This window comes from Triticum aestivum, chromosome 3A (assembly GCF_018294505.1).
Source record: "Triticum aestivum cultivar Chinese Spring chromosome 3A, IWGSC CS RefSeq v2.1, whole genome shotgun sequence".
NCBI lineage: Eukaryota > Viridiplantae > Streptophyta > Magnoliopsida > Poales > Poaceae > Triticum > Triticum aestivum.
Window position 1 is genome coordinate 239,980,556 of NC_057800.1, and position 72,089 is coordinate 240,052,644.

The window sequence follows — 72,089 nt, forward strand, 5'->3', positions numbered from 1 at the left end:
TTAATGGTTAACTTAAGGTGGCTACTTTAATATACATCTGGGTGGATTGGTTGGGGCACCCTGGAGCACCCAGTGTTTTGCCGGGCACCTGGAGAACCCAATGTTTGCCCAAGGGGATCCCGAAGTACCCGTGTGATCACCCTATGGAATGCCACCCAGGCTCAAAGGGATCATAAGATTATTTCATGCTAGAAACTTCCGTGTGCAGCCACGAGCTATTATGGGCTCTAGCATAGTTGAGTAAGTTGTGTGAAGCTCTTGAAGAGATAGAGTAGTAGGTAGTGGGTTGTAGGTGGTATAGTCTATCCGGATTAGAGAGTTAATGCTTCTGAAAGACTGTGTCTCGGTCATCCGTTTCTCAAACACCCGGTAGTGCGAGAAATCCAACGGAGGAGATCGGGTCTTGTGGGGTAAAGTGTGCAAACCTCTGCAGAGTGTACAAACTAATCATGGTTAGCCGTGTCCCTGGTTATGGACATCTTGAGTATCTGGTTCTTGAATTATCAGGTTGAGCTCAACACTTTATTTAATTAATTTGATGGGGGTTAATGATTATTATTTTGGGATTGAGTTGGAGGAACCTTCTGAATATTCTTTTAACGAACTTTGTAGTTAAATAAAATATATTCCTTTGCAGTAGGGAAAAAGTGGCTTTTTGCAAAAACATTATAACCAAATATGCATGTAGTGATAGCCTTTGTTCATCATTATCCTATGGTGTGAATTTGCCAGTACATTCAATGTACTGACCCTTTGTGGCTGCAACGTCTCATGTTGCAGGAATCTTACGACGAGTAAGTGATACATTAGGGTTACGATTTCTACACTCAACTTTGCCGTTGGTGTTGATGGGAATCCACAACCTTGTTGTTACTTCCGCTATTTGGATTGAGGTAATAGTATTTACGTTATTTTATACATGTGATTTACCTCTGTTATAAATCCTCGAGTATTATGTGTGTCAGTATACCGATCCAGGGATGACACTTAAGCATAGAGACTTGATCCATTCAGGTCGGGTCGCTACAAATTCATTATATAATCTCCTGAAGGTTTTGACCACCGTATCACGCAAATATCTTCTGTCTTTGTTTCGAGCTGTTTTTCTGACAGATCTAGATCGCCATGGCATCTTCAAGTGCCCCCAAGGACAAGTTCTTCGAGAAGGTCATCAACCCCTACCTCGTGGAGGTGCTGCAACACCCTCAAACCATTGAGATGCGTGAGGAGTTGCTACACATCCATGATGTTGAGGGACCAAGGAGGACCGGAAGCATGGAGACAAGGCTCGAGGCAATGGAGCAACAAGTTTTCAAGTGCCAGGAGATGGTGGAAGGTGGACTCGAATCCAATCATATAATGATCATGGAGTTCATGAACAACCACAAGCTGGATGACAAGGACATTGGGGAGGCCATCTTCAAGCTTCACGAGAAAATCGAGCGCCTCCAAGCCGAGATCTATGACCTGCAAAACCAAAACTGTGAGTATGAATATAGATTCAAGAGGATGAGTTTGGTTGCAGATTTGAGGATCCCGGAGACTCGATCATCCTTCTATGATGGTGAGCCTATGCCTTGGAAGATGGACGACAAGCCTACATCACCAACAACTCCATCATCACCACCTCCAAGGAAGGAAACATAAACACATGGGTATGGGCACTCCCCTTGGCAACTGCCAAGCTTGGGGGAGTGCCCCGGTATTGTATCACCATCACTTTTATCTTTACCATTTTTCTTAGTTTGATCCTTTTGGTAATATCTTGATCTAGTAGAATAAAGTTTCAGTATGATCTAGTTTTGAGTTTTGCTTTATGATCCTTCTATGTAATCGAGTCCGTGAGCTATATATAATAAAGATTAGTGTTGAGTCGAGGGCTTGATTATTTTGCTATGACCTTGAGGGAATAGAATAAAATAAAAAGAAATAAAGATATCATATGGATCTTATGGAGAGTAATGACTTCACATAGAAAGAGTATGATGAATAAAAGTTGTTGAGAGTTAACAAACATAGTTTTGGTCATCGTTGCAATTAATAGGAAGTAACATATAAAGAGAGGTTTTCACATATAAATATACTATCTTGGACATCTTTTATGATTGTGAGCACTCATTAAAGTATGATATGCTAAAGAGTTGACGTTAGACAAGGAAGACAACGTAATGTGTTATGTTTTCTTACATCTAAGATAAATTATATTGTTATGGATCATCCAACATGTTGAGCTTGCCTTCCCGTCTCATGCTAGCCAAATTCTTTGCACCAAGTAGAGATACTACTTGTGCTTCCAAATATCCCTAAACCTAGTGTTGCCATGAGAGTCCACCATATCTACCTATGGATTGAGTAAGATCCTTCAAGTAAGTTATCATCGTTGCAAGCAATAAAAATTACTCTCTAAATATGTATGATTTATTAGTGTGGAGAAAATAAGCTTTATACGATCTTTTGATGTGGAAGAAATAAAAGCGACGAACTGCATAATAAAGGTCCATATCACAAGTGGCAATATAAAGTGACATTCTTTTGCATTAAGATTTCGTGCATCCAACCATAAAAGCACATGACCGCCTCTGCTTCCCTCTGCAAAGGGCCTATCTTTTATTTTTGTCTTTTACTTCATGTAAGAGTCACGGTGATCTTCACCTTTCCTTTTTACATTTTATCCTTTGGCAAGCACAATGTATTGGAAAGATCCTGATATATATGGCTAATTGGATGTGGGTTTTCATGAACTATTATTGTTGACATTACCCTTGAGGTAAAAAGTTGGGAGGCAAAACTACAAGCCCCTATCTTTCTGTGTCCGATTAAAACTTCATAACCATAAATATCTCGCGAGTGTTAGAAATTGTGAAAGACGAAATGATGGTTGAGTATGTGGACTTACTGAGAAGCTCTTATATTGACTCTTTCCTATGTTATGATAAATTGCAATTGCTTCAATGACTGATATTATAGTTTGTTGGATTTCAATGAAGTTTCTGATTCATACCTGAGTATGTGAATGAATTGTTACTTTAGCATAGGAGATCATATGCCAATATATATATATATATATATGTTGCTGTTCTAAGAATGATCATGATGCCCTCATGTCCGTATTTTATTTTTATCAACACCTCTATCTCTAAACATGTGGACATATTTTTCGATTTCGTCTTTCGCTTGAGGATAAGCGAGGTCTAAGCTTGGGGGAGTTAATACGTCCATTTTGCATCATGCTTTTATATCGATATTTATTGCATTATGGGCTGTTATTACACATTATGTCACAATACTTATGCCTATTCTCTCTTATTTTACAAGGTTTACATGAAGAGGGGGAATGCCGGCAGCTAGAATTCTGGGCTGGAAAAGGAGCAAATATTAGAGACCTATTCTGCACATCTCCAAAAGTCCTGAAACTCCACGGGAATTATTTTCAGAATATATAAAAAATATTGGGCGAAAGAAGTACCAGAGGGGGGCCACCCACCGTCCACGAGGGTGGGGCGCGCCCCCCTATCTTGTGGGCCCCCTGGTGGCCCTCTGATGCCCATCTTTGGCTATATGGAGTCTTTCGTCCAGAAAAACAATCAGAAGCAAGCTCACGGGACGGAACTCCGCCGCCACGAGGCGGAACCTTGGCGGAACCAATCTAGGGCTCCGGCTGAGCTGTTCTGCCAGGGAAACTTCCCTCCGGGAGGTGAAAATCATCACCATCGTCATCACCAACGATCCTCTCATCGGGAGGGGGTCAATCTCCATCAACATCTTCATCAGCACCATCTCATCTCAAATCCTAGTTCATCTCCTGTATCCAATCTTTGTATCCAAACCTCAGATTGGTACCTGTGGGTTGCTAGTAGTGTTGATTACTCCTTGTAGTTGATGCTAGTTGGTTTACTTGGTGGAAGATCATATATTCAGATCCATTATGCAAATTAATACCCCTCTGATTATGAACATGAATATGCTTTGTGAGTAGTTACGTTTGTTCCTGAGGACATGGGAGAAGTCTTGCTATAAGTAGTCATGTGAATTTGGTATTCGCTCGATATTTTGATGAGATGTATGTTGTCATCCCTCTAGTGGTGTCATGTGAACATCGACTACATGACACTTCACCATTGTTTGGGCCTAGAGGGAGGCATTGGGAAGTAATAAGAAGATGATGGGTTGCTAGAGTGACAGAAGCTTAAACCCTAGTTTATGCGTTGCTTCGTAAGGGGCTGATTTGGATCCATATGTTTCATGCTATGGTTAGGTTTACCTTAATACTTCTGTTGTAGTTGCGGATGCTTGCCCAAGTAAGGGCAGTACCCAAGCACCGGTCCACCCACATATCAAATTATCAAAGTACCGAACGCGAATCATATGAACGTGATGAAAACTCGCTTGACGATAATTCCCATGTGTCCTCGGGAGCGCTTTGCTTTATATAAGAGTTTGTCCAGGATTGTCCTTTGCTACAAAAAGTATTGGGCCATCTTGCTGCACCTTATTTACTTTTACTATTTGTTACCCGTTACCAATTACCTTATCACAAAACAATCAGTTATCGATAATTTTAGTGCTTGCAGAAAATACCTTGCTGAAAACCGCTTATCATTTCCTTTTGCTCCTCGTTGGGTTCGACACTCTTACTTATCGAAAAGGCTATGATAGATCCCCGACACTTGTGGTTCATGAAGAGATCAAGGCGGGGGCCACCTCGTGAGGTCCCTGTGATGCAAGCCATGACGACTAAGGCCAGGCGGATACCAAGCGGGCGCCAGCGTGCATAGTGTCCTCGTTTCCTCTTTGGTGCTAAAGGGACAGGCGCAGGCGAGGAGTCCCGAGGCAGCAGGCAAAGGTTTCCATATCAGTGCAACAAGACCAAGACGAGCAGGACGGTAGGACGGAGGTCACCATGGAGCTGAGGACGGCGTCACCACCAGAGCCTTTGGCAGGCGAAGACCACTTTTTGTTAGGAAAACTAGTACTAGTTGTCTCCCTTCGAATTTGGCCGGTGTTGGATCCCTTCCCGCCTACATTTGGGAAGAGGACAAGGGCCTCTATAAATAGGGCTAGCCACCACCGTAGCGAAGAGGGACATTGTCAGGACCCCGACTCAATGCCACATCGATCTAGCATGTAACACCTCATATCACTTTGCGGCCTGACGCACGGTATTCCCACGGGTGTCGCCTTACCTTTGCCCGGGACCGTTTGTGCCTTTTGGCACACGTATATGACAGTGTCGCTAGCATCCATATGATAAGGAGCCCGGGCTGACATGGCTAGTCGTAAACCCAAAGTGGCACAAACTTACAGGGACAGGCATCCATGACCCAGCATCGAACATGTCGGTCATCAGCGAGTGAACCCAGGCTGTAGCACTGGGCTAAAAGGACTCCGGTGAACCGGGCTGTAGCGGGCTAACAGGACTCCGGTATTCATCGCGTGACATTTCCCCGAAGGGATAGAGACAGGAACGAAGAAGGACACATGCCGGCCAGCCTAAGTGTTCTGGAGCAGTAGCAAGCTACCATGGCTCAGTGGAAACACTAGGAGACATTTCCCGGTAAGAGAGGCTACTAAAGATAAACAACTAGATGGTCAGATCCCACACATACCAAGCATTTCAATAACATACACACAATATGCTCGATATGTGCAAATACAACATGGCATCACAACATGACTCTACGACTCAAGTAATTTATTCATTAGGCTCCGAGGAGCGAGATATTACAAACATGGGTCTCATGACCCAACAATCAGAGCATACAAGTCAAAGCACAAGCGGAAGCTATCATGTCTGAGTACAGACATCTATAAATGAAAAAGGCTGAGAAGCCTGACTATCTATCAGATCCTGCCGAGGGCACAAGATCATAGCTGAGGTATCAAGCTAAACGTCGAAGTCCACGCGGAACTACTAGCGAGACCGAAGTCTCTCTGCAAAAACATAAAATAGGCAAACGTGAGTACAAATGTACCCAGCAAGACTTACATCAGAGCTAACTACATATGCATCATTATCAACAAAGGGGATGGTGGAGTTTAACTGCAGCAAGCCAGCTTTGACTCAGTGGCTAACCTAAACTATGATTGCAAGTAACTCTTCAGGTGGCGCACACGAGTCCACATATTCACCATATCAATACACCACTATGGATCCGCTCCCGTCTCCCTACGAGAACGCCGTCCATAGCACTCACGCTTATCTTGCGTATTTTAGAGTATCCACTTTCACTTGTCTATGAACTGATATAAGCAACCCAGAAGTCCTTTTCCGCGGACACGGCTATTCGAATAGATGATGTTAACCCTGCAGGGGTGTACTTCTTCACACACGCTCTCACCACTTACCGCCGTTTACACGACATGTACTCGGCAACCTTCAAGCGGAAGCCCAACGTGGGTGTCGGCCACGGCCTGCCTAAACACTCAAGTCTCTAGTCCAGGTTTATCGCCTATTCGGGTTCCATCCATGAGGAGATCCGGCCGGAGTTTCGCTCACAGCCCCAAACGATGTGAACAGGGTTCCCGAGACACCAAACGGGCGCCCGGTACACCGTGCCACGTGCCTACCGCATCACAGCCCACCCCTACGGTCAGCGTTGTGCATGGCCTCCAGCATACTACAAACACCGGAAACTATTTGCAACTCCTGGACAGAGGACAAGGGTGATTAAGAAGCCGAGAGGGTCCATTGGTTTCGGGCCCAATGCGTGGTAGTAGCTGAATCATGGATCAAAAACACAGAACTCAGTTCCTGAGGATGGCTTCAATGAGACAACCCACCATGTACTCCTACATGGCCTCTCACCACTACCTTTACCAAATCGTATTCACACACTTAGCTCACACACAGTAGGACATGTTCACACACCTCTGATTCATCCCCGATGAATCAGACCTGACTCAACTCTAAGCAGTAGCAGGCATGACAAACAAGCATGAATGAGTAGGCACAACAGGGCTCAAACAACTCCTACTCATGCTAGTGGGTTTCATCTATTTACTGTGGCAATGACAGGTCATGCAAAGGATAAAGGGGTTCAGCTACCGCAGCAAGTAACAAATATGTCGTTGTTGTCCTAATGCAGTAAAAGAGAGCAGGAGCGAGAGAGTGGGATTTTATCGGAATGAACAAGGGGGTTTTGCTTGCCTGGCACTTCTAAAGATAACATTGAGTCTTCATCAGTGTCAACGATCACATCATCGGTATCACGTCTATCGAGAGGGGACAAATACCGGCAACACAGAAGGGAACACAATCAATGCAATGCACAATATGATGCATGATCATGACATGGCAAAATGAATGTGTTTTGGGCTAATGCATCTAGCAACAAGTTAAATGGGGTTGGTTTGAATACAAGATTCAAATTCAAACTCCATATGTGATTATTCAAATGCCATTGAATTGATTTGTGCTATACAGCAGCTATAAGTTGTTCTAACATGCATGAAAATGGTACAGATGGATTCCTTGAATTTCTCTGATAATTTTTCATATATAAATTATTTAATTTGGAGTTACGGTTGAATTTCTATGAATTTTAGAAGTTTATACAATTTTCTGGAATTTCCTGATTATTTATAAAATAAACTAAATTCTAGAAAAGGAATATTGCGTCAGCATGGCGTCATGCTGACCTCAGCAGAGTCAACAGGGCTGCCCCGGGTCAAACCTGACCAGGGGGTCCACTGGTCAGTGACACAACTAATTAACCAAGTTAATTAGCCTTAAGTTAATTCTAACTAAACTGTTTGTGGGGCCGAGGCCCACTGGTCAGCGACTAATCAGCTAACTAACCTAGGTTAATTAGTGTTAAACTAATACTAACTAAAATGTCAGGGGGTGGCCCACACGTCAGTGACACACGGGGAAGGTCAAACCTGGGTCAACTCGCCGGAGTTGACCCGTGGCTCGTCGCCGGCGGAGCCAGAGACGGCGGAGGGGTGCGGTTTCCATCCTCCGGCGACCAAATGGCCGGCGGAGGGCGTCTACGGGACGCAGGCACTCGTCCGCGTCGAGTAGTGGCAGCGGCTGGGCCTAAGATGGCCGGAGTCGTCACCGGCATCGACCGTGGCGGTCGTCGGAGCTCGGGCGAGCTCGGGGTCGACGCTACGGTGGCCGGGGAGGCTCGTGCGAGGCACCTACGTGCTCTAGGCAGCGCGGGGAGGAAGCTGAGCACGACAGCCGGGCCACTAGGTGGCCGGAGGCACGTCGGCGGCGATCACAGGCGGCGGCGGGTTTCGGTCATCAAGGGGGCGACGGCTACGACAATCAAACGAAGAGGGGAAGAGGGGGAAACGGTGGCGGAGCTCACAGCGGTGCCGTAGGGATGGTTAGCTGGCTCGGGGACGTCCTGCGTGCGGCGGATCGACGACGATGGTGGCCGGAGCCCGAGGTGGAAGACGACGGTGATGGCGACGTTGCTGGCCTCCCGGGGTCGCGTGCGTCATGTGTGTAGCTCCACGGGGTCGGGACGGAGCTCAGGGATGCGGAGAGGGAGCGAGGGGGTGGCTGTGGCCGTGGGGGAGCTCGTGGGCGGCGACGGCTGCGTTTGGGCGAGTGAGAGAGAGGAAGCAGAGGAGAGAAACGAGGGAGAGGGAGAGAGCGAGGTGGTCCAGGGGGTCGGGGCGGCGCCGAGGAGATGACGCGCGGAGTCGCGGTGGCCAGGCAACGCAAGCAGGCAGCCTGGTGGCGTGGCGAGCTCGGGCGCGTGCGCCGTGTCCTTCTGGCGAGGGAGGAAGACGACAGGGGGGGAAGCGGTGGTGGGCTGGGCCGTGCTGGGCCAGGTGGGCTGAGAGGTGAGCACCAGGTAGTTCTTCTGCTCCTCCTTTTACTTATTGTTTTCTATTTTTTTTCCTCTATTTTGATTTAGTTTAGCAACTAAATCATTTTAATAAATTCTGTAGGTTTTTATGTGGCTTGCCAAAATATATACATAGCCACTCACAAACTTCCAGAATTATTGGAGTCATATTTAATATATATTAAATATAAATCTATAGCAAATAGTTATTGGATTAATTCAAATGGCCAAAATAAATATCTCCGTGACTCCAAAAATATTAGTTTAAATTTTACCTCTTACCAATATTTCCATGGAATAACAGGAACATTTTCTTGGACTCATTTGAGAAGATTTAAATGTTGGTTATTTTTAGAGGTTTCCTGAGGCTTTTGAAAATTCCTCAATTCAAATTTCATTTGAATTTAAACATGATGCACACATGAGGGTCTAGCCTAGTGCATAACAGGACCAGGGATGTGACAACTCACCTCCTCTAAACAAAATCTCGTCCCGAGATTCAAGCGTAGGGTAAGGTGAAGGGGGGAACGCAAACTAGTATAATCTTCACGATCCAGGGTGCACTTCATCAAAGCGTTGATTCGATCACCATCTTTGTCCCGTCGTCTTGCTCTGAGAACTCCAACTAGCATGACGAGAGGAGGAAAGGAAAACTCTAGAAGAATCTATCTTCTCGAAGATCAATCAACCTAGGATCAGCTCACAAAGTGAGTCGTAGCAACATCTCTTGAGCTGAGACACGAAGCATACATCTGAGGAAATGGAGTGAGACAGATGACGAGGGTTCGCTAGGTAGACAACAATTTCACGCTTAAGAAGGTGGTAATCGATTGTCAACATAGCGAGGAGTTGAGTTGCCATGATACCACAACGAGGCACCTTAGGGATGGTGACTCGTAGATATATCCCCTTAAGTGGCAAAAAGAATTACCTTTGATTCAGAGATCATTGAAACTCTTTAAACCAGCCTAAGGCAATTCTCGAGCGATCGTTTGGAGGGGGTCGGTAGAATGGCATACTCGGACTTGGATGATGTGGATTACCTTGTTGAAGACAACGTAATGGATGAATTTGCTTACCACCGGAAATGGAAGAGACCCATGGTAGAATGGCACATTGGCAGTGCAAGCTGGGAACAAAATGCAAATGCTGGGAATGATTCTGGTAACTGAGGAGAGGCTCAACAATAGAGAGTTATTCCACTATTGGAATGGTTATAGCATTGCCGAGGAAACTGAGAGGAATCCCGGTTAGTGCCGATGATAACATGTAGCGCTTGTGCGTGCTCTCAAGAACTTGAGCATTTCCACAATCATCAAGGTTTTATCAACATCCATGTCAAGGGTGCTGACAACACAACATACTACTATGATGAATAGCGATGGACGATGCAGATGCAAAGGAGGATAACACTCTCTCTGATTTCACCTTAGCAAGGCCAAGGAACCAAAATCTGGATGATCGACCGAGAGACATTTAGCACTCCGCTTCTAATGTTCTTCTTGATGTGCTAGTGTAACCCATTCATAGATATGGTTTGATATCTAGAACATCAAGTAAAAAGGTCGGACTTCGGGAGCAATAGAATCCATAAGGAACAGTTACGGAGGTAAATCCTACGAAATCCTTATGGGGAGGTGGCCAACTTCTCCAATCAAGATACTACAATATTAGGTCTCCCGGCAGGGTGTGTTGGCCATGACATCCACTTTACCGGTTTCCGAGGGACCGATATTATAGTTCTTGGGAAATGTTCCAAACCATCATATCTGCCTGAGATTCAGATCTGGTTGGTGTCAGGATATTCCAGACTCATCGAGTCTAGGAAGAAAAACGAAAGTTTGCAACACAAATCGACGAGATGACATTGCGAGATTCTCGGGGAATGAACTACGATAGTAAGCTCCAAAACATGAGCTGGTTCTGCTACAAACATGTGAACACGTTGTCCCAGACAAGCATGGCCATGTAGTAGTCTTATAATTAAACACTACCGAGTTCAGGTGGGGAACCATCATCGGGGATATCAGAGTCCTGTGCATTGCCATGGATTAACACTTAACTCCTTTTCCAGAACAAATCAGTCAGTGGCTTGGGGTGCTACGGAACACATATAGAATGGAGGTTGCAAGTCTCCGAACCACAGAATACTTCACACGTATGCATGACTGATTGGGATGATTCCAGAGGAAGCAAAACTAACTTTCTCAAATTCACGGCGGCAACTTTCACCAAATGCACGTGTATAAGAGGAAGTCACTCCTTTCATCAAACAAGTACTTCATGAGCTAGCATGAAGAAAAAGCTTTCAAAAGTTTCCAACACTAGCTTAATGTTCAGCAAAATTATGGAGAAGACAAGGATGTTGTCGATGGGCTCAACAACAATTCATCCAGGTTTCCATATAAAAGGAATTCCATAATTAAGTGAACACAGTGATAGCATTGATCAGACCAAAAGATGTAATGGTGTATGCTCGAGGAAAATCCACGAGTAAGACAACATTACGAACATCGTTGGTTCTGACTTGATTTGAGGATAGCCCATACTCAAATCAAAGTTTTGATAAGACAATAGGTCCAGCAACTGATCACAGGGACCAATCGATGAAGATATCATCTTTCTTCAACACACACTACACAAGAATATCCCTTTGGAATGAACTAAGTCAGGCAAGCTTTTATCTTCCAACTCTCCAAGTTGTTGTCTAGCTTAACCAACTATCTCAGGGATATCTAACACCGATTCTTGGAGAGAAGGTGGTTCACAAGAAACCAACTTGATCACGAGCTCAACATAACAGTCAGGGGACAACCTGGTAATACTTCCGAGAAGATATTCGGAAAATCACGAACCACCGATATGTTAGTAAGCTCGAGAACAATCTTGCTTTTTGAGGCAAGACGATATGATCAATAGAGCGAAGATTTGAAATAATCCTAACTCATCGATCGAGGAGTGCACCGAGAACAAGGACTAGGTAGCACAATCAGTCTTAGGGTGACGATTCAATAATCAACACGCTAAGAATGAGGTTGTGGTCCATTTAACTACCAAGCAACAAAGTTGCTAGGAGTATTGATTTCACACATCACGATTCACTTGTCGACATTCCGGTTACAATAACACAGGAACCGAGGAATGAACAATGATGGCAAGAAGTATCACTGTACCAAGAGTTCATAGGATGGTGTGCAATTCCTATAACAATCCCGATATAAAAGATGGTAATACTCCAAGGTAGAACAGAGCAAAAGCTGGATTGGCATTTTGATCTACGGAGTACGACTTCTTTGACCCAATCCTGGATATGGAAGAGGTACTGGAGTTTGTTTCTCCTAGTCATTCCGCGATAGAATGGCTTGACGGACCACAAGAGTAATAGGCATCGATAACGAATGCATGCATACTCTTGACTATCAATTGATAGACGAAGGTCAGTAGACAACTAAAGAGGGACAACTCAAAGGAACATACGATTTTCTGAGTTGTGGATGCATGGATTAGCATGTCGAACGAGTTCGACATATTTCTTCCGGACAATCCACGCGGAAAGGTAGAACTGGCAGAGTCACAATATAGCATGGAGAACTCATCGAGAGCACTCTTGTTATGATCTTTTGATCCAACAAACTACTGCCATAAGTGGTTCATAGTATTTGGAAGAAGGAAATACCACGGACCTCGAGGACTAATGCAAAGGTTACTAATAACCTAAAGGAACGAGCAAACACTATCAACATGAGTAAGTAGAGTGAATCTCGGGTTCAAGAACCCAGAAATAGAATGCCTACTAACTAAATGGCATCACGGGGTGCTTTCGATAATGACGGCCAGAATCACCACACTGGAAACACAGATCATGGCTAGACTACTAGATGATCCCCTAAGACACCTAGGGTCATAATACTAGCTCCAACATATATGTCAAGGCAATAAAGTACCTCAACTCACTGATTTGTGGGGTTAATCTGGCCCAAAGGAACATCAAAACGGGAGGAAGGAATTTGCAAATGCATCAGACTGTTTAGAGACCTGGGATGACTCGGACAGCATAACGGCTGTAAATGCTCAGAAAAGATTTGAGACATTCACAAAGATGGTGGCATAACCACTCAGAAGCACAATATCAAGGTCTCGAGATCAATAATTAACATACAGAGGTAGAAACTGAACTGAGGCTTAATCCAACAATCTTATAAGTCTACGGATTAGTAACACATGATCCTGATAGAAAGAAGAGATAGCCTAGTTCTTAATCCCCGTAGAAGAGAAGATGATGACTCAGATCAGAAGGCATGAGGTATAAGGAGTAAAAGAGCCTTACGTTCCATCCCACAATCAATTCCTTTATATAACTAAAGCATTTCTAGACTCAACTTCGACCAGTTTGGCTTGGAGAACCTACAGGCAGTCCGGCTCTGATGCCAACGCTGTCAGGACCCCGACTCAATGCCACATCGATCTAGCATGTAACACCTCATATCACTTTGCGGCCTCACGCACGGTATTCCCACGGGTGTCGCCTTACCTTTGCCCGGGACCGTTTGCGCCTTTTGGCACACGTATATGACAGTGTCGCTAGCATCCATATGATAAGGAGCCCGGGCTGACATGGCTAGTCGTAAACCCAAAGTGGCACAAACTTACAGGGACAGGCATCCATGACCCAGCATCGAACATGTCGGTCATCAGCGAGTGAACCCAGGCTGTAGCACTGGGCTAGCAGGACTCCGGTGAACCGGGCTGTAGCAGGCTAACAGGACTCCGGTATTCATCGCGTGACATTTCCCCGAAGGGACAGACACAGGAACGAAGAAGGACACATGACGGCCAGCCTAAGTGTTCCGCAGCAGTAGCAAGCTACCATGGCTCAGTGGAAACACTAGGAGACATTTCCCGGTAAGAGAGGCTACTAAAGATAAACAACTAGATGGTCAGATCCCACACATACCAAGCATTTCAATAACATACACACAATATGCTCGATATGTGCAAATACAACATGGCATCACAACATGACTCTACGACTCAAGTAATTTATTCATTAGGCTCCGAGGAGCGAGATATTACAAACATGGGTCTCATGACCCAACAATCAGAGCATACAAGTCAAAGCACAAGCGGAAGCTATCATGTCTGAGTACAGACATCTATAAATGAAAAAGGCTGAGAAGCCTGACTATCTATCAGATCCTGCCGAGGGCACAAGATCGTAGCTGAGGTATCAAGCTAAACGCCGAAGTCCACGCGGAACTACTAGCGAGACCGAAGTCTCTCTGCAAAAACATAAAATAGGCAAACGTGAGTACAAATGTACCCGGCAAGACTTACATCAGAGCTAACTACATATGCATCATTATCAACAAAGGGGATGGTGGAGTTTAACTGTAGCAAGCCAGCTTTGACTCAGTGGCTAACCTAAACTATGATTGCAAGTAACTCTTCAGGTGGCGCACACGAGTCCACATATTCACCATATCAATACACCACTATGGATCCGCTCCTGTCTCCCTACGAGAACGCCGTCCATAGCACTCACGCTTATCTTGCGTATTTTAGAGTATCCACTTTCACTTGTCTATGAACTGATATAAGCAACCCAGAAGTCCTTTTCCGCGGACATGGCTATTCGAATAGATGATGTTAACCCTGCAGGGGTGTACTTCTTCACACACGCTCTCACCACTTACCGCCGTTTACACGACATGTACTCGGCAACCTTCAAGCGGAAGCCCAACGTGGGTGTCGGCCACGGCCTGCCTAAACACTCAAGTCTCTAGTCCAGGTTTATCGCCTATTCGGGTTCCATCCATGAGGAGATCCGGCCGGAGTTTCGCTCACAGCCCCAAACAATGTGAACAGGGTTCCCGAGACACCAAACGGGCGCCCGGTACACCGTGCCACGTGCCTACCGCATCACAGCCCACCCCTACGGTCAGCGCTGCGCACGGCCTCCAGCATACTACAAACACCGGAAACTATTTGCAACTCCTGGACAGAGGACAAGGGTGATTAAGAAGCCGAGAGGGTCCATTGGTTTCGGGCCCAATGCGTGGTAGTAGCTGAATCATGGATCAAAAACACAGAACTCAGTTCTTGAGGACGGCTTCAATGAGACAACCCACCATGTACTCCTACATGGCCTCTCACCACTACCTTTACCAAATCGTATTCACACACTTAGCTCACACACAGTAGGACATGTTCACACACCTCTGATTCATCCCCGATGAATCAGACCTGACTCAACTCTAAGCAGTAGCAGGCATGACAAACAAGCATGAATGAGTAGGCACAACAGGGCTCAACCAACTCCTACTCATGCTAGTGGGTTTCATCTATTTACTGTGGCAATGACAGGTCATGCAAAGGATAAAGGGGTTCAGCTACCGCAGCAAGTAACAAATATGTCGTTGTTGTCCTAATGCAGTAAAAGAGAGCAGAACCGAGAGAGTGGGATTTTATCGGAATGAACAAGGGGGTTTTGCTTGCCTGGCACTTCTGAAGATAACATTGAGTCTTCATCATCGGTATCACATCTATCGAGAGGGGACAAATACCGGCAACACAGAAGGGAACACAATCAATGCAATGCACAATATGATGCATGATCATGACATGGCAAAATGAATGTGTTTTGGGCTAATGCATCTAGCAACAAGTTAAATGGGGTTGGTTTGAATACAAGATTCAAATTCAAACTCCATATGTGATTATTCAAATGCCATTGAATTGATTTGTGCTATACAGCAGCTATAAGTTGTTCTAACATGCATGAAAATGGTACAGATGGATTCCTTGAATTTCTCTGATAATTTTTCATATATAAATTATTTAATTTGGAGTTACAGTTGAATTTCTATGAATTTTAGAAGTTTATACAATTTTCTTGAATTTCCTGATTATTTATAAAATAAACTAAATTCCAGAAAAGGAATATTGCGTCAGCATGGCGTCATGCTGACCTCAGCAGAGTCAACAGGGCTGCCCCGGGTCAAACCTGACCAGGGGGTCCACTGGTCAGTGACACAACTAATTAACCAAGTTAATTAGCCTTAAGTTAATTCTAACTAAACTGTTTGTGGGGCCGGGGCCCACTGGTCAGCGACTAATCAGCTAACTAACCTAGGTTAATTAGTGTTAAACTAATACTAACTAAAATGTCAGGGGGTGGCCCACACATCAGTGACACACGGGGAAGGTCAAACCTGGGTCAACTCGCCGGAGTTGACCCGCGGCTCGTCGCCGGCGGAGCCAGAGATGGCGGAGGGGTGCGGTTTCCCTCCTTCGGCGACCAAATGGCCGGCGGAGGGCGTCTACGTGATGCAGGCACTCGTCCGCGTCGAGTAGTGGCTGTGGCTGGGCCTAAGATGGCCGGAGTCGTCACCGGCATCGACCGTGGCGGTCGCCGGAGCTCGGGCGAGCTCGGGGTCAACGCTACGGTGGCCGGGGAGGCTCGTGCGAGGCACCTACGTGCTCTAGGCAGCGCGGGGAGGAAGCTGAGCACGACAGCCGGGCCACTAGGTGGCCGGAGGCACGTCGGCGGCGATCACAGGCGGCGGCGGGTTTCGGTCATCAAGGGGGCGACGGCTACGGCAATCAAACGAAGAGGGGAAGAGGGGGAAACGGTGGCGGAGCTCACAGCCGTGCCGTAGGGATGGTTAGCCGGCTCGGGGACGTCCTGCGTGCGGCGGATCGACGACGATGGTGGCCGGAGCCCGAGGTGGAAGACGACGGCGATGGCGACGTTGCTGGCCTCCCGGGGTCGCGTGCATCGTGTGTGTAGCTCCACGGGGTCGGGACGGAGCTCAGGGATGCGGAGAGGGAGCGAGGGGGTGGCTATGGACGTGGGGGAGCTCGTCGGTGGCGACGGCTGCGTTCGGGCGAGTGAGAGAGAGGAAGCAGAGGAGAGAAACGAGGGAGAGGGAGAGAGCGAGGTGGTCCAGGGGGTCGGGGCGGCGCCGAGGAGATGACGCGCAGCGTCGCGGTGGCCAGGCGACGCAGGCAGGCAGCCTGGTGGCGTGGCGAGCTCGGGCGCGTGCGCCGTGTCCTTCTGGCGAGGGAGGAAGACGACAGGGGGGGAAGCGGCGGTGGGCTGGGCCGTGCTGGGCCAGGTGGGCTGAGAGGTGAGCGCCAGGTAGTTCTTCTGCTCCTCCTTTTACTTATTGTTTTCTATTTTTTTTCTTCCTCTGTTTTGATTTAGTTTAGCAACTAAATCATTTTAATAAATTCTGTAGGTTTTTATGTGGCTTGCCAAAATATATACATAGCCACTCACAAACTTCCAGAATTATTGGAGTCATATTTAATATATATTAAATATAAATCTATAGCAAATAGTTATTGGATTAATTCAAATGGCCAAAATAAATATCTCTGTGACTCCAAAAATATTGGTTTAAATTTTACCTCTTACCAATATTTCCATGGAATAACAGGAACATTTTCTTGGACTCATTTGAGAAGATTTAAATGTTGGTTATTTTTATAGGTTTCCTGAGGCTTTTGAAAATTCCTCAATTCAAATTTCATTTGAATTTAAACATGATGCACACATGAGGGTCTAGCCTAGTGCATAACAGGACCAGGGATGTGACAGACATTCAGGCCATCCTAAAACACACAAGCTCGTCGAGCTCAAGAACACCTCTCCTCAGGTGGCTGTTCTTCCCTTGTACTCGTTCATCCTCAGCCCAAGAGGCAATCCACCACACTACACTGGAGTAGGGTATTACACCACAACGGTGGCCCGAACCAGTATAAACCATGTGTCCTCAGCTCTGATATCGTGGTGAGGGCATGAGCTAGGGGGAGAGATCTTCGTGCGCACCCCAGAGTCTGAACCTCAAGGGTTTTGCCGAAACATGAAATCCGACATTTGGCGCATCGGGTAGGGGTGCGCCGAAGCTCCGCCTCTCCGCTTGCTCTGTCCAGCTCCATGGCAGATGCCATCCCTCTAATTAGGCTGGCGGGCGCCTGCGGATGCGCTGCGGGCGTCTGGGCCTTTACCCACACCATGCGGCAGGTGCGGTGGCCGCGCAAGTTCAAGTCAGAGATGCCGCCTCGCTATGATGGCGCAGCAGATCCGGCGGCCTTCCTGCAGGCGTATGAGAAGGCCGTCCTCGAAGCCGGAGGCGATGACCAGGTCATGGCCAACTAGTTCCCCCTGGCCCTGGCCGGCGTGCCACGCGCCTGGCTGCTCAGCTTGCCATTATCTTCAGTGACCTCCTGGGAGGAGCTGCGCGGTCTCTTCGTCGAGCACTTCACGGCACCGGTGCCCCTCGCCATCGCGACCCTCCTCGGCGGCTCGCAAGCACCACCCTCAGACCGTCACACCAAGCCGTTCTTTCGCCAGATTGGCACCGCCTCCGCGCGGCAAGGAGCTCCCCCAGATTGGGCGGCGCCCAAGGCCATCCTCACCTTTGACTCAGGGGATCACCCCGCCACCACAGTCGGCTCGGGTATGCTCCCAATGCTATGCACACCCACCATCTACAGCGTAGCCATCACCAAGACCCTCATCGATGGTGGCGCCGGTTTCAACATGCTCTCTGTGGAGGCTTTCAGCCTTCTTTATGTACCACTCCAACGGCTCCGACCCAGAAAGCCCTTCTCCAGGGTCGGCGGCGGCTCCACCAGCCCCTTGGGGCAGATCCTCCTTCCTGGGACCTTCGGGATCCGTGATAACTACCACACTGAGATGACCGACTTCGACATTGCCCGCATCAACCTCCCATACAACGCCATCCTCGGATACCCGGCTCTGGCTCAGTTTATAGCAGCGACCCATCCGCCCTACAACCTCATGAAGATGACCGGAGCAAGGACGCCCTCACCATAGTTGGCGATACCAAGGAGGCTCTAGCGGCGCTCAAGTGTGCCCTCAAAAACCGCCGCGGTAGCGCGACTGGCCAACAAGGCCACCCCAGGGGTTAAGGAGGCCGCGCCAGCAAAGAAGAAGCAGTTGTTCACTCAAGATCGGGCCGAAACCAAGCAGGTGCGAGTCGAGGAAGATGGGTCCTCAGGATCCACCTTCACCATAGGCGCCAACCTCGACCCAAATCAAGAGGAGGCATTGGTGAGGTTCCTGCGCGCGAACAAGGATGTATTCACCTGGGAACCAAAGCAGCTAGTAGGGGTCCCAAGAGGAGTGATCGAGCATCACTTGAGGGTGTGCCCCAATGTGCGCCCTGTGAAGCAGAAGGCACGACGACAATCCACAAAGAAGCAGTCCTTCATTGTCCAGGAAACCTGCAAGCTGGAGGCAGCGGGTGTCATTCACGAGGTTCGGTACCCCGAGTGGCCGAAGAACCCTGTCGTCGTACCAAAGAAAGGAGGGAAGGAGCGCATGTGTGTTGACTTCACCAACCTTAACAAGGCCTGTCCCCAAGACCTATTTCCGCTCCCGCACATTGACCAGATCATCGACTCCACCGCCGAATGCGACCTGCTGTGCTTCCTGGATAGGTTTTTAGGCTATCACCAGATCAAGATGGCAGTGGAGGATGTGGAGAAGAGGGCCTTCCTGACCCCGTGAGGGATGTACTACTACACTTGCACGTTGTTCGAGATGCACAACGCAGGCGCGACCTTCCAACGGCTGATGCACATTGCCCTGGGCCAGCAGCTCGAGAGGAACGCAGAGGCCTATGTCGACGACATTGTGGTAAAATCTTGGGAGGAAAGGACTTTGATTCAAGACCTGGAGGAGACCTTCACAAGCCTGCGCCAGGTAGACCTGCGGCTCAACCCAGAAAAGTGGGTGTTCAGCGTCCCCTCTGGCAAGATGTTGGGCTTCCTGGTGTCCCACAGGGGGATCGAAGCTAACCCGGAGAAGGTCAAGGCGATAGAAGACATGAGCCCACCACAAACTCTCAAGGAGATGCAGAAGCTTGCAGGCTGCATGACCTCGCTAGGGCGCTTCATCTCCAAAGCTGGGAAAGCGTGCCCTGCCATTCTTCAAGCTGATGAAGAAGAAGGGCCCGTTCGAGTGGACCCCAGAAGCTGACCAAGCATTTCAAGACCTCAACAGATACCTGACCAGCCCTCCGGTGATGGTGGCGCCTGGCCCTCTCGAGCCCCTGGTGCTTTACCTTGCTGCCACTCCCTACTCCGCTAGCGCAGCTCTAGTGGCGGTTCGGGAAGAGCGCCAGGCCAAGGGGCTGCCGTGCCGTGCCACACCACCAGCCGAGGCGATACAGGACCCAGTGGGCACCACAAAGGCTGCAGCAATGCCAACAAGTGACCAGGCCCAACAAGGCAGCGTTCGCGGGCCAGTGGGGGCCCCAGCAGGTGATCAGGCTCTTCGGGTCCTATCATCTCAGGAGACGCCCTAACTGCCGACAGGCACAAGCTCCGTCGACATTCCCTCCCTCATCGAGCACCCACTGTATTTCGTCAGCACGGTACTGCGGGATGCAAGGGCACGGTACCCCATGATCCAGAAGCTCTTGCTCGCGCTTTTGGTGGCCACGCGTAAACTGTGGCACTACTTCCAAGGCCACCCAATCAAGGTCGTCTTAGCCTCCCCGCTAGAGAGGGTACTCAGGAGCCCCAACGCTGCTGGAAGAGTCGCCAAATGGAACATCGAGCTGCAAGCATTCCAGCTGGAGTTCAGCACAACTAGGGTCATCAAGGGGGCCACGCTCGCCGAATTCGTGGCAGAATGGACTGACGCCCCGGGGCTTGAAGCAGGTGAGGACTGATCCTTCTCGCTAGGAAGTGAAGCACCAGATGGCTGGGTCATGTATTTCGATGTAGCGTTCACATACCAGGGTGCGGGGGCTGGAGCAGTGCTCATCTCGCCCACACAGGACAAGCTCTAATACGCCGTGCAGCTCTACTTTCCAGCAAGGCGATAAGGTCTCCAACAACATCGTGGAGTACGAAGGCCTCATCGCTGGCATCAAAGCCGCAGTGGCCCTGGGGGTGAAGCGCCTCACCATCAGGGGCGACTCACAGCTCCTCGTCAACTTCTCCAACAAGGTATACGAGCCAAAGGACGAGCACGTGGAGGCATACCTCGCGGAGGTACGCAAAATGGAAAAGCATTTCCTGGGTCTAGAGTTGCAGCACGTGCCCCGTGGCACCAACAAGGAGGCCGACAACATCGCCAAAAGGGCGTCCAAGCGACAACCCCAAGAGCCTGGCATCTTTGAGGAGCGGCTTTTCAAGCCATCGGCAGCACCTCCGCGTTTGGGGCCGGCGCCGCCTCGGGAGGAGCTCCCCCAACCACCTGCCTCGGGAGCCCGAGCCTACGGCCCAACCTAGGGAGCACACCTACTCCTGACGCTCGAGCCTTAGGAGGGCTGCTGGACCAAGGAGTTCAAGGAATACCTGACGCAAGGGACGCTGCCGGAAAAAGAGGAGGACGCAGAGCACGTGGCCCGACAGGCTACGACATACTACTTCCAGGACAATGAGTTATATAGGAAGTGGCCAAATGATGCTTCCTTATGATGCATCTCCAGGGAACAGGGGAACAAGTTGCTAGCTGACATACACGGCAGAGACTACGAGCACCACTCGTCGTCACGAACCCTCATCGGCAAGGCGTTCTGCAACGGGTTCTACTGGCCTACGGCGCTCAATGACGCAACTGAGCTGGTGAAGTCCTGCGAGGTTGCTACCTCTTGAGCATGCGTTGGTTTTCCATTGAAGAGGAAAGGGTGATGCAGCAAAGTAGCATAAGTATTTCGCTTAGTTTTTGAGAACCAAGGTATCAATCCAGTAGGATACTACACGCAAGTCCCTCGTACCTACACAAACAATCAAGAACCTTGCAACCAACGCGATAAAGGGGTTGTCAGTCCCTTCACGGCCACTTGCAAAAGTGAGATCTGATAAAGATAATAAGATAAATATTTTTTGGTACTTTTGTTGTATAGATTGAAAAGTAAAGATTGCAAAATAAATGGCGACAGAAATAACTAGTTGATGGGAAAATAATATAATGGAGAATAGACCCAGTGCCATATGTTTCACTAGTGGCTTCTCCCAAGATACCATAATCTACGATGGGTGAACAAATTACTATTGAGCAATTAATAGAAAAGCGAATAGTTATGAGAATATCTAAGCATGATCATGTATATAGGCATCACGTCCGTGACAAGTAGACCGATACGTTTCTGCATCTACTACTATTACTCCACACATTGACCTCTATCCAGCATGCATCTAGAGTATTAAGTTCACAAGAACAGAGTAACACATTAGGCAAGATGACATGATGTAGAGGGATAAACTCAAGCAATATGATATAAACCCCATCTTTTTATCCTTGATGGCAACAATACAATACGTGTCTTGCTGCCCCTGCTGTCACTGACACCGCAAGATTGAACCCAAAGCTAAGCACTTCTCCCATTGTAAGAAAGATCAATCTAGTAGGCCAAACCAAACTGATAATTCGAAGAGACTTGCAAATATATTTAAATCATGCATAAAAGAATTCAGAGAATAACCAAATATTGTTCATAGATAATCTATATCATAAACCCACAATTCATCGGATCTCAACAAACACACCGCGAAAAGAATTACATCGAATAGATATCCAAGAGAATCAAGGAGAACTTTGTATTGAGATCCAACGAGAGAGAAGAAGCCATCTAGCTAATAACTATGGACCCGAAGGTCTGTGGTAAACTACTCACACATCATCGGAGAGGCTATCACTACAAAAAAACACTTCCGTGATGATACGTGTTTGTCAGAGTAGGTCACATTTTCTGTCATGCATGTACATCCATGGCAAATTTATGACAGAATCAAGATAGTCATACATGTGCTGTCGTAGACGTGTTCCATGACATTACCAAAATTATCATCACGGAAGTGTCCACTTCCATGACGATAAATCACGCATCACAGAAGTGCTTTCGTCAAGGGTATTCGACATGTGGCATCCACCGTAACGGAACGCCATTAAGATCTCGGGTCCGATTTTGGATCCGATAACCCGTTAACAGCCCCGACCAATGGGGATTTTCCACGTGTAAAATCATGATTGGCTGGAGGAAACACGTGTTGGCTCACCGTTGGGACAGATGTCATCCACTCAATGGACCCAAATCGCCTATGATACGTCGACACGTGGCACGACCCAATAGAGGCCCATTCCCGTGAAAAGGCCGGCCCGTTTGACTTGGTCAAAAGGTGGCGGTCCGGCCCACGGCAAGCCTGTTAACGGCATGTTCGCATATAGCCCATTTACAGCCCGCTAACCCAGGGCCCGTTTACGGCCTATCCGAATTAGGCCCAGTAGCATCATCTGGGCCGTCCAATATAATTCCAGCCCGTTTTAACTTTCGGCCCATGTATGGCCCATATGAGGCCCTTATTACTCTCGGCCCATTAACGGCCCGTGGTAAAACTAGCCCGTAATGAACAGTGTTTCACTTTATACCCATTAACGACACGTGGTGAAACTGGCCCGTAATCAACAGTGTATCACTTTATGACCATTAACGGCCCATTATTCTGTTGGGCCGTTTCCAGCCCATGTTATCTTTCGGCCTTCTTGGGGCCCATTTATTCTTGGGCTCATTTCCACATTTGTTTACTTACGGCCCGTTACTGTCATTTTCTGCTTGTGGGCCAAATTCAGCCCGTGGTTACAATCGGCCCGTTTGTGGCTCGTTAATACGTTGGGCCGATTTAATAGCGTCATCAAAATACCGCCCGTTATGGTCGGCCCATGAACGATTTCAACTCTAGCCCATTTACGACCATAATGTGGTCTGTTATTGGCCCATGTTTGGCCAACCGATCATACGGCCCGTAGAAGGCCCATTGATGATACGACCCATAGAAGGCACATTGTGTGTACGGCCCGTACAAGGCCCATTGTTTCTACGCCACGTAGAAGGCCCATTGTTTCTATGGCCCTTAGAAGGCCCATTGTTTCTATGACCTGTAGAAGGCCCATGTTAACTACAGCCAGTGGGCATCAAAGTTCGCCACCAGTGCAAATATAGGGAACACCCTACACTATACAAAAATGGCTTGCTATTTTCTTCAGCCAGTGGCTGCACGTTAAGAACAAATTTTGTATCGCACCAAAACAAATTACAACTATAAAACAAAAGGAAGGTTGGCATAAAAGTTAACAGTCTAGCAGATAAATGCACCGCCAGAAGTTCAGAAGCTCAGTTCATTTGACCTGACTGTTATGTTTTTATGCTGTATTGTCCGATGGAGCACCATAACCTTCGCCTTCAGTTCTCCTAGGCTCCTGAACAACATAGAAAATCTCTGATAGTCTGGTTTCAAAACCATGCATATCTTGACAACATCGAACAATGTCTCTCCTTGTTGCACAAAGGGTCTCTGTTAGGGAATGGACTTGTGTCTGGAGCGCAGATACAACATTGTTTTGAGCTTGCATATCTTGATCATGAGGCAGTTTGGACGAGATTGCCTTAACAACCAAGCCAGTATTACGCAGGAACGTGCTTTTGGCACTTTTAGTGGACAGGTACTGACCCACTACAGCAAGAGCTGACATTGCGGTTATAGTTGCCTCGCCACCTTCAGAAGGTGGCGGTTCCACCATTTTTTCCATAGCTCGCTGGAAAGTTGTGGTTTTACATTAGTAGTAGCAGAAAAGAAGATATTAAGGAGGTAGCAAATCCAAAGAAAATAGCTTTGGTCTATATACAGAACTTATTCTGGTGAACCCATGTAAAATAATAGTTGTATTTTATTGCAAAGTACATAATAAAACCAGGTTCCAAACATATGGCCATTTACCATCGCTAATGTATTTTCTATTTCTTCACATTGTATTGAGGGCTAAGGATAAAGAGATGAAGTTTATAATACGGTAAGCATAGTATGACATCATTCATATCACAAAACAACTGAGAACAGACAAACAGGCAATTGTAACGTTGTGTGGGCAAGTACAGCACAGAACTAGATTACAGGTCAAGATCAAAGGAACATCACTCCTCTCTTTTAAACCTTGTAAGGTGCAATGATACACTAAGACAATTGTGTATAAAATTGAAAAGAGGAATAGACATTGGCTGCAAACCATAAAGTTCAAGGCACAAGTCAGAGTAAGTAGTTGTTAAAAGGCATGACGATTAAGGACTTACAACAGCGGCTTTGACTGGTGTAGTCATGCCATTCTTCTTGCTGGTGTGACAGTCCTTGAATATTTCCACAACATTTGGTTCAGGTACTTTTTGGTCCTTGCGGGATTTCCTCTGCATTTGGAACAAGGCAATATAGATCTGATAATATGGTACAGCGAAAAGAGTGAAACAAAAGCTAATTATAAGAGCCTCGCAGTGTGCAATATAGCTACGAGATCCTGTCGTCTATTGGAATTTCACTTTGGTACGGTTGGCCTTGCTCTTTGAACAGTTCACCTACAAGAAGATAGATTTGTGTGGCACATGTGTAAATAGCACTTCAACATGTGATCTGATCACATATATATAATGTAGCTGATACTTCGGATCAGACCAGTGTTTAATGAGGCCTCTCTAGTATTCATCAGATATATTTTCCACTGGAGATGTTTGGGCAAGTTCACTGTTAGCCTTGCCTTCAAAGTGAGTTTTCCTCAAGTTATACCGATACTATCACAGAGCAGACTTGAAAACATGGGTGCAAGCTTGTCTGGTTGCATCATCTTGGCTATCCAACTTGAACCTCATCTGTTGAAAATTATAGGAGTCTCATTATCAGCAACCTAGAAGGTATTGGACAGAGCAAGACGATATTACTAGTTTCCATACATAACCATACTTAAAGATAAATGGTCGAGGAAGGTGTTGAACTGGGTTTCGTCTTTGTCATTCCTGTACTGAATCCATGTTGGGAGGATACGTACATGACACCTAACAACAAGCGCTACCTCTGATACTAACTTGGCTGACTCTGTAGCATCACGTGGCCTTTTCAAACCTGCCTCAAAACGGATCTCCATTCTTCCTCCTCTAGATATAGTTAACCTATCGAGCATTGTCCCTGATTTTTGTTTCCTCTTGCGCCTAGGTGCTAGTCCAACAACAAACATAGGAAGTGTTAGTGTACATCAAACCGTGAGACTACATATAAAGAAGCATGCAACTGTAACTTGACTCCAGCAACTACCTTCTTGCTGTTGAAGCTCACAAAGTTCATCTGATCTTGCCAACTCATCTTGTGTCAAGAGTGCTTCGGAAGTAGCGTCAGGTGATAAGGGAGCTTGGGAACGTGCTGCTAGCTTAGTTGACCAACGAGTAAATCGTGCATCTGGTGGTACTGTGAAAGGTGTTGAAACAACTAGGGTTGTCTCTGCTTGTTTGGTGGCAGCTATTTGTATCTGTTTGGCTTGTTCCGCAGTTCGTGTAGCACAGGATACCCTGTCGGTACAATTTTCCGCTGGACTTTGACCTTCTATTGCACCATCAGTACCGGCAGAATCTGCAGGATGGTGGTTCATTGCGAGCGAGGTCATCAACTCCAGAGCTACGTTTACCGTCTCCATCTGCAGACACTGCACCTATTATAAGGCTGAAATGTGTCTGGCCTATCCGTGTACGATGCTGGAGCAACTTCTCTCTTTTCTTTTTTGCTTCTCTCATAGCAACAGAGTCTGAAATACCCTTGCATAAAACGCAATAGTGAGAGTATGGGTGAAGTGTGTGCAAAACTACTGCACTGTAAAAGTAGCAGATAGCAGGTGGCTAAAAATGACAGGAGACATATGATAGCTCTACAACATTGCATGGCAAACAAAATTAGATTCTACTCCGTATGATTTTGTAATATATGAGCACAGGAAATGCAGGTACTCCTCAAGCACACCACATTTGGTTATATAAAGATAACAGTCGACTAAAAACAAATAGGTCAGTCGATTTTTTTAATGAATCGTCCAATCTATAAGGAACATGCAGATGGCCTTCTTCTACCTCCCGCCAGTCACTGTTGACGATCTTTCTCGAACCACTAGCGACAACTGGCCCAGACCCCTGCCTCCGTCGCCCCATCCTCCCCTCGACCTCACACCACCGCCGTGCTTGGCAGCACCCCCAGGCCATCCCTTTAATCCCATCCGACCTTCAGATCGGGCGCCAATAGCTCTTGCCCCACACGCCCCTAAGATAAACACCAAGGCACTACTTCCCCGGCATAATAGGCGGGCTAGCGCCTATTACGCCGGGGAATGCTTCCATTAATTGGGAATCAACTGACGAGGAATTGAAATTCAGGGGGGCGACAGACCTCTAGCTAAGGTGAAATAGTATATGAGGAGAAACCTTGTGCATCGCGAGTTACTAGGAACATTTAGTATCAAGAAGAGGCGGTCAACTAGTGTCTTCTGTGGGATGAATACCGTGCAAGCAGACACGTAAGATTTACACGAATAAGGGAAGAGGAGTACCATTTTCAGTTGTCGGTGTGGTCGCTGACGGTGTCCTGGACTAGGGGGTACTCACCACATCGTCTCCAGATCAGTTGGATTGGGCTGAGGACCCCCATGGCCGTTTACTCAAGGGCCAGTTCGGACAGCTGAAGACATATACGAGGAAGATTCCACAGGACCTGGTGATCAAGACAAGGACTGCTCTCCACCGACGTATTCGACTAGGACTCTTGTTATCCTAGGCCTCTTGTATGTTATATAAGCCGAGGCCAGGCTAGTCAATGGATGATTATGATATGATTCATCATACCCTTAGGTTTTAGACCACAACATATGATCTCGAGGTAGATCAACTCTCTACTTGATACTCCATCAATATAAACAAGAGTAGGATGTAGGGTTTTACCTCAATCAAGAGGGCCCGAACCTGGGTAAACATTGTGTCCCCTGTCTCCTGTTACCCATCAATCCATAAAACATAGCTTGGGACCCCCTACCCGAGATCTGCCGGTTTTGACACCGACAATGGTGCTTTCATTGAGAGTTCTGTTGTGTGATCGGCAAAGGATCAATGGCTCGCCCGCAGATTAACTTCGATGCCAACTTCTTCATCGCCGGCTCGACTGGTCACCTTGGCTCAACCAAGGACTGTGCTCCATCTCCGATCGTCATGTTCAGATGGGGGCCTTCATCAACATCGACTCCGGTCTCTATCATGATCAAAGAGTAATCATCCATAGAGCTCGGGGGCTCAACGTCAACATTGCCCTCGGGCGGTCGTGCTGTTTTTCTAGACAACAAACTTGTATCCGCCGCCACCACCTCCTTGAGCATCACTTTGACGATTCGTTCGGTGGAAATGTGCGGAATTAAGTCTACAACAGCCATGCAAAATTTCGTCGAGTTTCGATGGAGGAATCCCCGGCGATCTACGATATACCGGAGCCGTGTCAAATCTGGACGGTAATCCGGATGAGTTTAGGGCATGGTCTCCGGATCCTAGATCGGAGGTCATTTGGAAGATCCAACCGTTCATCTGCTGCGGAATTCCCATATCTACCATCCCTACAAATTTCAGCTCGATCCGACGGTTCAAACTCCGGGAACATTCTGATGAGTGGACCACTTTTTGAGATATGTTTTCTGCGCGAGAACGAATCCGACCCGAGTTCATCTTTCTTATGAACGTGATTTTGGACATCCTTTTTGAAGGAGGTTTTGTATGGGGTATTGTGTTTTGTTCCCAAAACACATCTCACTAATTTTAAGGTCTTTTACAATATGATCTTCACCATTGCACCGGTGTCAAACCAGCCCGTCAACATTGCTCCACGGCTGCCGACCTGCGCTAGACACATCGTCGCTTTGTTGAGCCGATCTCAACTTCTTCGGATCATCATCTGGCAAGCCGCACAAGAGTTCGGCATTGCGAATGATAAATCATCACCAACATCGCCGCCCCACAGATTACACGGAGTAGGCACACCGGCATCGCCGCACGGTCACTTCATCAAGCCGGCATTGACCGCGTCACAAGTTACGACCTGCGCCGACATGGCCGCACTGTTGCCTTTTCAAGCCAATGTCCATCACGCCGAACTGCTTCAACACCTCGGCTGACATGGCAGCTGCAATGTCTCCTTACCGACTGCTCTGTCACCTCGGCTAGACCGGGCGCTTCGCCATCCCTTCTTCAACCTACTTCAGAGACTTTGGCGCCACCAGCCGACCAACTTCGTCACATTAGCTGGACCGGAGGCTTTGCCTCGGCGAGCCCACCTTTGCCAGCATCGCCATGCTGTCGCTTTGTCGCCCATCAGGCAATGGGTGTGCGGATCGAGTCCCAATTTTGGGAGTGACCTTTCTTCAGATTGCTACAACAGATAAACCAGGTGCTATTAATCCTAGTATTTTTTATTACTTGGGTTTATTTTTCCCAAGGAATTATTACTCTGGTTTGTTTCATCATCTGTACACAGGTCTATCAAATGGTGGCCGCATTAACAACGGTCGTGTGGTGGTTCGGTCAGTTTCCATATACAGTTCGGCGAATACCGCATCCGGAACTCAGACCGGCCTGCGAATTCAGGCTTGGCCACGCCTTCACCGCGTCATGCCGACAGCCTGCATCAACATGACCTCGGCGCCAGGCCACATCTCTTTCAATAAATTACTTTTGCAAAAAGCAATTATCCTTTTTGGACCGCACTATTTTATGTGTGTAGGTGATCGACTTCGACTGCGTCACGCGGTCACTTTGGCAAGCCGACGTCATTGTCCCAATCGGCTCGCATGATCACCTTGTTGGTCGAATCGCCATACCAACATGTTCGGTTGCCTCGGGGACTTCAGCATCGCTGAGAGAGCTCTACCTCATCGAGTGTTCGGCACACGGGCCATATTTCTTTTATTACTCACTTTGCGTAAATTATTAATTATGAAACAATTTTTTTATTCCTATTATCTCCGGCTTGCACTATTTTCTGTGCACAGGTAAAGGATCCAGGTCGGGCAGCGTTGTCACCTCGGCGTACCGACGTACCACGTCACCTCCGCTGGACCGAGGGCTTCGCCATTACTTCATTAAGCCACGCCAAGGACTTCGGCGTCACACTGCTGGCCTACATTGGCCGTGCTATGTCGCCACTTCGGAGTGCCGAGCTCTTCGCTCTGCCACCTCGGGACCAGCTTGGGGGCTGGGACCTTGTCCCGCCGTAAGCGCGGGCCGTGTATCGACACCGAGCACTGTAACTAGCTAAGTCGCTTCCATGCTTAAAAACCTTTAGTTTTAAACTTCGTTCGGTTCGACCAAGCATTATGCTTTTTTGACAAAAAATCATTTGTGAAAAACTTTCTTTGTCAAAACCTTGTTTGTTGCAAGCAAATTCAAATACCCCGTTTACTTGGGGGCTTCCTTTGTGAAGCCTTTCCTCTTGCATATGATTATGCTTGTACGACTTTGTTCCTTGTTCATGTATTTCGCCACAATATGCACCATGTTGACTTAAGTGTTTCACAAGCTGGGTTGCCTGGCTCCTATGCTTACCCCTACGTTCCCGATTACTCGGCTAGGCGGTAAAGGGAGCATCTCTACGATTGTTACTACCGGGTCATCCGAGTTAGTACCTCAGACTGGGTGAAGCCGAAAGCTGGCGCTCTTATTTTTTTCAACAATGGTCGGCACACAAAGGAACTCATGAGTACAAAAAATCTATTGCACAAGTCTCATAGTAACAATGAGCAACCGAAGAAAGGTATCGGTGGAGGTACTATTTTCTTCGAAGATGCTTCTTACACTTCATTAGTAATATAGCATAAGTTCCCTGAGCGCGCTTTGTCTATTACAGCCTTATGGTCTGATTGCCTGGTTATCGAAAACACCGTCAATACTTTCGACAGGTGGAGTACATGACACTTTTCGGTCCTTGACCAAAGAGGGAGAATCCAACGGTCGGTTAAGACGCGTTTAAAGTTCGGGTGAACACATATATGATATAAGTACATTGGTACATACAATCATTATACATAAAATTCTTTTACCCAAGTCACTTGGGGGCTCATAAAATTTATATGAGATGTTTTATAGTAAATGTGTTTTCTTATTGGTCATTGCAAAGTCTTTTTCTACCGCTCCTTTTTTGACTCGAGTGTATGGTCAATAGCCGGAAAGCCTGTCTTCTCTCTAAAAAGCCGTTTGAGTTTAGTTCGCTAAACTGGCCTCGAAGAAGTACTCCGCCTTTGGGATAAGGAGCTCGAAGATGTAGGCTGGCCCACTTGAAAAAGTGTTGAGATCAGGTGTGTCATGTTAAAGCACACCAGAAGCACAATTTTTTCTTTTTTTTCCAATTTTTGAATTGGCACCGAACACTTGATCTTGTTCGGACGTCAAGTTTTTACTGACATTTTTTGGTTTTCCAAGCTTATGGCACTTTAAACTATTTTGCGTGTTTTCAACACAAGTCTCGCAGTGCAACGCCAGACACCTTTAGAGATTCGGCAAAAACATTCTTGGGTATTGCTAAATATGCATCGGTTTTGAATTGTGTCTTCGGTCAATAGTTGGGTTGCCCAGCTCCTGCACTTGCCTCCTACGTTCCGCTTTGTTCGGCTGGGTGTGCAAAGGGCGAACCACTGCGATTGTTCTTCCAGCTCACATGGTTAAGCACCTTAGTGGAGAAAGCCGAAAGCTGACTGTCACAATAAGCGTAAACTGGTCAGTGATCCGATGACTGTGTTAAATGACAAGCCGTTCATAACATTGGCCGAAGTATTTACGGCTTGACCTCGGATGTCGCTGAACACTAACCGGGGGCTCATAACTACCTTCCCCAGTTTAGAGCTCCTATGACTAAGTGAAAGTTATAAAGCCCGCATATCTGATTGCCTTGTTTCCGCTAACACAACCGTCTTCGGGCATCGAGACATCGGCTAAGGGTTGTCTTCTTATCGCGGAGACACACTGCGTAGTATCTACAAAGGGGTAGAAGCCGACGATGGGCCACTTTCAACTGATAAATGATCACAATGGAGTCAAAATAAACATATCATCATCATTTGTATTTAGTATACAAGGGCTGCCTTCCGTAATCATCATTATAAATCCATAAATATGCATCAATTTGACTTACGATTTTTGCCAAGCTAGGTTGCCTGGTTCCTGTGCTTACCGCTACGTTCCCGATTATTCGGCTAGGCGGTAAAGGGAGCACCTCTGTGATTGTTACTACCGGGTCATCCGAGTTAGTACCTCAGACTGGGTGAAGCCGAAAGCTAGCGATCTTAAAGGATCACATTGGTCGTCAATGACGGAAGTAAAAATTTTGGTTCATTAATACCATAGAGTTCGGGAACTTTTCCTGAACTAAATCCTAAATATTTTCTTCCCACGTTGATCGGAGGTGAGGTTTCATGATCATGATATGCATGACGACCCAAAGAAAGGAACCGATAGCACGACTATTTTCCTTGGAAGATGTTTCTTACATTAAGTAATATAACATATCTCTCCGCGTACCTTTGTTTATAAAACTCTATGGCCGGATTGCCTTGTTTTCCACAAATCTTTGCCCTTATAACGGCTTTATAAAGTAGGACAAACACTCCTCGGCTACTGGCCGAGGAGGTGGAAGCCGATGGTCGGTCAACAAAGTTTTGTGCAATGCGGATCCGGGCATTAATGATGTAAAGTATTCGGATACATAGAATCATTACACATAATTTGTGATTTTACTCTAGATATTGATCCTTAATTCGGCCACCCGTGCCCGCATTAAGGTTCGGGGGCTACTGGCTTCGTGCTTATCATTTACTAATATTAAAGGGGCACATCTATCCCCTGATCTGGTGTTGCCACCCGACCAGTAACTCGAGGGCTACTGCATTGGCAATCCAGTGCAGAAAATTTAAGTGCAATATAGTTTTTGAGGAGATTATGATCCTCAGGTTGGTCGTCCACACCCAACCCGAGTCTCGAGGACTTTCACACCGCTTTTTGTGTCCTGAAGTATTCTACCGAGCTAGGAGTTGATCCTCAGGACGATTTTGCAAATCAACCTGACTCTCAGCGGCTACTGGGATCAGCGGTCTTATGTCATCCTTCAGGTGCATCTCGGGTTTTAGACCGATACACACCTTGAGGGCTACTGGCTATATATCTCGGCACAGAATAAATTGCACCAGTCAAAAATATTGACAAAGATCGGCCCACAGTCGGGGTGGTGAACCACCTCGGAAGCAGTCCGGCATAAAGCTCAGGCGCCAGTGGCTGGCTCCATAGAGGGCATTTCCGGCATTAAGCTCGGCTAAAGTCCTTCAACTTTTTTGAACCAAGGTGATCTATGACACCTCGGATATACCCGGCGTTGGAGCTTGGACATAGCCCGGCGTTGGATCTTGGACATAGTCTAGCATTGGAGCTCGGATACATTCCGGCGTTGGAGCTTGGAAGCGGTCCGGCGTTGGTGCTCGTCTGCAAAAGATACCTCAAATATAGTCCGGAGTTGGAGCTCGGATGCAAGAGGACACTGCCGTCCGGGAACAACTTCAAACCCGAGGTGTGGCATAAAAATAACGAGGCATTGATAAAGGCCGAAGACTTAAAGGGCTCCTCGGATACCCGACGTGTGAGATCTTCAGATTTAGCTCGGAAATCCTCAAGATAGAAGATGGGAAGATTTGTTGAACCAGTTTTCAAGACCGACGACCGAAGACGAAGAATAGTTCAGAAGAACCGAGGAGCGTCCCCAACATGAAGACTAGTTCAGAGGGCTACTGACGGTGTCCTGGACTAGGGCGTACTCACCACATCGTCTCCTGATCAGTTGGAATGGGCCGAGGACCCCCATGGCCATTTACTCATGGGTCAGTTCGGACAACCGAAGACATATATGAGGAAGATTCTACAGGACTTGGTGATCAAGACAAGGACTCCTCTCTGCTAGCTCTTGAGCACTGCATTGGTTTTCCCTTGAAGAGGAAAGGGTGATGCAGTAGAGCAGCGTAAGTATTTCCCTCAGTTTTTGAGAACCAAGATGTCAATCCAGTAGGAGTCCACGCACGAGTCCCTCGCACCTACACAAACAAATAAACTCCTCGCAACCAACGCGAAAAAGGGGTTGTCAATCCCTTCACTGTCACCTACGAGAGTGAGATCTGATAGATATGATAAGATAATATTTTTGGTATTTTCTTAATAAAGAGAAATAAAGATGCAAGTAAAATAAATAGCAAAGGAAATAACTAAGTATTGGAAGGTTAATATGATGGAAAATAGACCCGGGGGCCATAGGTTTCACTAGAGGCTTCTCTCGAGAGCATAAGTATTACGGTGGGTGAACAAATTACTGTTGAGCAATTGATAGAATTGAGCATAGTTATGAGAATATCTAGGTATATAGGCATCACGTCTGGGACAAGTAGACCGACTCCTACCTGCATCTACTACTATTACTCCACACATCGACCGCTATCCAACATGCATCTAGAGTATTAAGTTCAAGAGAACAGAGTAACACTTTAAGCAAGATGACGTGATGTAGAGGGATAAACTCATGCAATATGATATAAACCCCATCTTGTTATCCTCGATGGCAACAATACAATACGTGCCTTGCTGCCCCTACTGTCACTGGGAAAGTACACCGCAAGATTGAACCCAAAGCTAAGCACTTCTCCCATTGCAAGAAAGATCAATCTAATAGGCCAAACCAAACTGATAATTCTAAGAGACTTGCAAAGATAACCAATCATACACCCACAATTCAGAGAAGATTCAAATATTGTTCATAGATAAACTTGATCATAAACCCACAATGCATCGGTCTCAACAAACACACCGCAAAATAAGATTACATCGAATAGATCTCCACAAGAGAGGGGGAGAACTTTGTATTGAGATCCAAAAAGCAAGAAGAAGCCATCTAGCTAATAACTATGGACTCGTAGGTCTGAAGTAAACTACTCACACTTCATCGGAGAGGCTATGGTGTTTATGTAGAAGCCCTCTGTGATCGATACCCCCTCTGGCGGAGCTTCCAAAAAGGCCCCAAGATGGGATCTCGTGTATACAGAAAGTTACGGCGGTAGAATTAGGGTTTTGGCTCTGTATCTGGTAGTTTGGCGGTACGCAGGTATATATAGGAGGAAGGAGTATGTCGGTGGAGCAATGTGGGCCCCACGAGGGTGGAGGGCACGCCTGGAGGGGGGGGGGTAGGCGTGCCCCTACCTCGTGCCTTCCTCATTGGTTGCTTGACGTAGGGTCCAAGTCCTTTGGATCATGTTCATTCTGAAAATCACATTCCCGAAGGTTTCATTCCGTTTGGACACCGTTTGATATTCTTTTTCTGCGAAACCCTAAAATAGGCAAAAATAACAACAATTATGGGCTGGGCCTCCGGTTAATAGGTTAGTCCCAAAAATAATATAAAAGTGTATAATAAAGCCCAATAATGTCCAAAATAGGAATAATATAGCATGGAACAATAAAAAATTATAGATACGTTGGAGACGTACCAAGCATCCCCAAGATTAATTCCTGCTCGTCCTCGAGTCGGTAAATGAGAAAAACAAAATTTTTGATGTGGAATGCTACTTGGCATAATTTTCAATGTAATTCTCTTAATTGTGGTATGAATATTCAGATCCGAAAGATTCAAGACAAGAGTTTAATATTGACATAGAAATAATAATACTTCAAGCATACTAACTAAGCAATTATGTCTCTTCAAAATAACATGGCCAAAGAAAGTTATCCCTACAAAATCATATAGTCTGGCTATGCTCCATCTTCACCACACAAAGTATTCAAATCATGCACAACCCCGATGACAAGCCAAGCAATTATTTCATACTTTTGGTGTTCTCAAACTTTTTCAATCTTCACGCAATATATGAGCGTGAGCCAGGGACATAGCACTATAGGTGGAATAGAATGGTGGTTGTGGAGAAGACAAAAAGGGAGAAGATGGTCTCACATCAACTAGGCGTATCAATGGGCTATGGAGATGCCCATTAATAGATATCAATGTGAGTGAGTAGGGATTGCCATGCAACGGATGCACTAGAGCTATAAGTATATGAAAGCTCAAAAAAGAAACTAAGTGGGTGTGCATCCAACTTGCTTGCTCACGAAGACCTAGGGCATTTTGAGGAAGCCCATCATTGGAATATACAAGCCAAGTTCTATAATGAAAAATTCCCACTAGTATATGAAAGCGATAGCATAAGAGACTCTCTATCATGAAGATCATGGTGCTACTTTGAAGCACAAGTGTGGAAAAAAGGATAGTAGTATTGCCCCTTTTTATTCTCTTTTTTTGGGCCTTCCCTTTTTTTATTTGGCCTTTCTCTTTTTTGGGACAATACTCTATTAATGATGATCATCACACTTCTATTTATTTACAACTCAATGATTACAAGTCGATACTAGAACAAAGTATGAATCTATGTGAATGCCTCCGGCGGTGTATCGGGATAGCAATGATGCATGAGTGACTTATATGAAAGAATTATGAACGGTGGCTTTGCCACAACTAAAATGTAAACTACATGATCATGCAAAGTAATATGACAATGATGGAGCGTGTCATAGTAAACGGGACGGTGGAAAGTTTCATGGCAATATATCTTGGAATGGCTATGGAAATGCCATGATAGGTAGGTATGGTGGCTGTTTTGAGGAAGGTATATGGTGGGTTTATGATACCGGTGAAAGGTGCGCGGTATTAGAGAGGCTAGCAATGGTGGAAGGGTGAGAGTGCATATAATCCATGGACTCACCATTAGTCATAAAGAACTCACATACTTATTGCAAAAATCTATTAGTTATCGAAGCAAAGTACTACGCGCATGCTCCTAGGGGGATAGATTGGTAGGAAAAGACCATCGCTCGTCCCCAACCGCCACTCATAAGGAGGACAATCAATAAATACATCACGCTACGACTTCTTAACATAACGGTTCACCATGCGTGCATGCTACGGGAATCACAAACTTCAACACAAGCACTTCTCAAATTCACAACTACTCAACTAGCACGACTCTAATATCACCATCTCCATATCTCAAAACAATTATCAAGTTTCAAACTTCTCATAGTATTCAACACACTCATAAGAAAATTTTATTATTAATCTTGAATGCCTAACATAATTAAAGAAAATTACCATGCTATTTTGTAGGACTCTCAAAATAATCTAAGTGAAGCATGAGAGAACAATGGTTTCTATAAAACAAATCCACCAATGTGCTCTAAAAGATATAAGTGAAGTACTAGACCAATAACTATATAACTCTAAAGATATAAGTTGTAACACCCACGATGCGGCTATATCTCCCATGTGGCGGAGCACGACTTAGAGGCATAACCGCATTGTAGGCATGTCGCAAGAGGGGTAATCTTTACACATCCCATGTACTGAATAAGAGAGGGATAAAGAGATGGCTTACAATCGCCACTTCACACAATACATAAATATAGCATTACATCATCCAGATACAAACAAGGTCCGACTACGGAACCAAAATAAAGACAACCCCAAATGCATAAGATCCCCGATCGCCCCGACTGGGCTCCACTACTGATCAACTGGAAACGAAACAACACAATGAAGACGAACTTCATTGAGCTCCTCCTTGAGCTCGGTTGCGTCACCTGCACGGTATCATCGGCACCTGCAACTGGTTTTGGAAGTAATTTGTGAGTCACGGGGACTCAGCAATCTCACACCCTCGCGATCAAGAATATTTAAGCTTATGGGTAGGTAAAAGGTATGTGAGGTGGAGCTGCAGTAAGCACTAGCATATATGGTGGATAACTTACGCAAATGAGAGCGAGAAGAGAAGGCAAAGCACGTTCGAGAATCTATGATCAAGAAGTGATCCTAGAAATACTTGCGTTCAAGCATAACACGAGACCGTGTTCACTTACCGGACCCCGCCAGAAAAGAGCTTGATGTCTACTACACAACCTTCTTCTTGTAGACATTGTTGGGCCTCCAAGTGCAGAGGTTTGTAGGACAGTAGCAAATTTCCCTCAAGTGGATGACCTAAGGTTTATCAATCCGTAGGAGGCGTAGGATGAAGATGGTCTCTCTCAAGCAACCCTGCAACCAAATAACAAAGAGTCTCTTGTGTCCCCAACACACCCAATACAATGGTAAATTTTATAGGTGCACTAGTTCGGCGAAGAGATGGTGATACAGGTGGTATATGGATGGTAGATAATAGTATTTGTAATCTGAAATTATAAAAACAACAAGGTAGCAAGTGATAAAAGTGAGCGTAAACGGTATTGCAATGCGGGGGGGGGAGAAACATCATAGGATCCAAATATAATAGCAAAGCTCGCGTTACATCAAGATCGTAACATCTCAAGAACACGAGAGAGAGAGAGAGAGATCAAACACATAACAACTGGTACATACTGTCAGCCCCGAGGGAGAACTACTCCCTCCTCGTCATGGAGAGCACCAGGATGATGAAGATGGCCACCGGAGAGGGATTGCCCCCTCTGGCAGGGTGCCGAAACAGGTCTAGATTGGTTTTTGGAGGCTACGGAGGCTTCTGGCAGCGGAACTCCCAATCTATCTTCTGTTCTGGAAGGTTTAGGTCACGTGGGTATATATGGGTGCAGGAGGTACGTCAGGGGAGCCACGAGGGTCCCACGAGACAGGGGGCGCGCCCTAGGGGGGGCGCCCCCACCCTCGTGAGCACCTCGTTTCTTCCTTGACGTGGGGTCCAAGTCCATCAGGTGTGTTTCCTTCCAAAAATAACTTCTCCAGTTGATTTCGTTCCGTTTCGACTCCGTCTGATATTCCTTTTCTTCAAAACACTGGAATAGGCATAAAACAGCAAATCTGGGCTGGGCCTCTGGTTAATAGGTTAGTCCCAAAAATAATATAAAAGTGGAAAATAAAGCCCAATATTACCCAAAACAGTAGATAATATAGCATGGAGCAATCAAAAATTATAGGTACGTTGGAGACGTATCAGGGACCATCACGGCTACACACGCGGTTGATGCATTTAATTAAGTTAAGTGTCAAGTTCTCTACAACCGGGCATTAAAAAATTCCCATCTGCCCATAACCGCGGGCACGGCTTTCGAAAGTACAAAACCCTACAGGGGTGTCCCAACTTAGCCCATCACAAGCTCTCACGGTCAACGAAGGATATTCCTTCTCCTAGGAAGACCCGATCAGACTCAGAATCCTGGTTACAAGACATTTCGACAATGGTAAAACAAGACCAGCAAAGCCGCCTGATTTGGCAACATCCTGATAGGAGGTGCAGATATCTCATTCTCAGGGCAACCCCAGATTGTCCAAGATTACGGTAGGCCAGCCCAGAGTTGCCCCTGGTGGCCACCGGCTGCTGACAGGTTCGGACCAACACTTAGACAAGCACTGGCCCAGGCCTTGAGTCTGCAGAACCCATGGGAAAAAGGCTAGGTGGCAAATGGTAAACCAAGGTTGGGCCTTGCTGGAGGAGTTTTATTCAAAGCGAACTGTCAAGGGGTTCCCATTATAACCCAACCGCGTAAGGAACGCAAAATCAAGGAACATAACACCGGTATGACAAAAACTAGGGCGGCAAGAGTGGAACAAAACACCAGGCATAAGGCCGAGACTTCCACCCTTTATCAAGTATATAGATGCATTAATTAAATAAGAGATATTGTGATATCCCAACAAATATCCATATTCCAACATGGAACAAACTCCATCTTCACCTGCAACTAACAACGAAATAAGAGGGGTTGAACAAAGCGGTAACATAGCAAAACAATGGTTTGCTAGGAAATGTGGGTTAGAGGCTTGACATGGCAATATGGGAGGCATGATATAGCAAGTGGTAGGTATCGCGGCATAGCAAAAGAGCGAGCAACTAGCAAGCAAAGATAGAAGTGATTTCGAGGGTATGGTCATCTTGCCAGCAAAGTTCTCCGAGTAGAGAAAGCTTGATCCTTGTAAGCGTACTCAATGGGTTCCTCGAACACGAACTCATCTCCCGACTCTACCCGAGGCAAGCACACAAGCAAAGGAAACAACAATCAACCACGGTGCAATGCGCAAGCAACATGATGCAAAACATGGCATGATATGCGGGATGTGATATGCAATGCATATGCATGCTCCGGAAGGAAAAGATTGAACCAGGCCTCAACTTGGAAAACCAAGAGTGCCGCTGGAAAGATGAGTTGATTTCAGTCAAAATCGATATAAAGATCACCGGAATCGGATGCACGGTTTGCAAATGGCAAGCAAAACAATAATGGCACTAATCTGCGATTAAGAGCACGATGCCATCTAGAATGCAACAAGAGACTAAGCTACTGCACTCCAATATATCAATAAAGCACATGGCAGTGATCTACTCAAGATGCTTGACAAAAGATGAACACTGAGCTACAGCTAAATCACACAATAGCAAGTTCAAACAAGCATGGCAAAAGGGCAAAAGATAACAGCATCACAGACTTAGAGAAAATAACATGTCAGGAATTAACACCAGGAAGCAATGTTTAGAGCAAGATAACAACATGCTACAGGATCAGATAATAGCAATACAAGGCATGGCATTAATCTACTCAAAGCATATAACAGAAGTCCTTTACTGACCATAAGCCAAAAAGGATCAGAAGATATGATGGCACCCATGTAAACATAGCAAGTTTCGTTAACAGATTAAGACTTAGCAGAAAACTGGACATGGCATAAACAGAATTATGAAGGCATGTTTGTGAGCTCTATACACTCAACACAAGGCATTGCATGACAAACTAAGCATACTCCCAGCAAGAAGACATGTTCATGAAGCAAACCATGGCAAGAACAATCTCATAGCATGCATGGATCAACTACAACAACCTTGGCAAAAATTGATTAACACGTAAACAATCTGCCAGGAACATTTTATAGCAAAAGTAGAGCAAGATTTAGTCATGCTAGGGCACTCCATAAATGCAAACAAAGGCATGGATGGATAGAGCATAGCAATATCTCAAAATCATCCTTACTGAACATGCTCAAAAGAGGCATGGATCACTCTGTAGCAACATGAATACATGGCATAAAAATAACATCAGGGAAATGACTTAGAAGAATTCTAAGTCCCTGAAATCAGCAACATCATGAGAGCTACTTTGCATGCTTGTGCTAGTCACCACATTAATCACAAAAATACATGGCATACACCCCTGTAAATATGGCATGGCATATAACAAAACACATGTAGAGCTCATGCTCATATGCAGCACACAATAATCATGGCAAAAATGACAAATGCTCATAAACTGATAAGAATCAGCACCTAACATTATGAAGCACTCTTGCAATAGTAATTAGGGCATCAAGATGGACTCAAACAAGCATGGTGCAATGGAATGAAATGAAGAGGACAACCTGATGAACATTTCAATATCTCACACGCACAAAACGAAGCTACGGATGAGAAGTTATGACATGATGAACAGGGGTAGAAAATGTCACAGATCTGGGACTTAGCCAAAATATCACCTCCGCAAAAAGTCAACGCGGGATGGAGCGGTTCTGGGATGGAGTGGATCTGGGACGAGGGCACGCGTTTGGTTTGGGGACCGGTGGATCTAGTCCCGATCCGGATCCGGCGAGGTGGGTGGAACTCCAGCGAGGGCGATGGCGTACGGCGGCGGAGGCGGAGGAGCAGGGGCGCCGGGGTTTGCCGGAGGGCGCGGACAACGAGGGACGACCGGGCGGCGCTGGCGCGGATGCCGAGGTGAGCGCGGGGAGGAGCCGGGCGGCGAGGCGGCGCTGGGCGGGGAGGCGCGGGGGCGCGCCGTGCGGCGGCGGGGCGGAGCCGGCGACTGGCTGAGGCGAAGCGGCGGCACGCGGGGCGACGCCTGTGGACGCACGCCGACGAGGCGGCGGTGGAGCCGCGGAGAAGCGACGTGCGGGCGGCGGCCTGACTCGGGCCCGGGGAGGGCCGGATCTGGGCTCCTGCGGGACCCGACAAAGTGGGCGCGAGCAGCGGCGACGTGGCGCGCCCGGAGTGGCTGCGGGGTGACGGATGGCGACGTGGCACGCTGCCATTGGTCGGAGTGAGGTGGCCGGCTCCGATGGACATGTCCGGCGCGGCGTGGACGCGTCCGGCGGCGCGGAGGGAGTTGGATCTAGGGTTTCATCTGCACAAAAAATTCTGGGAGGGACACATATATATAGGTAGAGGAAGCTAGGAGAGTCCAAATGAGGTGCGGTTTTCGGCCACGCGATCGTGATCGAACGACCGAGAGGATGGAGGGGGTTTAGATGGGTTTTAGGCCACTTTGGAGGGGTGTTGGGCTGCAACACACACGAGGCCTTTACGGTTCCCCGTTTAACCGTTGGAGTATCAAACGAACTCCAAATGGCACGAAACTTGACAGGCGGTCTACCAGTAGTAAACCAAGACCGCTTGGCAAATCTCGATCCAATCCGAGAATGTTTAACACTCGCATACGAAAAGAGGCAAAAGGGGGCGCCGCAGGACGTAGGAGCGCCGGATTGCAAAACAGACAACGGGGAAAATGCTCGGATGCATGAGACGAACACGTATGCAAATGCGATGCACATGATGATATGATATGAAATGCATGACATGAAAACAAATGACAAGGCAACAACAGTGAATAACGGGAAGACACCTGGCACAACGGTCTCGGGGCGTTACATAAGTGAAGCACATAGAGTATTCTAACAATTTCTAAATCATGAGTGTCTCTCTCAAAAAGGTGTGTGCAGCAAGGATGATTGTGGAAAACTAACAAATAAAGACTCAAATAATACAAGGCGCTCCAAGCAAAACACATATCATGTGGTAAATAAAAATATAGCTCCAAGTAAAGTTACCGATAGAAGTAGACGAAAGAGGGGATGCCTTCCGGGGCATCCCCAAGCTTTGGCTTTTAGGTGTCCTTAGATTATCTTGGGGGTGCCATGGGAATCCCCAAGCTTAGGCTCTTGCCACTCCTTGTTCCATAATCCATCAAATCTTTACCGAAAACTTGAAAACTTCGCAACACAAAACTTAAAGTAGAAAATCTCGTGAGCTCCGTTAGCGAAAGAAAACAAAACACCACTTCAAGGTACTGTAATGAACCCATTATTTATTTATATTGGTGTTAAACCTACTGTATTCCAACTTATCTATGGTTTATAAACTATTTTACTAACCATAGATGCATCAAAATAAGCAAACAACACACGAAAAACAGAATCTGTCAAAAACAAAACAATCTGTAGTAATCTGTAGCTAACGCAAGATCTGGAACCCCAAAAATTCTAATAAATTTCTGGACGTGAGGAATTTATCTATTAATCATCTGCAAAAAGAATGAACTAAATAGCACTTTCCAAATAAAAATGCCAGCAGTTCTCGTGAGCGCTAAAGTTTCTATTTTTTACAGCAAGATTAAAAAGACTTTCCCCAAGTCTTCCCAATGGTTCTACTTGGCACAAACACTAATTAAACACAAAAACACAACCAAAACAGAGGCTAGATAAATTATTTATTACTAGACAGGAGAAAAAGAGCAAGGAATCAAAATAAAATTGGGTTTCCTCCCAACAAGCGTTATCGTTTAACGCCTCTAGCTAGGCATACAATTTCAATGATGCTCATATGAAAGACAAGAATTGAAGCACAAAGAGAGCATCATAGAACACGTGACAAACACATCTAAGTCTAACATACTTCCTATGTATAGGCATCCTATAGGAAAACAAATTATCAAGGAAAGCAAAAACTAGCATATGCAAGAAAGCGGAAAGAAACAATAGCAAACTCAACATAATGAGAGGTAATCTAGTAACATGAAAATTTCTACAACCATATTTTCCTCTCTCATAATAATTAAATGTAGGATCATAAGCAAATTAAAAAATATAGCTATCAAAAAACATATTCTTAACAAGATCCATGTGTATGCAAAGTTGACACTCTTCCAAAATAGTGGGATTAACATTAACTAAAGTCATGACCTCTCCAAAAGCACTTTTATCAAAAACTTCATAAGATTGAACATTCTCCAAATATGTGGGATCTGAAGTTGACAGTCTTCCAAACCCACTTTCAATAATATTGCAAACACTATTATCAATCTCATATTCATCATGGGGCTTAAATAAATTTTCAAGATCAAAAGAAGAATCACCCCAATCATGATCATTGCAACAAATAGTAGTCATAGAAAAACTAGCATCCCCAAGCTTAGGGTTTTGCATATCATTAACACAATTGACATTAAGAGAATTTATAATAACATCATTGCAATCATGCTTTTCATCGAAGGAACTATTAAGTATGGGTGCAATAGAAACGATCTCATGTTTAACATAAGGAACTATAGCAAATTCATCTTCATAAATATTGGCATCATGGCCACAAGAATAGAAAGCATCATGTTCATCAACGGATATTTCAATCAAATCATCAGAATAAAAATTATCTATAGATTCATGCATATCATTATTTTCTTCCGAAGCAACGGTCATTCTTTCAATAAATTCTTTGACATAGACATTATGAGCAAAGTTTTCATAGCAATATTTAAGTATGTCAAAATTTTCAGATTCGTAGAGAGTAATATCATATTTTTTTAATCAAAGAAGCAACTTCATAAGCATCCTTAAAAGCAACAAATTCTTCAATTCGTTTGATATCATAGTAACTATAAACACCCTTTGCATAAGAAGATAAGATTTCAATATCATTAAACTCACATAGGTAGGGGAGGTATTTTTTAGGGTTCTTAGAGCAACAAGTAAAATCACAAATTTCACAAAGATTCCAAGCATAACACAGCAATCTGTTTATTTGATTCCATAAGAGTCTCCCTTTTTAAGACAAACGGTGACGCACAAAATGAGCATGCTCGTCTAAAGATTTACCATCAACTAGGCTAGTTGGGGTATCAGCACGAGCGCATAAGAATCGCAGATGATCTAAGTAGAACACTTTAAGTGGATCCATACACTACAAAAAAAGACACATCCATGACATTTTGGGCTGAACGAAATTTTTTTCTGTCATACATATGACACTTCTATGACGATAATTGTGACAAAACCCGGTATCATCATAGATGTGGTGGGCTCCTACTTCCATGACAAAAAATCATGATAGAAAATGGGCTTTTCGTCCTGGGCGAGCCGGAGACGTAGCTGCATGACATTCTTTGGGCCGTCCATGACGGAAAAACCCGTGGTAGAAGCAAGGGGGAGGAAAATTTTGGGGAGTTCCTGGTTACGGTGTGAGGTCGGGGCCGAGCGATGCGTGTTTCTCTCGTACACATACGCGCGTGTGTGCGAGGCGTTGGCTCTAACTGAACCCGAGCGAGGCGTTGGCCTCTAACTGAACCCGAGCGATTGCACTGCAGGCTACGCATTACTGAACCCGAGTGATCGATCAATGGCTGTTAACTGAACATGATCGAGCGATTCCTTTGCTACTGCTGCTAAATGAAGTTGATCGATGGGATGAACAGTGAGTGTTGTGGGGGGGGGGGGGGGTTGGATGAACAGTGAGCGGTGGCATTGCGTCTGGATGAACATGACCCCGTGGTGTGGTGGAGGGCTGGATGAACAGTAGACGGTGGAGGGGTGCCCGTGGAGGGGTGGATGAACAGGACCCCGTGGTGTGGAGGGCTGGATGAACAGTAGACGGTGGAGGGGTGCCCGTGGAGGGGTGGTTGAACAGGACCCCGTGGTGTGGAGGGCTGGATGAACAGTAGACGGTGGAGGGGTGGTTGAACAGTAGCCGGTGGAGTAGCACGCGGTGGAGGCTGGATGAATAGGAGCCCGTGGAGGCTGGATGAACAGGAGCCCGTGGAGGCTGGAGGAGGTCGACGGTGGAGATGAACAGTATCCCGTGGAGTCCCGTTTTGCGGTATGCCACACCCCTCCCGATGAACAGGGCCCCCGTTTCGACCGTAGCGCTCCAACACAAGTCCGTTTCGTCCATTTTGTGGTACGCCACACCCCTCCCGATCAACAGGACCCCCGTTTCGACCGTAGGAGGTCCGTTTCCTCCGTTTTGCGGTACGCCAGACCCCTCCCGATGAACAGGATCCCGTTTCGAACGTGGCCGATCGAACACAAGGCCGTTTCCTCCATTCTGCGGTACGCTAGGCCTCGTTTCCATCGCCTGTTCCGTCCAAGCCCTCCCGATGAACACGACGCATTCTGTTCCCTCCCCATGAACACGACCCATTCCGTTGCCTCCCCATGAACACGACGACGATGTTGTTTCTCCGTTCCGATCCAGCCATGTACACGAGCTGTCGCCATACGTATGCGCGAGTAGGCGTTCGAGACCTCGCCCGTATGTACACATACGTGGCCGTATTTTCTTTCTTGCACTCTGGCCGCTGTATGTAAGTGTAAATGCTACGTGCGCGCCTCTACTACGACACGTGCGCGCCTCTACATCGACCAATATGTACATACACATTCGCGACCAGAATGACAACGCTACGTATGCTTCGACCAGGTGGGTCCCGACTGTTAGGCACTTCCTTGCTTGCGAAGATGTAGCTGGTCGGTCCCAGCAGTCAGGGGGCGAATCGTTTTGTTTTTTTGCCCGGACGCACTTCCTTGCGTGCGAAGATGTAGCTGGTGGGTCCCAACAATCAGGGGGAATTGTTTGTTTCGTGAAATACGGTGGCCCATCTGGTGGGTCCCGCTGTCAGGTGGAGGAATAATTATTTTGCATGTAATAAGGAGGCACTTCCTTGCTGCGGCCATGGACCAAGCTGTCAGCCTCTCCACGTACAATCCACGTCCAATGGAAGCTGTTCCTTGACCATGTTGACCACGTCGCGCCAAGAGCACCAGGGCGGTGGACGACTGCGAGGCCTAGGAAGGGGACGACGCGGCAATGGATGCTCACGCGTAGAGGAGTACGAGGGTTCACTGGTTCACTGCGGTGTGAGGCTGCCGTCGCCGCAGAATAACAGGGGGTGTGGGTGAGTAGAGGGATGGCCTGGCCAGCGGTGGGAGTAGTAGGGGGCGGTGAAGCCTCCGCCGCATCGCAGCCGGCCACGGGAGGCAGGAGCATGAGGCACGGCCGGCGCTGGTTTAGGCGGCTGGAGCAAGAAGACCAGAGGTTGAAGAAGCACTACGGCCGTTGGATGGACATCGTATGGTCACTGGAGCTAGAATCGTGCATATTGACTAAGTTGACAAAGCCCTCCGTCCCCGTCAACTTAGTAGGCCCACAAGTCAGCCTGCCACTATATTGGGTCCCAGCTAACAGGGGGAGTATTCATTTTTTTGTGCGTAATAAGGAGGCACTTCCTTGTGTGCGAAGATATAGCTGGTGGGTCCGAGCTGTCAGCGGCGGTAATGTTTTTTCGCAAAATACAGAGGCCCTTTCAGTGGGTCCCTGATGTCAGGTGGAGGAATCATTATTTTGCGTGTAATAAGGAGGCATTTCCTTGCGTGCGGCCATGGACCCAGCTGTCGGCCTCTCCACGTAAAGTCCACTTCAGATGCATGTCGGTCGTTGACCAGGCTGCGCCGAGAGCACCAGGGCAGTGGACGACGGCGAGGCCTAGGAAGGGAACGACACGGAGGTAGGGAAGACTCGGCAGTTGTTTCCCACGCGGATGGGAGTACGACTGTACAAGGGTTTACTGGTTCGTCTGCCATCGCCGGAGAATAACAGCAGGTGTGGGTGAGTAGAGGGATGGCTAGGCCAGCGATGGGAGTACCGTGGGGCGGTGAGGCCTGCGCGGTAGCAGAGCCGGCCACGGGGAGGAGGGAGCAGGCAGTCCCGCCGGCACCTGTTTGAGCGGCTGGAGTAGGAAGAGCAGAGATTGAAGAAGCACGACGGCCGTTGGATGGCCATCCAATAGTCACTGCTTGTGTGTCAACCTTTTTTTAGGAAAGCCTCAAATCTGTGGAAAACAGCATACAGCCAATTTGCTAATTCTTAAGGTTTTCTTTGGAGCCCATATTCTTTTTGTTAGCATTACAGCCCATATTGTGTCCATGGTTAAAAAATTATACGAAATTTTGCATATTTCGGTGCGTTCCGAACTATTTTTAATCCCGAAATAAATGTATATCAATATAAAATCCAACAAATTCTCCACGCATAAAAATTAATGTAATTTAAAATCTCGAAATGAAAAAAAGATATTGAAACTAATTGCCGGTTTGATGTGTTTTAAAAATGTACATCCCATTTCTCCTTACTGATGGGCCATTTTCTTGGCCAGCCGAATGAAAGCTCTCCTCGTCTTGAAAGATTTGCAGCCCAACAGGCCTGACAAAGCGACTTACTTGGCAAATCTCAAAAAAAACTGGGCTGTGGCCATGGACCGAGCTGTCAGTCCATTTGTTTTTTTAGTCCATTTGGTGGGCTGGGTGAAACAATGATGTAGCATCTATGCAGCCCATTTAAATCCCATTTGCATTTTTCTCGAAAGTCACGGACTTGCTGGGCTGGGTGAAAATATCATGTTGGGCTAGACGGAGAAATGTTATAAAAACATAAACACATGATTGCACGTCAGTAAAATCTTTGCAAGCTTATGTACGCAATCACTGGGAGTTAACTTGCCAAGTTATATATAAACAATTATTATTATTATTTTGTAAGAACTTTCAACTTATGAAATAAAATATCATTTTAATTTGATGAGTTAATAGTACGTGGGGTATTATTATTTTTTAGGCTAGACGTGGGACAGTTGAGTATGTTCTAGGGGAAAGTACTGGGAGAAAACTCAGTTTACATCGAAAAAGAAAGTGGGAGAAAATTCAGAGACCTACTGGGTCCACCTGAGGAGGGGAATATGTTGGGAGGAAGGAGATTCAAAGCACGGCAGCCGAGTGAACTAGTTTTTTTTACGGACAAGTGAACTAGTTTACATACATAAGCAAATTGCCACTAAAAATGCAATCAGGGTAATGGGTTCTTAAAAGAAATATTCCGGACAAAACAGATAATTACGACACATAGGCTAATGCATGAAACACTCACATGATAAAGGTGGTTATAAACAGATAAAGTACAACATCTAGACCTTCCTGGCACGCTTGATCATGACGCTGCGGCTATCCGTGTACTCGTCGGTTACGGGAAGCAGACACGCCCTGATGTCCAAGATCTGCATGTACATGTCATAGCATGCGTATGCGCCCTTGGCCGCGTAGGTTATGTAGGCTAGATTCAGAGGTACCTCCCACGTGTTCAGGTCGTCTTCTTTCATGTTGGCATATCAGGGGTCGATGATGGTCTCAGCGAGGTCAACCACAGAGTCCTTCTCCTGCCCGTTGCTGATGATCTTGTATTGCTTCTGGATGTCGACAAGATTGTTGCACTAGATGGCCGAATCATCGCGTTCTTCCTTCTCTCCACCGTAGAGAAGGTGCAGTCAGCGCTACCGATGAAACGGGTGAATGCTCCAGAACCTGGTGCAGCCATAGGACTGAGGCGAGGCAGAGCTTCACCGAGTCCGTATCGTTGGTGTACATCACATTCAACTTGGTGCAGCCAAAGGACTGAATGGCGAACTCAAAGGGGAACTCCTTGCTGAAGTCCGTATCCAGCAGGCTCACCCCTCGGATCGCCATTGGAGTCTCTTCGAGTGAACGAGTGTGTAGGCGGCGGCAACAGTTCGTTTTTCAGCTCTTGGGGAACTGGATTCAACAGTAAGCTAAGTGTGTACAGGCGACAACAGTTACTACCCCTCCCTCGTCCGCTGCACGCCCGGCAGAAGATGCACCCTCGGCCACACGTCGGTTCACGAGCGGGTCTGTATTGGTACTGTAATAACAGGAGTTAGTGGTCACTTCACTTAAATTTAATTAGCTTTAATAGAAATGTGTACTTAAAACAAGCAATGCATTCACTCGTTCTATCAGTGCCACAGGATCAACATGCACAACAATTAGAATTATTATTCTCAGGGCGCACATGATCATCACATTTGTCGCACTTTCACAAATGATAATACTACCGAGTTTGAACTGTTTGTTATGGTTGTTGTCCTCTGCATCATCATGTCGTGTTTCCCAGCTTGCAAGATTCAGAACCAACAAATAAGATCCAAATAATAAGTACAACAAAGATGCCTACACATCTCATTGATTCCCAGCTTGCAAGATTCAAAACCAACAAATAAGATCCAAATAATAAGTACAACAAAGATGCCTACACATCTCACTGATTCCCAGCTTGCAAGATTCAGAACCAACCCATTAGAGCCTTTTGATAAAGTGAATATCAAGACTAAATCCATCTTGGCTAGCCATGTCATACAATCGAAGAACTTGGCGAATGCTCTTGACCGTCACAACATATGTAGTTGAGTATTCCTGTTTGCACAACATGTTTGCATAGACAGGAGAGCATGATTTTGCTTTAATAGCGGCCTCCTTGAACTCAACCTCCAGCTCTACTTGGATGAGGTCTGCCTGGAGTTCCATGATTCAATTCATGCGCCTTTTTCTGCAGTTCACCTGAAATGAAGCAAAGATTGCATCATTCAGCTAGCAAGAAGTACTTGCTCTTGTGAGCTGGCAGGTTCTTCTTTAGTAGTTGCACTAAAATTGAGGAACATTAAGGTTGGTTGTCCGGCTCATGTAAGGTGCAACTATAATTTTCTTATCCTTTTGTGCAGTTCCACTAAAATAAAGTGCCATTGTGGTGACAGTGACGGCTCCATCTTGCAAAGGCTAATAAAATGTTGCACGAGATTACCAACAAAACTTGACGGAGATTTTGGAAACTCCAATCACCATTTTGTGCAGTTCCACCAAAATTGAGAGACGTTGCCCATGTGACATTTTAGTTGAACTGCACAAGACACTCATTCCAAAAAAGTGTTTTCTGCAGTTCACCAAAAGGTCACAATGGCAACAAGGTGAAATGGATATCCCTATCTGCACAAAAAGATAGAAAGTAAACAGTTGCTGGTCAATAAGAATATACGAAACATATACAAAATGAAAAGAAGCATCTTAATTATGTTCATGGCAATCACGCAAGGACAATAGAAATTTTAAAACGTCAGCGATGCTTCATGTTACTAGAAGCATTACGATCAACAATGAGATTCCTCAAATATGGGATTACTTTAATGGTGGCATTGCATGTTTACCAGACACAGTAAATCAACAACAGCTAAAGAGTTGGTTTAAGGGCATGGGACCATGGGGACACCAGGACACTCAGCAGCGTAAAGGAGCAACTTACTTATCATACTAGAGAAAACAACAGGAGTGCCATTGTACTATGTGAGGGCAGCAAATCTAATCCTGGAGACCTTTTACTATGTGAGGGCAACAAATCTAATCCTGGAGACCTTTTACTATGTGAGGCCAGCAAATCGAATCATGAGACCTTTTACTATGTGAGGGCAACAAATCTAATCCTGGAGACCTTTTACTATGTGATGGCAGCAAATCTAATCCTGGACATACTTTGTTGACTTGTCCACTAGCCTCCACTTTCTATCCTTTTTTCAACCAATAATAGATTTGTTCCTTATCCAGTTTGTACTGCGTTTTCTCATTATTTCCCTTTTCAACCAAGAGACCGGTTGGGTATCCGGTCTCTACTACTTTCACCATATTATTTCCTCTTTGAATCAAGTCCTAGATTCATGCTTCAACTTTCCCCCCTTTCTTCATTGTTTGAACAAAGCCCTAGATTCGAATGCATGAAGTAGCTTTACCTCTAATAATACTAAAAATTTAGGTGGCTTTGGAAGAGCTGATGGGAGTAGAAAAAGATGCACATGCAGACACATGGGGAGATGGGGCAGTAGAGCAAGGCCGCTTTCGAAGAACTTATACCTGAGGGTCACCGGGATGTCGGCGGCGGCAGGTCGGATCTGCGGACAATACGGCAGGGAGGAAGAAGGGTCGGAGGACCTCCCGAGCCGGCCATGTGTCGGAGAGAACGGCACGGGTAGAGGATCGGGCCCCTCCGGTAGTTGTGGGTTTCCTCCCTCGGCGGCGATGACCGCGTGAACGATGCTCCTTTTAGTCCTCTACACACACCGACTGAAGGGATCTGACCAGATCTATGACCAGCGGTGAGCAGAGAGAAAATGTCGCTACCGCTGTCTTGTTTATATCTGGAGAGGATGAGAGAATGAAGAGAGCAACCCTAGTAAAGCAAGCGCTCAGGCCCCTGCGTCCATATATAGTGGAGTGATTATCTTTTTTCTCTCCACAACAAGTGTTTCAATTTGTGTACGTGGCATTAAAGAAAAGAATCTCTCTCTTTAAGGTGACTACTGTACGACTCCTACTTACTACTAGTAGTACTACAATATTTTTCACTTGTGCTCCCCGCCCCTCCATTCATTGAACAACCCCACGGATGAATAAACATACAGTAAGTATTGTATTTATATAGAAGGAACAAGCTTGAACTGTTTTCGCGTAGTTAAAAGTTGAGGGCGGGGCTTTTCCCGGGCAGTACGCGCGGCAGTTTTCGGGTAGGGCCAGAAGACTATTTTAATTTTTTTAAACTTCGAGATGGCCACATAGCATGGAGCCGACCCCAACGATTTTAAGCTTACAGGCACGGTACACACTATCCTAGACTACTATACACATGAAACTGCCACACGAGCGTCCGGGTTGCGCTTGGCTCTTCGCCTCTTTCGGGAAGTCGAACATTGATGGAATACTACTGCACTGGAGGAGTACTATAGTATGCTTCTGGCCATCTGACACCGATTGAACTGCTGCATGTCCACCACGTGCGGGAGGGAGAGCGTGTAGCAAAAGCTTCTCCTAGCCTTGCCAGCCACCACGCTCATGGGCGAGGGAGGGACACTCCTGCCTTTGCATGTATGACAGGTGGGCCCTACAGGTGTGTGGCCAACCTGTCATACACCCAAAGGCATGTGCAGTTAAGTCCGCGAGGGAGAGGATAATCAAACTTCTTGTTGATGTATGAGTTGACGCGGCACATCAAAGCACTGCAGTCAATATATTACAATAATTTGCGTGTGTGACTCCCAGATGCAGAGGCCGGGGGTCATCATCCTCCTTTTCAAGAAAAAATAGACGCGTGTGCGAGAGGACGAGTGCGTGCATGCACCTCTTCTCTTCCTGTATAATGTACTACTAAACTCAGAGTACAAGTTTTTGTGGGTGGCACGATGGTGCGTGAGAAGTCTCGAGAGATAGGTTTAATGCATTAATTGCAATGCATGCATGCATAAAGTACATGCATTGGTCAATTTTCTCTTAATACTTGCATGCAATGATTTAATGCACCTTGGAATCTGAACATGTGTTGGGGACAACCAAATTGAGCCTTATAAAATGGAAAAACTAAAATTTTGAGATAAGCCCTATAAAACCAGAAAGGAGGGAGTAGAAAAAGAAGTACTCCATCCGAGAATAGTGCCGCACTTAGAAACTAGAACCGTCAATAAATTTTGAGCTTGCGTCTCGTCACATTCCAAATTACTCCACACTATATTGAATTGCAAACCTGTTCACACCGATCACAACCTAAACGGTTTCCCACTTAGGAGCGTATTAGTACTCGGTTATGAATACTAGTATGCCAAGATGACTGCACATTCCTCCTCAACTCCTCATCCACAAAAACAAACAAGTCATTCAGCATCCTTCCCTTGCGTCTGCCATGGCCAGCGTGAGTTCTGGGTCGAGAGATTGCCACCAGGGAGAGGCGAGCATGGAAGCGGAAGCACGAGAGATGTCCCGCCTCGCTGCGAGAGCAGCCGACATGTCCCGCCGCGCGGAAGTAGCAGCACAGAGGTCCCGCCGTGCCGCTGAAGCAGCACGGAGGTCCCGCCGCGCCGTCGATGCAGCAGACTGGTCCGGCCGCGCCGCGGAAGCAGCAGAGATGTCCCGCTGCGCCATGAATGCAATAGAGATGTCCCGCCGCGCCGTGGCGGCCTGGGAAAATTTCTCGCGGGCACGCGATGACTGTTACAGGCGCATGCATGCGATCGTCCATAGCCAGACGGGTCAGATCTCCCGCTCGGCGAGGTTGCAGGACGACATGATAGCCTCGTTTGAACAGGCTACCGGCGTCATCCGGCAACTAAGGGAGGGTAATGAGAGGCTCCGGGCCGAGCATGACCTGCTAAGGGAGAAGATCGTCCGAAGTGCAGACCTACAGGAGGAGACTAGTGCCTTGTTGAAGAAACTTATGGACGAGAATGACATGCTCCGCAACGAGCGCCAACGGCTGGTGGAGGAATCCGTGGATGTTCTCAAGTAGCGTCTTGAGGACACAAAAGAGCTCATTGCCGCTCGCCGCGGAGACTAGTTTCCTGGTTTCTTTTGATGTAATAATCAGTTTGGGATGTGGATTGTGTCGTCGGTTGTGAAATGTTGGGTTCTAGCGCGGGTGTTTGGCCTTTATTGGCCTCTTGGGATGTTGCGATTTCAATCTGGTAGCTTTTAGTCCTTCGTGTTAGGCTGGAGTTATGCTGAACTTCTTGTGAATTATGGTGGTTTTTAGTAATGAAAATCGGAAGGGGCAAGCCCTTCTTTGATCAAAAAAATTTTAATCGTCCTTATATATTCATCAGTCTTGCTATAAGTCGCAATAGATGCTATATAGGTCCGTCAGATCTTACATCAAGATCCGTGCTTTCAGATTTTCTTTTCTCTCTCTTAAATCTCAGTCGAGTGAGACATAGCCACGCCATTAAACAGAGGCTCGGGCGCCATTAGTGGAGACCTTGGGAGAGAGGTGGACAACAGATGGAGGTCAAAGGGCTCTCCTCCCGATAAGCACACGCGGGGGTCTGATCGCACGCCTCTCGTACTCAAATAGCTACCCTGCATGTCGCCTCCTAGCTAATAAAAAAGGGGACGCGTGGCAGCACGTAAATGGTACTAGTAAGTAGAACGCCCACGGTTTCAATAATACTTGTGTTTCCGATTGTAACGTGACAACACTTCTTCCCAAATGACTTTGTTGATTGTTAATGTGTGCGCCTTCACAAATCAGACTGCAAATTTACAGCATGTTGGTGCCATGTCATGGCACCAAGCCAAGTTTCATTATTTTCATGCGTGTTTTGGATTTACAGGAATTAAAAAACTAAGTTTCTCAATGTTTCCAACCCAGCCACGACGCCTAGAATTTTGAATTTCATTCCCATTTCTTGCACGGAACCTAGAAATTTACCCGAGGACACACATGTGATTTTTCAACCAACTTTGGTGCACTAGAACATGTGCTTGTATTTCAAATTTGAATTATGCACACAAATGTGACACGTTCCCTCCCAGAACCACGAGCCTTCTCGAGAGAAGCTCCGATTTGCAAGAAGCTTATACCAAAATTCGTTCCTATTCGGCCAATTTTTTTACCAGGGCATGGTACTACCATGACATGACACCATGCCAAGTTTCATGATTTTAAAACCAAGTTTCTCAATGTTATCGACCGAGCCACGATGCCCAGATGTTTGAATTTTATTCTCATTTTTTGCATGGGACCTACTCCCTCCTTCCATCTATATAGGGCCTAATGTGTTTTTCAAGACAGCCTTTGACTATTGACAAGATTAATAGCACATGAGATGTATACTATGCAAATTATATTATTGGAAGCTCCTTTGACATACAAAATTGAAGGTATGCTTTGTGTAAGTTGCATGTCATATATTATTGCTCTAACGTTTGGTCAAAGTTAGCCTCGAAAAACGCATTAGGACCTATATGCATGAGAGGAGTCGACTTCGAGAGAACGTGTTTGTTCGAGAGACACCGAGGAAGACTACTATATATCGATGGTGCATGTAGGCGGGAATTAAACTAAGGGATGGTCTTATTGGTTTCGGGGATATAGGGGAAGAGTGAGAGGCGGGGGGGGTAGCTAGAAGGAGATTGTTAAGTGTGAGTGTGTGTTTTACCCATCTAGGCGGAAGTTATGTGCACAAAAGAGGAGAACGATTCGATGTGGCGTTAGGATTGAGGGTAATTAACTACGTATGGAGACATAGAGACCTTGAACGTGCATGTGTGAGAGGTATACATGTATACGTGGGATGTGTGTGTGTGCGCGCGCATGATCGAGATAAAAGAAAGAAGACATAAGTCATAAGATCAACGACATGGGAGAGACGGATCGGTATGACAATATGCATGCATGTGAGAATGCATGGAAGAAGTCCCGACAATTGAGCATGTGTTTTTGTCTTTAAGAGATAGTGGCGTGGGCTGGAGCATGCATCTATGGCGAGCAGAGGGAGTGAGGCGCAACGATTGTGCAAAAGAGACCAACCTATAAATGCATATGTATGGAGAGACATATATAGTGTGGGTGATAGGAAGCAAGACTCCGTGCGAGAAAGAAATGTTGACGGAGAAACTACATATAGATACAGAGATGGAGATGCTAGCTAGAGGGACATCTGCTAGTTTGGGTGTTGGAGATGACCGTCGGGTGGTTCAAAGGGTGAAGTTATATATGTGTGTGAGAGGGCACTTGACTGCATGTAGAGAGAAACATATGTAGTGTGCGTGATAGGAATCAAGAGTGAGGGCAAGAAAGAAGGTTGATGGAGAAACAGATAAATAGAAAGATAAAGATGCTAGCTAGTGTGCGTTAGAGATAGGAGTCGAGTGGATCAGAAGGCTGGGTTATGTGTGTGGGTGTGAGAGAGATAGAGAGAGGGTGCGTGTGAGTCACATACAAACAGATATCAGAGAGAAATGAGATCCAGAGAGACGGAGTTTTGTGTCTGCGAGAGAGAAGATATTTCACAACGAGAGTGATAGCTAGAGAGACATACGAGGGAACGCAAGATATCTCTAGGGAGAGAGGGTGTGTGTGAGCGACATACAAGAGAACAATGGAGAAATATGAGACCCTGGGAGACAGAGTTTGTGTTTGTGTGTGAGAAAGAGATATTGATGAGGAAGAGTCGTAGGTTCTCATATATAAGGAGCGAAAGACATCTCTGTATGAGGGGTGTGCGAGTGGCACACATGGGAATAGTAGAGAGAAATGAGACCCCGGGAGACAAAGTTTTGTGTTTGTGTGAGAGAAAGAGATTCCACATGGAGAATCATAGTTAGAGACACATAGCAGGGAGCGAGATATACTTAGAGAGAGATAGAGTGATGAAGGTCGAGGGAGAGAGTACCGTCAGTGTGTTACGAAGATAAAAGATCATTGTCGACATACAGGTAGCACGAGAGATACCTGAGAGACGATGAACGCGTATAGGTCCAGAGAGATAGTCCTATATAAGCATGAGTGATAGCTATATGAGACGAATATTGATTAAAGGGATTCAATATTAAACTGGAGATCACGACATCGATAATATCATAACGCAAATTGGTGTATCAAACATGCATATTCATTTGAATTTGGGCACACGTGTAATGTTATATAGTTTATCAATATTGGTGATCCATAGATTCTTCAATTACAAACAATGCATGGTTTATATGCAATTAATGTCTAAACGGGATTACACTATATGTTGCGTGTGTGAAACACATTATACATGTTTGAGAAGTAAAAAAACCCGCATGAAACACACATTAATTGGAGACAGTTAGCGAGGAATGCATACATTGGATTTCAACATAAAGTGGTTTCAAATATTTGAAAATCCAAATTGATGGATACAACCTTATGAATCTGAGATCATGCCATTTGTAAACCATATTTATGTATAAATGGTGTTGTGCTTTTGAAAGTATATATAAAAAATGATGTATATAGAATGTAATTCCAATTGAAAATGGATCCCGCCCGAAAAAAATAGAATACAAACGGGATTCGAATTGAGTTGGCACGGTAAACGTGCACTCTGCAAAATTTGAACGAAGCGGGGAAAGTCGCAGTAACCGCCCGGAACCAAAATCTGCGAGATGGAAATCACTGCTGCCTATCCCTGCCACGCAAAGCCTATATGCTGGATTTCTATAGGTTTCGATAGGGGTAGGTTTGTAATTTCACCCAAACGTGACGTAACCGCCTCTCACCCGGATTCATACACGGTGGGCGCCAAAACACAGTGTGTCCTCGGCCGAAATCGACTCCCTCCCCGATTCATATTCATACACGGTGGGCGCCAAAAACAAACTCTCGTCGGCAAATATTCGGTGTATGCGAGATTACCGTCCTATCCCCGACCGACTAGTGTTGCTGTGATGTAGTAGAAATTTGAAACGGGGGCTAAGTTTGTAAATTTCCTCGCATTTGAGACAAGCGCGCCCTAAATACATGGTTCCCCCTTCCTCTCTACCTCCCTTTTCCCCATTCGTACTCCGTGGGCGCCAAAACACCCTCTCCACCCCACCCTCCTCCGTCCGCCGCCGTCCGCCACCCCATCCACCGCCGTCCTCCTCCACCATGCCGGAGCTGATACCCCGACACCGCCGTCCATTACAAGAGATCGACCTCTCTCATCCACGGCTTCGGACCGGGATCCTTGCATCCCGTCCTCTCGCTTCATCCCCGCCGTCGTCCACCTTGCCGGCGCCGCTCCTACGACCGTCTCGTCCACCGCGCCCCGCCGCCACCGTCTACCCTCCTAGATCTGCTTCCACGCCTCCGACAGCCATCGCTACCGCAGCACCGTCAAATTCTCAGCAGATGCCTACACGGCGCCGCACCAGAGGCGGTACTCTTTCGTATCTGCTCAACTTATTTATCGCAGCAAGAAAATAGATCGCCACTGCTTTACTCTGATTTCTTGTCTTGGTTGCGAAGTTGCCTTTGTCCGGTTTGCACCTTCAGATCCGCCATGGCACGCTCAACACCATACTCGCAATGCTTATGGTTTTCCCCTTTTATATTCCACACTAGTTAAATCACAGTAGACTAAATTTCAAAATTGGGTCAGTCGATTTTTCAGAGCTCGCCGGAGTTCGCCGGTGCGATCGAAGGGGCTCGGGTGGTTGTGGGGCCTCGCCGAACGAAGAAAACTCGACGCGGGTGGGGGTGGGGGGTGGGGGGTGGCGGAGGAACACAGGCGGTGGGGGCCGGTGGTCCGGCCGGTGGCCCGTGCGGTGTTCTGTATGGGAAGAATCAGAGACGAGGAAGAAGAAGGGTTAGGAGACGTAGGATCTTCATCCAACCGCCTGAAATGGTCGAGAGACAGCTAGGAGTTGCATTCTTAATGCGCTCTGGTTCATCATGTGTGGGCACTGCGCAACCAACATTTTATTATCCAAAATCTGCTTGCTCTTCTTTACCATGTTCCTCTTCCGTTCTTCTTTAATATGTACTCTCTCCGTTCCTAAATACAAGTCTTTGTATAGATTCCACCATGGACTACATATGGAGCAAAATGAGTGAATCTACACTCTAAAATGTACCTGGATACATCTGTATGTGATCCATAGTGGAAATCTCTACCAAGACTTATATTTTGGAACGGAGGGAGTATGATAGTAGTACAGTATGTTCCTTGTACTGAAGATGAGCAGGGACATTTGCAGTGTAGAGGTCTATACGGTCGGTTGTGATGGACACTTTGAGCCTCTTTGATTCGTAGGATCTTGTAAACATAGGAATAGGATTTGTAGTGGCCTGCCCACTTGAATCCTATAAGAATAGCAAGGAAATGCGGGGAGCTGTGTCGCCTTTGAGAGTTACATTGATATTAACAGTACCGCACCTTCACTTGAAGAGAGCTGGTATCCGAAGCCTTTCTAGCCGTACCGGCAATACTAGCACATATATTCCAGCAAGTTCCACTTTGCTGATTTTACTCTGATGCTTAAGGTTTTCCCGTTATATCTACACTATGATCTGTGTAGCTGCTTTGTGTCGCACTAGCAGCAGTCCACTCTTGAAGCTAAACACTGCAATGACTTACAAAATTGGCACCAAGGCATTGAGTGCCATTCTGGATGCAATGAAACTCATACGCTCCCCACCTGTTGATTCTTGTTCAGAATATCATCCTAATGACTATTCTAACCTCGAGGAGTCAAAGGCAGATGGCCTGTCCTGTTCACCCATCAAGGTGCCTGTTCTAATTTGGCAATGTTTTATTGATTGCGGGTATCTTGCATATGTTGTCTTGCATTTCTTCTACTTTGTTGCACCGCCATCTGCTTAGTTTACTCATCATATATGTCGAGATGCCATGCCCATCCATTATCAATACATATTCCATCTGTCATCATACCATGTTTTTCCACTCAAATGTTGTTCTTGTGCATCAGACATCAAAAAGGAAGAGGGTGATTGCCGAACCTGAAGGAGCACCAGCAAAGTCCTTGAAAAACATGGTGGTGCCGGAGAAATCAGACAGCACCCCACTTATATTGGTTGTACAACCAGTGACACAAAACGTAGGACCGACTCCAGCAGACTGTACCCATACTTCACTGGCCACACCACTAGCCCCACCACACAGGACCTGCACTCCAGCAAAAGGTATACCGATTTCATTTGCCATAGCACTAGCTGTACCACAGAAAAATCCCACTCCAGCAAAAAGTACAGCAAGTCCACCGGCCGAAGACCTATCCCAACTGCAGAGACGGCCAATTCCTGCAGATTGGAACCCCATTCCATTTATTCCCAGTTTAAAAGACAATGCTTTCAATGTTGTTAGGGACTACGTGCATATATTCCCATCATGGGAAGATTATTGTGAAGACAAACACCATTTTCACATCTTTCTGTCCAACTTATGTGTAAGTGCTATTATTCATGGCTATTATTTTCCTGTTTTTTGCTGATTGAACACATTAATGATTTACATTACATTGTTGTAACTAGGCGAGGGTCAATCTAGATAGTCATGACGAGCAAAGCTTGCTTGTGCTTTTCAAGGAAGCATTGCAGCAGTATCGGTGTTACCTGAGGAAATCACACTTTGATGGCAAGTCTATAAACGAATTTCCGGTGAAGTCTCCTGTGCTAAATTTAGAAGACATTGAATGGAAAAACCTTGTTATGCACTGGTCTCGTTCCCGGGATGAGGTACTGTCTATGAAATCACATGACAATTTGAACTTCTACTTTTCCGCATGTGCCTTACGGATCTTTTTTGCAGGAAATCTGCTCGAAGAAGAATTCCGGTTTGACAAGAACGACAGGATATCGCAAATATGCTGCCCGCTGCTTTGCTCTTGTTAGTACCTGTTGTCCTGTATCACTGTACTTGCATACATACCTGGTTCATTATGTGACAGCAGTATGCATGATAGCTTGCTTATCAATTGTTCGCTCCAAATTATCTGATCTGTATGAATGGTTACATTAGTGTAGAATATATCCAATGCCAATGTTTTTTTAGCTCTGCATTGTTCTTGTAAGTACATGCTGTCCTTTATTAGTGTACTTATAATGACAGGTAGTTGTTCATGTACCATCACTCTGCAGCTTATTTTCCTTTGCCCTCCATTTTCTACACATCAGATCTATATTTACTCTTACCATAAGGTTGGTACTGAAGAAGTTTAGCTGTGCATTGCTCTTGGCTGTACCTTTTGCCTGTATCGCTGCACTTACATTTATAGCTACTTGGTTATGTAGCATCACTCTTCATCTTATCTTAAATATTCTCCATTTTTTCGTATATTATCACATCTATATTTACTCTTAACAAAATGTAGAATAAAGACAATGCTTTTGAAGAAGATTCTGTGGTAAACTTCTTGAATTGCCCCCCCCCCATCAGCATGGACAAGGCCTTTATAGAGCCTGTCTTCACCAATAATGTAAGTTTGTCCATCTCAAGCCTTCAAACTTTGTTGTATATATTTGGTTAGGCATGACTGCAACAGCTGTTTATTTTTGGTGTTTGCATCAAATTGCTTGTTTAAAGTTTATTATGTAGTTCATAAACAAAAGTTTGTCCTTTCTCAATTTAAGTTTTCAGTTGTACAACCAAGTTCCTTCTTCATACCATGTAAATTAAACTATACAGAGCAAGTGATCTTCTTTTGCACTGCATGTATGCTTCTGTTCTTCATCTGTAATCCAGTGGTGTGGTGAACCTACCCACTACAGCACAATGTCATATTCTGCAATGTCTTAACTATGAACAATGTCATATCATTCTACTATTATTTAAACCGTCTCTTTATTTGCCAATCTGAAATGGTATAAATTGACAGCACACTAACCATTGATACTTATGAGTTCTTGATCTGTAATCCAGTGGTGTCGTGAAGCTGCCAACTCCTTCACAATGTCATTTCCTGCCATGTCTTGACCTGAACAATACCATATTGTGTTAATGCAAATTTAAACTGTGTCACTTTATTCGTCAGTAAGAAATGTGATGAATTGTCAGCACTGATACTTTTATGTGCAAAACCTGTCATCTGTCTGCTTGTTTATCTTTCAGAGTGAGGAAGATATAAGTGTTGAACAAGCGCAGTCTCATCATCTTGCTCAGCTGCTTGCGCTGCAGCTCCCCAGCAGGGCTAACCTTTCTTGAACTCTATTGAAGTGCTGTCGGTTTTGTATATTATTCTGTCGGCGTGTTTATTTGCACTGGTGGCGATCTTTGATGCCCAGTGTATGTAATCTGTTGTCTGCTTGTGCTTTATTATCATAGTGGCGAACTTTGATGCCCAGTGGATGTAATATGCCGTAATTTCTTTATTGTATAGTATAGGTTTTTTCTTATTCACGATGCTGCAGTTATTTTACTGTATATATATCCTGTCTTCGCAGTAAACCGGCCAAACCGTAAAATTACGGTACATAATCGGGCCGTCATGCAATCACGATGTAGGTTGGGCCTGAAACGTGCCGATCAGCTCACGGGCCGGCAGCAGCCCGAAATGAACCCCGACCCATGATTGTGCGAATCAAATCACGGGCTTTTAACAGGCCGAAAAATTGTCTCGGTCCTTGTTTGGCCCAATCAGATATCGGCTGCGAGCAGGCCGGATGCAAACCGGGCCGTAGTTAGGCCCAACTATATGACGGGCTTTTAACAGGCTGAAATTAATATAGGGCCGAAATGTTAAACGGGCCCTTAACAGGCCAAAACTAATATCAGGCCGAATTACTAAGTGGGCCTTTAGCAAGTGGGCCCAAAAGCATAGTGTCCAGTTGACGGGCCGAATCTGATATGGGCCATAATTAGGCCCAAAACCTCTTAAAGGGCCGGACCTGATCTGGGCCGTAATTTGGCCCAGAACGTGGTAGGCTTTTAACGGGCCGGATCTCATATGGGCCACTATTAGGCCCGGAGCGTGGCAGGCCATTAATAGACCGGATCAAATATGGGCCGGCATTTGGCCCAAAACATGGCAGCCAGTTAACGGGCCGGCCTACTAGGGTCCTCAAAATCTTGTGGGCCTACAGCTGGGCCGGCCCATTAATGTCGGCGAAATCTCGTGGGCCTTTAGCTGGGCCGGCCCATTATGATCCGCAAGAATTTTGTGGGCCTTTACCTGGGCCGGCCTATTATGGCACACAAAAATCTTGTGGGCCTTTACCTGGGCCGGCCCATTATGGCCCGCGAAATCTTGTGGGCCTTTAGCTGGGCCAGCCCATTATGGTCCGCAAAATCTCGTGGGCCTTTAGCTGGGCCGGCCCATTATGGTCCGCAAAATCTTGTGGGCCTTTAGTTGGGCCGGCCCATTTAAACTTGTTGGGCCGTGCCACGTGTCGACGTATCATAGGCGCCTTCTGTCCAGTGAGTGGATGACATCTGTCCCGACGATGAGCCGACACGTGTTTCCTCTAGCCAATGATGATTTTACACGTGGAAAATCCCCATTGGTCGGGGCTGTTAACGGGTTATCGGATCCAAAACCCGACCCGATAGCTTAACGGCGTTCCGTTACGGTGGATGCCACGTGTCGGTCACCCTTGACGAAAGCACTTCTGTGACGCGCGATTTATCGTCATGGAAGTGGACACTTCCGTGATGATAATTTTGGTAATGTCATGGAACACTTCTACGACAGCACAGGTATGACTATCTTGATTCTGTCATAAATTTGTCATGGATGTACATGCATGACAAAAAAGCGACCTACTGTGACAAACACGTATCATCACGGAAGTGTATTTTTTTGTAGTGATATTGCACAATGACATTTTATAGCTTCAATATGCTTTCATTCAGAGCTATCGTGATCACTTATAAACTATCATCACAACTTTTCAGAAGGCACCTCATAAGGAATGAGGACAACACTAGCAATGTTATATATTGGATCTCTAAAAATATAGCAAGCGAGAAATAGATTTAGTTCTTTTTAAGAATAAATACATATTCACAAACGGGAAGAGCCAAGTAAGACATAAGCAAACCAAAAAGGAACAATAAGCAGGGTGAATGGGGAGGAAACAAGGGCAAATGCAAATAATGTAATGCGGGAATAAGGTTTGTGTGTGTACTGTATGTTGATTCGGCAACGCGCCAAAAATCCTTCTTGCTACCTCTTGAGCACTGCGTTGGTTTTCCCTGAAGAGGAAGGATGATGCAGCAAAGTAGCGTAAGTATTTCCCTCAGTTTTTTGAGAACCAAGGTATCAATCTAGTAGGAGGCTACGCGCGAGTCCCTCGTACTTGCACAAAGCAAATAACTCCTCGCAACCAACGTGATAAGGGTTGTCAATCCCTTCACGGTCACTTACGAGAGTGAGATCTGATAGATATGATAAGATACTATTTTTGGTATTTTTATGATAAAGATGCAAAGTAAAATAAAAGCAAAGTAAAAAGCAAAGGAAATAACTAAGTATTGGAAGATTAATATCATGAAGATAGACCCGGGGGCCATAGCTTTCACTAGTGGCTTCTCTCAAGAGCATAGGTATTCTATGGTGGGTGAACGAATTACTGTTGAGCAATTGACAGAATTGAGCATAGTTATGAGAATATTAGGTATGATCATGTATGAAGGCATCATATCCGAGACAAGTAGACCGACTCCTTCCTGCATCTACTACTATTACTCCACAAATCGACCGCTATCCAACATGCATCTAGAGTATTAAGTTCAAGAGAACAGAGTAACGCTTTAAGCAAGATGACATGATGTAGAGGTAAACTCATGCAATATGATATAAACCATCTTGTTATCCTCGATGGCAACAATACAATACGTGCCTTGCTGCCTACTGTCACTGAGAAAGGACACCTCAAGATTGAACCCAAAGCTAAGCGCTCCTCCCATTGCAAGAAAGATCAATCTAGTAGGCCAAACCAAACTGATAATTCGAAGAGACTTGCAAGATACAATCATACATAAAAGAATTCAGAGAAGATTCAATATTGTTCATAGATAAACTGATCATAAACCCACAATTCATCGGTCTCAACAAACCACCCGCAAAAGAAGATTACGTTGAATCTCCACAAGAGAGGGGAGAACTTTGTATTGATATCTAAAAAGAGAGAAGAAGCCATCTAGATAATAACTATGGACCCGTAGGTCTGAAGTAAACTACTCACACTTCATTGGAGAGGCTATGGTGTTGATGTAGAATCCCTCCGTGATCGATACCCCACCGGGAGGAGCTCCGGAAAAGGCCCAAGATGGATCTCGTGGATACAGAAAGTTACGGTGGTGGAATTAGGGTTTTATATCTGGTAGTTTGGGGGTACGTAGGTATATATAGGAGGAAGGAGTACGTCGGTGGAGCAACATGGGCCCCATGAGGGTGGAGGGCGCGCCTGGGGGGAGGGGGGATAGGCGCGCTGTGACGCCCAAGACCGATGCTCCAGATGTCTGTTGGAAATATGCACTAGAGGCAATAATAAAAGTATTATTATATAGATTGTTCATGATAATTGTCTTTATTCATGCTATAACTGTATTATCCGGAAATCGTAATACACGTGTGAATACTTAGACCACAATATGTCCCTGGTAAGCCTCTAGTTGACCAGCTCGTTGTGATCAACAGATAGTCATGGTTTCCTGACTATGGACATTGGATGTCGTTGATAACGGATCACATCATTAGGAGAATGATGTGATGGACAAGACCCAATCCTAAGCATAGCATAAAAGATCGTGTAGTTCGTTTTGCTAGAGCTTTGCCAATGTCGAATATCTCTTCTTAGACCATGAGATCGTGTAACTCCCGGATACCGTAGGAGTGCCTTGGGTGTATCAAACGTCACAACGTAATAGGTGACTATAAAGGTGCATTACAGGTATCTCCGAAAGTATCTGTGGGTTGACACGGATCGAGACTGGGATTTGTCACTCCGTATGACGGAGAGGTATCTCTGGCCACTCGGTAATCATCATCATAATGAGCTCAATGTGACCAAGGTGTTGGACACGGGATCATGCATTACGGTACGAGTAAAGTGACTTGCCGGTAACGAGACTGAACAAGGTATTGGATACGACGATCGAGTCTCGGGCAAGTAACGTACCGATTGATAAAGGGAATTGCATACAGGGTTTGATCGAATCCTCGACATGTGGTTCATCCGATGACAACATCGAGGAGCATGTGGGAGCCATCATGGGTATCCATCAGATCCCGCTGATGGTTATTGACTGAGAGCGTCTCGGTCATGTCTGCATGTCTCCCGAACCCGTAGGTCTACACACTTAAGGTTCGGTGACACTAGGGTTATGAAGATATTGTATATGCAGAAACCCGAATGTTGTTCGGATCCCGGATGAGATCCCGGACGTCACAAGGAGTTCCGGAATGGTCCGGAGGTAAAGAATTATATATAGGAAGTGCTATTTCGGGCATCGGGACAAGTTTCGGGGTTATTGGTATTGTACCGGACCACCGGAAGGGTCCCGGGGTCCACTGGTGGGGCCACCTGTCCCGGGGCCACATGGGCTGTAGGGGTGCGCCTTGGCCTTCATGGGCCAAGGGCACCAGCCCCTATAGGCCCATGCGCCTAGGGTTTCCCCTAGGAGTCCTAGTGGTGGAAGGCACCCCTAGGTGCCTTGGGGGGAGGGAAACCTCCCCTAGGCGCCGCCCCCCCTAGTAGATCTCATCTACTAGGGCCGGCGCCCCCCTGGCACCCCTATATATAGTGGGGAGAGGAGGACTTGATACACCAGCCCCTGGCGCCTCCATCTCCCCCCGTTACGTTCTCTCGTAGTCTCGGCGAAGCCCTGCTGCTGTGACGCCCTGCATCCACCACCACGCCATCGTGCTACTGGATCTTCATCAACCTCTCCTTCCCCTTGCTGGATCAAGAAGGAGGAGACGTCTCCCGTCCCGTACGTGTGTTTAACGCGGAGGTGCCGTCCGTTCGGCGCTGGTCATCGGTGATTTGGATCACGTCGAGTACGACTACATCATCACCTTGCAAGCTTCCGCACGCGATCTACAAGTGGTATGTAGATGCAAACTCTCTCCTTGACTCGTTGCTTAGATGAACTCATAGATGGATCTTGGTGAGACGTAGGAAAATTTTGAATTATTCTGCAACGTTCCCCAACAGTGGCATCATGAGTAGGTCTATGCGTAGATTTCTATGCACGAGTAGAACACAAAGTAGTTGTGGGCGATGATTTTGTCAATTTACTTACCGTTACAGTCTTATCTTGATTCGGTGGCTTTGTGGGATGAAGCGGCCCAGACCGACCTTACACGTACGCTTACGTGAGACTGGTTCCACCGACTGACATGCACTAGTTGCATAAGGTGGCTAGCGGGTGTCTGTCTCTCCCACTTTAGTTCGGATCGGATTCGATGAGAAGGGTCCTTATGAAGGGTAAATAGCAATTGGCATATCACCGTTGTGGCTTTGCGTAGGTAAGAAACGTTCTTGCTAGAAACCCATAGCAGCCACGTAAAAACATTGCAACAACAATTAGAGGACGTCTAACTTGTTTTTGCAGGGTATTGCTATGTGATGTGATATGGCCAAAAGGATGCAATGAATGATATATGTGATGTATGAGATTGATCATGTTCTCGTAATAGGAATCACAACTTGCATGTCGATGAGTATGACAACCGACAGGAGCCATAGGAGTTGTCTTAATTTATTGTATGACCTGTGTGTCAATGAAACGCCATGTAATTACTTTACTTTATTGCTAACCATTAGCCATAGTAGTAGAAGTAATAGTTGGCGAGACAACTTCATGAAGACACGATGATGGAGATCATGGTGTCATGCCGGTGACGATGGTGATCATGTCGTGCCTCAAAGATGGAGATCAAAGGCGCAAGATGATATAGGCCATATCATGTCACTTTATGATTTGCATGTGATGTTTGTCATGTTTACATCTTATTTGCTTAGAACGACGGTAGCATAAATAAGATGATCCCTCACTAAAATTTCAAGAAAAGTGTTCCCCCTAATTGTGCACCGTTGCGAAGGTTCATTGTTTCGAAGCACCACGTGATGATCGGGTGTGATAGATTCTAACGTTCGCATACAACGTGTGTAAGCCAGATTTACACATGCAAAACACTTAGGTTGACTTGACGAGCCTAGCATGTACAGACATGGCCTCGGAACACGAGAGACCGAAAGGTCGAACATGAGTCGTATAGTAGATGCGATCAACATGGAAATGTTCACCGTTGATGACTAGTCCGTCTCACGTGATGATCGGACACGGCCTAGTGGATTCGGATCATGTATCACTTAGATGACTAGAGGGATGTCTATCTGAGTGGGAGTTCATTAAATAATTTGATTAGATGAACTTAATTATCATGAACTTAGTCTAAAATGTCTTTACAATATGTCTTGTAGATCAAATGGCCCACTCTAATGTTTCCCTCAACTTCAACGCGTTCCTAGAGAAAACCAAGCTGAAAGATGATGGTAGCAACTACACGGATTGGGGTCCATAACTTGAGGATCATCCTCATAGCTGCCAAGAAGCATATGTCCTTGAAGCACCGCTAGGTGACACACCCATTTTCCCAGGCAACTCAAGACGTTATGAACGCCTGGCAGTCGCGTAGTGATGATTACTCCCTGGTTCAGTGCTGCATGCTTTACAGCTTAGAACCAGGGGCTCCAAAGCGTTTTGAGCAGCACAGAGCTTATGCGATGTTCCAAGAGCTGAAAATGGTTTTCCAAGCTCATGCCCGGGTCGAGAGATATGAAGTCACCGACATAGTTCTACAGTTGTAAGATGGGAGGAAAATAGTTCTGTCAGCGAGCATATACTCAAAATGTCTGGGTTGCACAACCCTTGTCTTAGCTAGGAGTTAATCTTCTAGATGATTCGGTCATTGACGGGATTCTCCAGTCGCTTCCACCTAGCTATAAGAGCTTTGTGATGAACTACAATATGCAGGGATGGAAGTCATTCCTGAGTTATATTCAATGTTGAAACCAGCGGAGGTGGGAATCAAATGGAACATCAAGTGTTGATGGTTGAATAAAAACCACTAGTTTCAAGAAAGGCAAGGGTAAGAAGAACTTCAAGAAGGACGGCAAGGAGGTTGTCGCGCTCGGTAAATCAGTTGCCGGGAAGAAGCCAAAGAATGGACCCAAGCCGAGACTTAGTGCTTTTATTGCAAGGAAATGGTCACTGAAGCGAAACTACCCCAAGTACTTAGCGGATAAGAAGGCCTGGCAACGCCAAAGGTATATGTGATATACATGTATTGACGTTGTACCTTACCAGCGCTCGTAGTAACTCCTGGGTGTTTGATACCGGTGCGGTTTGCTTCATATTTGTAACTCAAAACAGAGCTGCGGAATAAGTGAAGACTGGCGAAGGACGAGTGATGATGCGCGTCGGGAATGGTTCCAAGGTCGATGTGATCACCGTCGGCACGTACCTCTACATCTACCTACAGGATTACTTTTAAACCTTAATAATTGTTATTTAGTGCAGCTTCGAGCATGAACATTGTATCTGGATCTCGTTTAATGTGAGATTGGTTACTCATTAAATCCTGAGAATAATGGTTGTTCCATTTATATGAGAGATATGTTTTATGGTCATGCCCGCTAGTCAATGGTTTATTTTTGGTTTAATCTCGAACATGATATTACGCATATTCATAGTGTGAATGCCAAAAGATGTAAGGTTGATAATGATAGTCCCAAATACTTGTGGCACTGCCGCCTTGGTCACATTGGTGTCAAACGCATGAAGAAACTCCATGTAGATGGAGTTTTGGAGTCTCTTGATTATGAATCATTTGACACGTGCGAACCATGCCTCATGGGAAAAATGACCAAGAGTTCCGTTCTCCGGAACAATGGATGCGAGCAACCAACTTATTGGAAATCATACATACTGATGTGGTGCGGTCCAATGAGCGTTGAGGCTCGCGGTGGCTATCGTTATGTTCTCACCCTCACTGATGACTTAAGTAGATATGGGTATGTCTACTTAATAAAACACAATTTTGAGACCTTTGAAAAGTTCAAGGAATTTCAGAGTGAGGTAGAGAATCAACGTGATAGGAAAATAAAAGTTCTTTACGATCAGATCATGGAGGAGAATACTTGAGTCACGAGTTTGGCACGCATCTAAGGAAATGTGGAAATTGTTTCACAAACTCACGCCGCCTGAAACACCCTCAGCGAAATGGTGTGTCCGAACGTCGTAATCGCACTCTATTGGATATGATGCGATCTATGATGTCTCTTACCGCCGCATTCACTTCAAATAGGTCTCCGTCGAAATCCATTGAGACGACCACCGTTTGAATTATGGTTTGGGAAGAAACCTAAGCTATCGTTTCTGGAAGTTTGGGGATGCGATGCTTATGTCAAGAAACTTCAACCTGAAAAGCTCGAACCTAAGTCGGAAAAATGTGTCTTTATAGGATACCGTAAGGAAAACTATTGGGTATACCTTCTACCTCAGATCTGAAGGCAAGATCTTGTTGCCAAGAATGGATCCTTTCTAGAGAAAGAGTTTCTCTCGAAAGAAGTAAGTGGGAGGAAAGTAGAACTTGATGAGGTACTACCTCTTGAAACAGAGAGTAGCGCAACTCAGGAAGATGTTTCTGTGGTGCCTACACTGACTAGAGAGGAAGTTAATGATGAAGATCATGAAACTTCGGATCAAGTTGCTACTAAACTTCATAGGTCCACAAGGACACGTTCCGCACCAGAGTGGTATGGCAACCCTGTCCTGGAAACCATGTTGCTAGACAACGGTGAACCTTCGAACTATGAAGAACCGATGGCGGGCCCCAGATTCCAACAAATGGCTGAAGCCATGAAATCGAGATAGGATCCATGCATTGAAACGAAGTATGGACTTTGACAGGCTTGCCTGATGTCGGCAAGCCATAGAAAACAAATGGATCTTTAAGAAGAAGACGGACGCGGATGGTAATATTACCATCTATAAAGCTCGACTTGTCGCTAAGGGTTATCGACAGGTTCAAGGGATTGACTACGACGAGACATTCTCTCCCGTAGCGAAGCTAAAGTCCGTCCGAATCATGTTAGCAATTGCCGCATACTATGATTATGAGATATGGCAGATGGACGTCAAAACAGCATTCCTTAACGGGCATCTTAAGGAAGAACTGTATATGATGCAGCCGGAAGGTTTTGTCGATCCGCGGAACGCTAACAAAGTATGCAAGCTCCAGCGATCCATTTATGGACTGGTGCAAGCATCTCGGAGTTGGAACATTCGCTTTGATGAGATGATCAAAGCGTTTGGGTTTATGCAGACTTATGGAGAAGCCTGCATTTACAAGAAAGTGAGTGGGAGCTCTGTAGCATTTCTCATATTATATGTAGATGACATACTCCTGATGGGAAATAATATAGAATTTCTGGACAGCATTAAGGCCTACTTGAATAAGTGTTTTTCAATGAAGGACCTTGGAGAAGCTGCTTATATATTAGGCATCAAGATCTATAGAGATAGATCGAGACGCCTCATAGGTCTTTCACAAAGCACATACCTTGATAAGATTTTGAAGAGATTCAGAATGGATCAGTCCAAGAAGGGGTTCTTGCCTATGTTACAAGGTATGAGACTGAGCTCAGCTCAGTCACCGACCACGGCAAAAGATAAAGAAGAGATGAGTGTCATCCCCTATGCTTCAGCCATAGGATCTATTATGTATGCCATGCTATGTACCAGACCCGATGTAAACCTTGCCGTAAGTTTGGTAGCAAGATACCAAAGTAATCCCGGCAAGGAACACTGGACAGCGGTCAAGAATATCCTGAAGTACCTGAAAAGGACAAAGGACATGTTTCTCGTTTATGGAGGAGACGAAGAGCTCGTCGTAAAGGGTTACGTCGACGCTAGCTTCGACTCAGATCTGGATGACTCTAAGTCACAAACCGGATACATGTATATGTTGAATGGTGGAGCAGTAAGCTGGTGCAGCTGCAAGCAGAGCGTCGTGGCGGGATCTACGTGTGAAGCGGAGTACATGGCAGCCTCGGAGGCAGCGCATGAAGCGATTTGGGTGAAGGAGTTCATCACCGACCTAGGAGTCATACCCAATGCGTCGGGGCCGATCAAACTCTTCTGTGACAACACTGGAGCTATTGCCCTCGCCAAGGAGCCCAGGTTTCACAAGAAGACCAGGCAC